General features: G+C 40.4%; 1 protein-coding gene across 1 annotated transcript; it reads left to right on the forward strand.

Moving 5' to 3' along the window:
* Positions 1 to 20,998: 20,998 nt before the first annotated feature.
* Positions 20,999 to 59,069, forward strand: chst15b (carbohydrate (N-acetylgalactosamine 4-sulfate 6-O) sulfotransferase 15b). The gene is given in 9 exon segments (XM_078279684.1): positions 20,999 to 21,125; positions 43,971 to 44,187; positions 44,190 to 44,572; positions 45,627 to 45,966; positions 49,627 to 49,770; positions 52,927 to 53,083; positions 55,026 to 55,182; positions 57,219 to 57,366; positions 58,507 to 59,069. Coding segments are annotated over 8 exon segments (1,581 nt in total). The 5' UTR covers positions 20,999 to 21,125; positions 43,971 to 44,132; the 3' UTR covers positions 58,704 to 59,069.
* The last annotated feature ends 13,020 nt before the right edge of the window (positions 59,070 to 72,089 follow it).

A 72,089-nucleotide genomic window follows, 5' to 3' on the forward strand; every position in this document is an offset into this window, starting at 1 on the left:
AAACAGCCTTCCTGTGTCAGTAATGAAGGAGGGACTCTGAAGAGCGGCATTATCAAGTCACAGCAGTTCCCAAATTAAACGGAACATTTAAATATATGCTCTCACCTTTAGAGAGGTGGGATTGACACTGAGAGGTAAAGACGAATTCCAGTTAATTTCCACGCCTTGAAAGAAACACGCACACGGATGGAACAAAACGCATTTGGCTCAAACCTCCTTACTGTCTTTAGGTCGTTAAGGTGCCACACTAGCTTTCACTGTAAATATCCCACCAGGGTTGAATGCCTTTCCTAATGAGCATCTGCACCACTGTCAGCACCACAGTACATGTTTGATGGCAAACATTGCAATGCATTATTCTGTTCAAGTGAGAAACAACAAACAATGTGGAGAAGAAAAAAAATCCAGGACACGCAATCAGGCCCTGCAAATCCAGAACATGAACAAAACATTAGCGGAACAGGAAGATTTTACATTGTGAAGTCTCTTTATGGGCTTTTTACTTTGCACAGAGAAACTCTAGCAGCCAGCCAGCAGGTCGTAATGCATAATGGCACACTTTATGAACAGTTTATTTTTGCTCTGCAGGTATCCTGCTATTCATGCAGACCCAGTGCTACACAGTTTTCAGACTTGACTCTAAATATGGAATACTGAGAGATTTTCTGACTGCACTGTCTGAGCTTAGCATCCTGTGGATGTTATTATTAAATATTCTTTAAAAAGGCCCTGAAAACCTATTTTCTCAATCAGCTTCTTGGGATTCAACATGAAACCACTATTTTCTGCCAAGGTTAGAACAGTTTTGATTATTTCTCACGAGACCGATTTCTATATTTGTTTTTTTGTGTGTGCTTCTCTCATGGGTTTTCCGTTTTTGAGTGTTAAACTCCATAGAAATAATACCTAAGGATGTTCCCTCGCTCTCTGCATGCCATCATGGTGCCCAGACTATTTGGAATTTAGCCACAATGCTCATCCAAAATGAGCAAAATCAAATTTTTGTGTGCAACCAGATGTGTGAGTCCATGTCCTCTGGCATATTAACAACCAGCATCAGATGATAGGAACCATGATGACATGATGAAATATGAAAGAGTAACCGTAGCCTATGGCCCTCTCTCCTCCAGCTCCGTGAAGGTGCCACGATTCCATCTGCAATTTTCCTCCAGCCCCGTGAAATCTGTGAGAAGTTTGCTTTTCCACTCAGCTAGTCTGCACCTTGGTGACAGGCCTACCCAGAGTTTACATCCATGAGGGGCCCCTGGTTTTCATATTACAACATCAAAAATTCCTGTGGTCTTGTTGCACAGTGCTCTGACTGTTCCGAGCTCCTGCCAAGTCCATAGTAACAGACAAGCCTATATTTAGACGTGTTTACGGGCTGTTGGAAAACGCTTAAAATAGTTAGGAGGGAGACACTTCTATAATGCTGCCCCACAGGGGTCCATCAGACTGGGGACTTAATCTTGGCACTTGAACATGGACATGATTGTTAACTTGTGCGTGTGTGTGTGGCAGCTGTGAAGAAGTCTATAAACTAAATTGAAAAGTCTCTAAAACCTCATTGAATCATGAACTCTCTAAAGGTTGTCAAATAGGATTTTTCCTGCTTTGCAAGTGGATACAGGAGCTTTTTAGCCTGTAGCTATGGGCTCAACTCAAGGCAAAACGCTGTGGACTTTTTAATGCAGGCTTTGCCCCTTCCTCTTATCTAACAGGTTCAGGTCTCCAACCTTGTCCAGAGGGAAGCCTGTAGCTTAAGAAAAAAATAATCTGGTACCAGGCCAACTCAATACCTACAGGAAACAATGACTAGCAGTCCTCAACATCAAAGATTTAACCCCTAGTCACCTTGATGCAAGAGCTTCAGCAGAGGAACATCAAAACTCCAGCCTGCACACACACAGAGACACACAGCTCATATGGATGCCAACCAGCCTTCTACATTTTAAATGAGACTCTGAAGAGCATGTACAATCAAAAGGCTCAAAAGGAATTATACTAACATGAAAGACACATGGGCTGCACCTTCAACAATATACACGTTACTGTTGAAATTTTAACTCTCACATTAACAATTTCTTTAAGAAGTAACCCTCTGGAGCTTCTTTTCAAACTTGGCTTCAGAATGAAACAACATGCCATTGTCTCCATCACTATCCTGGGTGCCCCTAAGTATATGTTTATAGCCTGTGAAGTGGTCCATTTAATGAATCATTACATAAAATGTTGTGGAAACACAAACTATACACAAAAGATGTTGGAACTTGCAAGCGAGTGAGCGATGAAACCTGTTTAAGCGTGGAAGGAATCAGAATTGCTGGAAGCTGAGATAATGATGCTGCATCAGCAGATAAACTGGTGGTATGAGCCAATAACAGTCACTTCAACACTACATGTAGACTGAACTCCATAGAGCCTGTTTGGATTATGCCATGTCTTTGCTGATATTATGGATACATATCACGGCCAGATTTTCCACTAGTGGACAGAAAAATGTATTCAATCCATCCATGTGCCGGCAATTTTCTTGACAATCCACTCCAGTCCACTGATCCAGGCCCAAATAGAAAGTCTATCCCAGTCTAACCATGGCGTCCACAACCGCAGAGTAGACCCAGGGCTGCAAAACACCTGCTTCATACACTCAACAATAACCTTTAACCAGCTGCAAAATCCAAAAACAACTAAACATCGAAATTCACTCTGAAAATTGTTTTTTCCACATGCAGGAACCATAAGGAGGTGGAAATCCAGGCGTGTACAGATATTGGGAGCAGAAAGGTGGAATAGTTTTTTGGGAGCACAGTGGGCTCAGAGTGGCGTGGTGGTCCGGGCTCCGTGACCCTTGTGTGTGATGGTGTGATGGTGTGAAGGGACTTTTCAGACAGCGCTTAATTTCAAGCCAGTTGGACCAAGTTCCCAGAGCGTTCTTGGCTTGTTCACTGTGCTGCTGACAGTGAAGCCAGCACTCTGATTGCCTAGCTCCCTCCCTCCCTCCTTTTCTCCTTACACCTATTTGGACCTGAATAGCTTTTCCCGTGAAGCACCGAGACGCTGATTATGCTGAGCAACGCATGCTGGGAGAGCACCAATTACCCTGATGTGCCTTTTCATGTTTTCACATTGTTGGACAGCACATCGGCTGACGTTCCAGGGGTACACAACAGCCCACATGTCTGGAGAGGCAGCAGCAGTGACAGGAGAGGTGACTTTCTCTGAAAGATGTTGAGGAAAGATGAAGGGCACGACGTGACAATGTATATCATATCAAATATCACTAATATGAATATCAATACAGGATAACCCAGTGGAATAAACCAACTGTCAGCCTTTCACTGAGTCAAGGCAAAGCCGTGTTAGAACACCTTTATGTTCCACAATCTATGAATGCAAGTGTCTAAAGTGTAAAAAAATGCCGATCACAATTTCCCACAGCCCAAGATGACATCTTCAAGTTGCTTGTTTTGTTCCGACCAACATTCCAAACTGATTTACAATGATATACATTGTGTGTGTGTGTGTGTGTGTGTGTGTGTGTGTGTGTGTGTGTGTGTGTGTGTGTGTATATATATATATATATATATATATATATATATATATATATATAAATAAATAAGTATTTCCAATTTTAATGCTCTAGTTTGTAACACATACTTTCTGTTATACATTTAAGTCTCAAACCCAATCTGAAGACATCATCAGGGCTTTTTATCTTACACTTAAATAGCTCTCTCCAAAACAATAGAAGTCTTTAACAACTGTTTTCACAGGTTGAATAGTCCTACCCATGATGACTAAACTTTAATTAATCAACTAATCGTTTACCAATATATTTTGTGTAGCAAATCATCTCCCCTCCATTTTGTCCTGGGGTTAAAATCCTGTACGAATTTCATCTTCATACATTAGGATCAACCCTACATAGTTTCTGACTCAGCATTCACAAAGTGCTTTTGGTCTGAAGCGATTGACTGCAATAAATATATAGATGACCCCATGTTAACTCTCTACCAGCACCCACACCTTTGAGATTCCCTGTGCTGCTAATAGCCTCACTGGCACTGAGCTGATGCGGCTTCTCACATTCTCCATAACAGAAAGAGGAAACGTGCAAAACAAGGTTAAACTGCACCAATTCAGAGTTGGTAAGCTGTAATTTGTTTTTTCAGCTGTATGCTAAACTGCAGGATACCTCCATTCCATTTTGTGCATTAAACCGTTTAGTATCCATTTCTGAAAAACAGCAATTGTAATGCTTTTATGCAGCTTTATATAATGAATACATGATTACAAGTTGCTTTTGAATGCAGATGTGTACATTAGGATGAATTAAAAACAGTTTGTGAGATTTATCCCTGTTAACGTCCTTTAATACCATAAGCTTAGGCTGACTCCTGGTATGCATTTGTGCAGTTAATCATATTTGGTAGAGCACACATACTGTATGTCTAAAATGATTTTCTATAGTAGGTCCGAAGCAGTGATGTCATTCTGTTCATATCTGATAAGATCTCTGTGGGCAATTCATCTCAAAAAGTGATGTTATTGTCCCCACAGGTCACAATTTCAATCAAATATGTCAGGTGTTCAGCAGATCCACAGTGCCATTTTTACTTTGGGTTATAAAGCCAATGATTTGCTCTTAGGCTTGCTTGAAAAAATATCAATTTTTGAGGTAGCAGTCGTAAAGCTCTGTGGTGCCTCCCAAGGGGTCCAGCCCATAATGCCTCTATCTAAGCTCCCGGGCTGAAAAACAATCAAGTGTGAGGTGGAGGTCTCTCTGAGCATCTGCCTCCAATAATAGCGTCTGCCTCTGTCTGCTGGAGGCGTGTGAGCGGCGGCCATGTTGGAGGGCTTTACAGGAGTACCATTGGTCATTGCCAGGCTGGGCCCAGAAAAGGCTGAAATGCTCAAACAGAACCCCAAGCTTAGGCAGTGTTAAAGAAATTGTTTCCGACATTGTTAAATTGTAAAAAAAAAATCACAAGCTCAATTGTAAGAGACCTGCGGGCCTGCCAGCGATTTTGGCTGACATTGCTGTCTTCAAGAGGATGTAGTGGCTGAAAGCTAATGTGAAGATATTAGTATCATATGAAATTGTCGGCCTAATGCCCTGTTTACACGTACATAGTTATTTTGAAAAACGTTGACATTTCCCTTTTTTTGTGCCCTTTGTTTACACAGAGAATACGCCTCTGAAAACGAGTCTTTCTAAAACCTCCGGTCAGAGTGAAGATTTTGGAAATCTTTATTTTCACGTTTGCATGTAAATTGAGACAAACGGAGGTTTAGGCAGCCGAGAGAGAGAAAGAGGAAGTGATTCGTTGCTGTTGTTGCTATTTTCGGGATTCTGAGGTTAAGTTACCGCTCTTTCTGAAATGGGCTGGAGTTACCCCCCTCTCTCAGGTTTAAATAACCTCCCTTTCTGAAACAGAAAACCCAGAGTTTCCCTCATCTCAGGGTTAACAAACTCAGAGTTTTCACTAACCCTGCTTTCTGAAACGGCTCCCAGGTCATGCACCATTTTATTGCTGCTTATGTTTTTATCAGCTGATTTAGTGATAAGGATGGGGGTAACGTGCAACAAGGGACCATGTGGACCATGTGGTTTTGTACACCACCTGATATCCCCGCTCTTTTTATTCTTTATTTCTTTAGCTTGGAGCATTCTGTTGGAGTGAAGACCTGTAACGGTGAGTGTTCCTGTTTACAGAGAAAGAAGCAGAGGCAGGTACAGCAAGATCAAGGTATACTTGGAAGATGTTTACATAAGTCTTTATTGCATTTTCAATATAGCAACGCTTCCACCTCAGCCAAGTAAAAAAAAAAAAAGTGTTTTCTTTTTATTGTCAAATTAAAAATGTGCAGGTGGATGGAAATCTACCTTTAGTCTTCTGCCCCAGCCCTTTGGAACAGAAACATTTCTCACCAGGTTTCCATTCGAGACTCAATGCTGACACCCCTCAAATGAAAATAAGCGCTGAGGAGCATCTTCTAGTGTTCATTAAAGGTGAGCAGCAACATCTGAAGAATGTGAAATAAGGGCTTGGGCTGTTGACTATGCCTCTCTGCTGCTTTAAAAAAAAACAGTAGAAAACCCACTATGAATTAATTTTAGGCTGCATCATTAATCAAAGACATTGGTTTGATTAAAGATTTCAGGTTAGGAGCGCGAGGCTGATAGAAGATAGGTTTTTAAAGGTCAGCAATCCCATGTGTGATATTTAGCTATAAATGGAATGGAATAAGCAAACACTAGGGATTATCCACAATTAGGGATGCAGCCTCATGAATTATCCATGAGCGTAGGTTGCAAGTGCAACAGAATCTGGCTCTTTATCAGCTCTATGCAAATATTTACCTGGGGCTTTTTGGAAGCTTCTTTTGATCCTCTGTGGTATATCCTTAGTCAATTCATCTTTCCTCAAACTTTTACTTTGAGATTCTTTTGGCCGATTATTTTATATAAATCAATTGGGCACTCTTGTACAGTAAACAAACTCAAACCTACTTTTAAGTGCTTGTATGCCTCAGTATGAACAATCTTTAGCGGACTCATTGGAGTATGCCCTTGTTTCAAAGCATGCAGAGATGTGACAAATGACATATTGGCAGGAAGAGAACGATATCTGCTGCCATCTAATCTCACATCTTGTGTATGAGACATATTGAACTTCCTCGGTTTTTACTCAGAACACTATGAGTGGTTGTTTTTAGAAATGGCACAAGTGCGCAGTTGCTATTACAGCTGCAAAACAACACTGACCTTTTGAGCAGGAAACTCTGCATAGATGTTTTGAGACTTTTTGTACCGACTGCTGAAAAACTTGGCGACATGTAAGAGGGCATCAGCGCTGACCAGAAAGCAGTTTCCAGTGGATCGTAGCCTTCATATTTTCCACATTGAAAAAACATGAGCATAGAGAATTTTCAAATCCACATCTTCTTATAGTAGAAATCACACTGACAGGCAAGAAGAGTCCTTCACAGGTTTGTATGGGGCCCTGTACTGTCGAGATGATATTTCCATAACGGGCTATGCAGCACGGTCGAAAATGCTGATCGATCCCACACTCCGATGTTCTTCATCAAAGCAAAAAAAGCCATCATACTGCGTGTAATTACATATATTTGCTGCACTGACAGCTTATACATTTCTAAACAAGAAAGAGACTTTTCTTGTAGCAATACTCTCCATAGTTTATTCTGTTTGAAGTGTCAAATCTTGCTCTGAGTTGTCAAAATAAAAGGATCTGCTGTCTTGTTCAAGTATGTATCACTGGACTATACTTATGACCAGACCCAAACGGAATCTTGACTGTTTTTTTTACTTGGGGTGGAGATGTGTTAACACATTATTTTAACATATTTAAAATCTGCAGATTCCGTGTGGCCCTGCTTAGGACTACTATTTTAAACTGCTCTTCTATATCTCAAATAGTAGAGATGCATTTCTTTTGTGAAAGTTATTTAAATAAAATGTATTATTCATTATTATTATTATTATTATTATTATTATTATTTGTGACATGTGGTAATAGTTCCTTATCTTTAAATCTTCAAGATGCAGTCTGCATGTCTCGTGCCAAGTCATGGCAGGACTTTAAGGCATATACTCCTCTAAATGAATAAATACAAAGCAAATCCCTGAAAAGTTTACCTTTTTAAAGGACAATTCCGGCGCAAAATGAACCTAGGGTTTAATAACAGATGTGTACCCACTCTGTCGCTCTCTGGGACATGTTTTCATGCTAATCGAATGTGTTTTGTGGCTTGAAACAAGCTAGCGTGGACCGCTGATTAGCTTACAACACTAATATTCGGGGCACAGGGAAAGTAAAAACAAATAGCTATTTTGTACCACTAAAAAGGCTCAAAATATCACCAAACTTCAACGGTAGCATAATGAGCGTCCCTAAATGTTAACCGAAGCATTGTAAGTGTACAGACAGTTTATTCAAAAAATAGATTATAAAGACACTCGCGTTCATGTTAATATGCGGCCGCCGTCTTGAAAACCAGTCATGACTTACAGCTGGCGATGCAAACTAAAATCTAAAGCTATTTGCTCAATATATCTGAAATAATCGCACCGATGTAAAACATAACTTGTCTAGTGTACTTACTCGGTGGATAACTGTCCATCTGGTCCCTCTGGTCTGGGTCGCCGTCTCCAATTTATTTTCGGGACATGGAAAAAAGTTTCAAGTACAGCCCTGTTTATCAGAGAGGGGAAATCTTCAGACTGTACAAAACACTGCGTCTCTTGGGTGTTGCGATGCAACAGGTCCCACTCCGTGCAACACAGACACTCCTGTTTGGTGGCCATAGCTTCACAATGTCCGCAGGTACACCACCAGTTTCCCGAAGTACGAGGCTGTGTTGCGGCATTGACTACCGGTAGCTCTCTCTCTCTCGTAACCCTTTCACGGAGCTCCCGCAGCTCTTCGTTCAATAAACTGTTTGTTCTCAATGCTTCGGTTCACATTTAGGAATCCTCATTATGCTACTGTTGAAGTTTGGTGATATTTTGAGCCTTTTTAGTGGTATAAATAGCGATTTGTTTTTACTTTCCCTGTACCCCGAATACTAGCGTTGTAAGCTAATCAGCGGTCCGTGCTAGCTTCTTTCAAGATACAAACCCATTCGATTAGCATGAAAACATGTCCCAGAGAGCGATCGAGTGGGTACACATCTGTTAAGAACCTCTAGGTTCGTTTTGCGCCGGAATTGTCCTTTAACCACTTCAGCCACTAGCCCGAAAATAATAAATAGCTTAGTCAGATTGAATTCAAGTAATAGCTTTAGTAGAATAATGACCCCACTTAAAGCCACTAAAGTGCTGACGAACAGCTTTAACATGCACGTTTGTGTAAACTGACTCGCATGAAAATGTGAGGCATTTGTGGGGAGTTTGAGCCCACTGTGTGTTGTGGGGCGCAAAGCTGAGCACACTTTGAACTTTATGCCCCAGTTTCTCACGGTCAGACACAGCAGGCATCATCCCACTGTTCCCCCATGAAAGCAGCTTGGACCGGCCATTATCCGGCAATAAAGCCTTTGGCTACACTGTATGGTGGCCAAAGCCCCGGGGGATGAGATAAGACGTGAGGGTGGATTTGCCTCTCAATGCTGTAAATCTTTTTTACATGCCCTCCTCCCGGCTCATGTTGGAGGCTGTTGCTGTCTGCGTTAATTGGTTGAAAGGACTCTCCCGGCTCAAAGCTATGAAAAGAAAATGTCCGGCGGAATCCAATTGGCTTCGCCTATACATATAGGAGTTCGGAAAATGACAAAGGGATGACAAGGGCAAAGAAATTAAAGAGAAAGAATAATAACGGGTGTAACAATGTTACAATACAAAATTGTGTTGGTATGCATTGTGCAGCAGAAAAATGGAACACAGTATTAAAAGGAATAGTTCAACATTTTGGGAAATATGCTTATTCACTTTCTTTCAGAGAGTTAGATTGGTACCACTCTCGTATCTCTATGCTAAATATGAAGAGTGGAGGCATAAGCTTAGCTTAGCATAATGACTGGAAGCAGGGGAAAACAGCTAGCCTGGATCTAGCCAAAAGTTAAAAATGTCACTGGCCCAGCCAAGAAATAGTACCAGCACATTAAGCCTATGGAAACAACTTGTCATTTTTATGTTTTGGTTTTTGTGTTTTCATACTTAAATGTACATGCTATAAGAGTCATCGGGTAAGTGAGCAAATCAGCAAATTTCTCAAATGTCCAAAATGACTAAATCTGATCAGTTCATACTCCCAAATGGTACAAATGATATGCAAATAAGTCATTGCCCTTCCCCAAAAATCGATTTTTAAATTGAGATTTGTGGAAAATGTAGATGTTTTGATACTCCAGACACTGGCTCTTTATCTTTTATGGGAGTTATTTGAAGATGAATCATATGTACACATTCTGCTTTAGTTTTACATGTACAGTTTTGTTGTTTTATTTTATAAAGATAGGTAATAGCAAATTAATCAGAGCAGGAAGTGTGCAAGAACCTGTGTTTTGGAAACAGAAGCATGAAGGGGAATAATGACCTTGGACATGTGCACATGTCCGTTTCAGCCAGCAGACTGTTGTGTCTGTTGCTGCTGCTACACCTGAATGAGTATAAAACAGCAAGCCATCACAATGATGCTCAGTAGAGATGAGCTGTTGGTACAGTATGGAAACCTTCATTTGAAGGTTGCAGCCAGTTCTGAGTATTAGATCTATAAAATCCTATTTCTGCATTACACTCTCTGACTTCAAAAATCAGCCAAAATGTCAGAATAAAACAAGTCGTTTGCGATAATGAGAAGCCCAAGTAACCCCCTGTGGCGGTTTCCAGTTTGAGCTGTTTTTAATTATCATCCACAGAGGAGTCACATTTGTCAGAGGTCATTGTCTCTGACCAAACTTCAGCTGTGATTTTGCTTTTTTACCCACAGAAAAGTGCTTCTAATAGACTTCACTGGTCTCCGTGGAAAACAACGGGGTCACATTGTCCATTTCTTTTAATGTCTATTTGTATGGGTGTGCAATATTTTCTTGTCAATGTCTTTAGTGCTAAAATGATGGGGTTGATTAGTCAATAAAAAATAAACTGCTAACTTTATAAAAATAATTAATTAAAATAAAAATATTTTAGACAATAAATAAGTAAAAAAATACATATTTGTTTTATATCATTGTGACATAAATGTCTTTTGGCTTTTTGGAACTGTTGGTTGAACAAGAAAAAGGAATTAGAAGAAGACATACATTCCACTTTTTGACATTTTAAAGACTGAATGATTATTCAATTAACGGCCTTATTGCATCAATCCTTCACGAAAAATAATCATTAGTTTCAGCCATAATCTTGTTAACTCCTCGTTATGATCAATAGAGTCCTGACTAACCAGTATTTTCCATTTACAGGTGCGAGTGAGCACAATAGGTATTTTTGCCAACGTTTTGTCTCCACTTTCCATTTCCTTTCCCCTTTTTTCTTAATTCTTTCCTGATCCTTCCTCCCTCCTGCTCCATATATTCTCCCAGTTGAAAATGAATGGGACTCAGTGTTAATGGAGGATGTGAAGTCACCCCCTTGGCAGAGGAACACAGGTTGGCACCTGGACGGAGCAGCTGTCTCGCAGTCTTTGACTGACAGATTGCCCCTTTTCCATTTCTACAACCGAGAAGCACAGACGCATGTCCAAATAGTTTGACAATTCAGCTGGAATGCTGAATTATACACAGAGCCGTATGTCTCTCTAATTTAATACATCAACATTTGACAGGCCTCATAACTTGAGTCCAGCTAAATGTATTTCTACTGTAATTTGATAAACTAATCAGTTGCACAGAGGTTGACTTTGGCTCTTATGTGAATATGAATGGCTGCATTTTCTTTGTTAACCTCAGAACTCTTTCTGTCATTCAATGTGCCGGCTTCCTATAATCTAAAGTTACAGTGCGTAGCTCCATGAATGCATTACTGTCTGTCACCCTGCTGACCCAAGTCACTTTTCATTTGTCATGGCATGTTTAATTCAAATACCGAATTTGGACAGTGAAGTGTGTTTAGGTTTAAGCAAAATTTTAGAGAGCTGGTACAATAAATTGATTAGTTCGTAGACAGAAAACCATTCAGCAATTAAATATTTTTTGATGAATAAAGTTATTATTAAGTAAAGATGCTCTCTAATGTGAGGATTTGCTGCTTTTCTTTGTTTTATCTAATTGTAAATTGAATATGTTTGGGTTTTGGACTGTTTAAAGATGTCAACTCAATTTCTGATTAGCATTTTTCAGTTTTTTTTAAATATTTAATCTATTCTAATATAACTAAATATGTAATCCAAAAACTATTTATGCTAATGAAAATAAGTGTTAGTTACAACTCTAAAATGTTTTTAATTATGTATTAACCTTTTCACTCCACGTAAAGCACTATAGTGTCCCGAACAACCTAAGCCCGTCCAATTTTATGCACTGCTGTGCAAAATAGACTTAGCACCTGCTCTCACTTTACTTGTCATTTAGAGCTGTAATAGCTTGCTGTGCCCCATAGTACACAAAGTCCTCTGTAATGGAAGTTATCTTCATGCTCAATCTGCATATTATACTGTCCTTGAGAAATTCCTGGGCCTTTATGACCTTATGCTCTTTCAAAATCTGTTGCGATCACAGAGCTAAGAAATCCAATTTAGATTCCTCACGCAGGCCGTGAGCTTTAATGAAATGGTTGCTGTTAGCAAATCTGCTGGGGTGTCTCTGTTCAGAGAGGCATCTCTCAGTATGTTAACCAATGTTAATTTCTCCATGATTAAATGTGGAAGCAAAGCGGTGATCATGCTGTTGTAATTCCCACAATGCAAAGTGCAAATCTTGCGTTTAAACCAATGATCTATGTTTGATCTGTGACAGGAACATCGAAGTGGTCTTGTGCCTGTGAAATCAGCTTTAATCACACTTATTTGCATGAAATTGAATATTGATTGGCGGAAATAGCCACACAGCTATGCCACTGAAATCTTTTCTCATTTACTCCTTATTCTGTCCTCTCAGGGAAGACAACAATCACAAATCGTGACTTTAATGGTAAAACTGTACAAAAAAGTGAGCACGTCCTCTGAGTATGAATCTCACCAGCAGGATGGTGAAATGCAAAGGTGAGGATATCAAAACCGGACACACCATCAAACTGATTCATCAAACTGAAGCAGAAGGAAATGTGAAAAGTGAACTGAATGAAAAATAACGTGCATCCATGCTCTGGCACACAGCAACCTAGTGCAGAATTCACAACTCTGCATCACTTCAAAAGCCTCTACTGTACTGCTCTCCCTCACTTCAAACATAAACATCACAAAAATATAGTCCTCAAATTACATCTGCGGTGACTGAACCAACAGCACATGGCCTGTCAAACAAGCAAAGAAATACTGAACCATTGGCTCAAAATAATACCGACATGACTGACAGGTTTCCATTACTCTGTAATAATTACTTCATTATAACCCTCGTCGAGTCCACAGTTTATTTACATTGCCATGCCATTTTAAAATCTCATTAAAATACAACACAAAATGCAAATGGGAGCAAATTATGTATGTGTATGTTGTATGTATATGTACTTCCGTCTACCTCCAGCCATCTTTCCGTTCATGTTTGTGTCTCCGTTGCTATTTGAATTCCTTCGTCGGCTCATTAAAAAGTTTAGTCTCAAATCAATGAGGTTTGTTTCCTGGCATTTGGCATGTTTAACATTTTCCTCAGGAAGACAGAATACACTAAAAATAGTGTTTTATTTCCCAGTATATAGTATTTAGAAGTATGTGGAAAAGAACATTTCCTGTGAAAACATGTTTCTATAATATATTCTAATAATTCTATAATAACCTACAGAACTGACATTGCCAATACCATTATCATTCTATTAGACCATGCGTTTGCAGAAAATAAATTTGTTTGTAACCACGGAAATAGCATTGTGAATGCAGGGGGAGCCTATAAATTATTTTCTAAATGTGGAAAAAAGGGCATTATCATACTAACTTATTAATTCGGTCAAGATCCCCTATCCCTCGAGCTCTCACACTGACTGCAATCTGTACTCTCTGTACTTTCAAATGTGCCTTTTTCTTTCAATGATTTCAGCAAATCTTGAAAGAGAAGTGATCATCAAGGTTAAAACGCTGACAATTAGACTGTTTCTATTCACTGGACTTGTGAAGCCAGTTTAATGTCAGTCTGTATGAACAAATGAATGGATGTGCCTTCAGTTTTCTACATTACCTGAACAACACAAATGTAAAACCAAAGAAACTCACTCAGGGTGATGATGTTTTTTTGTATGAGGCATTAACAAAAGGAGGATATTGTGCCTTAGGGCTGCAACTATAATTTTTACTTTCTTTTGCGATTAATCTCGCAATTATTAGTTGGTTTTGTTCAGTTTGTTAAGTGACATACAATGTCCATCACAATTTCCCAGAGCCCAAAGTGACGTCTTCAAAATTCCCTGTTTTATCTGACCAAAAAGATTTTCAAGTAGAGATGCACCGATTACAATTTTTAGGCCGAGAGTTTGACCTGCCGATACTGATTTCAGCCGATACTGATTTCATTTTCTCTAACCACTTTACAGCACACACAAATATTTATTTTTCTATCTTTCCTTTAATAGAACATTTTACATTTTGCATAGAACATAGAACATTTTTTGAACAGATAATCGATCGCTATAAAATAGAACTATATAAATTACTCCTGGTGTGGGAAATTCACAAACATCTAAAGTGCAATGTTATGGAAGAACGGGACCCGCGTGAGTGCGCTTTTCATGTTCCAGTTGTTCAGCCTCAGAGGGGAGACAGAGAGAGAGAGAGCGGCTGACTGTTCGCCTGAGATCAGTAGAGCAGACGGCTCTGCAGAGCCGTGAATAATTACGACTTTATGACATTTCATAAAAAACAGCTGATGGAGCGGAGGTGCTCCGCTGCTATATGCATATAGCGGAAACCCTGGCGCCAGAGTGCATATATCAGACTGACCGACCGGTCGCTGGTCATGGCCGATCACGTGAAAATCGGGCAATTCCGGTAGCTAGCCGGTCAATCGGTGCATTTCTATTTTCAAGTAATCAATTTTCAAAAATGCTGTCGGTTAATATTCTGTCAATTAGGGCTAACAATTATTTTCAGTGTCAATTCATCTGCTGATTATTTTCAAGACTGTGCTCCCTTGAAAAATGCCCAGATTAGTTGTACAAGCAGAAATTACGACTTATATTTACGTTTATAGTGGTGACGCTCTTTAGTGGCTGTAGTAATTAAGACAGGAGCAAAGCAGGACGTAAGGTAACGAAGTATAAGAGCGCCAAACCCAGCGTAACGAGGCAAACAAAACAACAGGACTTTCACCCAAGAGATCAGGGTTGGAGTTTGAAAATAAAAGTTAACGGCGAGTGTTTTTTACTTTACGGAACAAACGGCACTACGTCACATGTGTAACCCAAACCACAATATTTTTCTAAACTAGGTAGTTTTGGTGCATAAACCTAACCAAACTGCGAGTGTTTCACCACGTTAACAACGGGTTTAAAACCACGATCGTTACATTCTGTGGTTTAAATATGAGGATGGAAAACGCTCTTGTGGGTTGCATTTCCTGCCATCACTAGGGGCGCTGATTTATGAAACCATCCTATGGGTCATATTATAGGGTAGGAATAAACAACCCATATAAACGCATAGTTTGGAGGACTCGTTATTTTCTCGATTGCAATCGTTCATTATAAAATGTTTAAAAGAGTGAAAAAATGCCACTCGCAATTTATGAGCCCAATGGTGGTCTTGTTTCGTCCAACCAACAGTCCAAAACATTCAATTTACTATCATATATGATGAGGAAATTAGGCATTTGTGCTTAAAAAATGATTGAAACAGCTCCACTGTCAACCAATAAATCTATGAATTGAATGAACATTGTGTACTGTATGTGGAAACTGTGTATGTGTGCTGTTATGGGAAAATGGGCGGTGACCCTGCCTAGTAAGCTGATGTATGGCATCCTGTCCAGCACTACATGATTCTGCTCTATTGGCTTTCTCCAGAGACCCGACCTCTTCAAGAAAACCCTTTTTCCACAAGAAGCAGCTACGAACACAAGCAGGCTATCATAAATCAAATGGGTATTTCAAGGGGGGAAAAATTGTCTTCCCTCCAATATCTGTTGGAGCTCAGCTTACTAGGTAGCGTGACGTGGTTTATTCATTCTTTTGAGTATTGCAACAGAAATCTTCAATGTTTCCATTCATCCACTGATGTGAAAGAACAGCCTCCAAAGCGCAGAGAGGTATGACGAAGACGATAGAGTGTGGCAGCTTCAATCGAAGGTCCCTGTTTGCTGAGGCAGCATTGTTCTCTGTGGAGTCAGGTGATCATGTCTCCCTCTGACTGGTCAAATATCTTATGGAGATTACAGCAGATTAACACACATAATAATGTTTTGCCTTTTGATCTGGGCTAAGGACACAGATCAGCTTTAGTCATCTGAATTTAGAGGAACCCCTGTAGTCTAAGAAAAACATTCACTGATGGTGGTAAATTTAGCCTCTGTGTCAAGCCATGGGGGGGGGGGGGGTGTTTGCATTATTTATTCACATTACTTTAGTCCATATCAAACCAGACTTGAAATAATGATTAGTTTATAACATCATGTCTCTTCCACTAGAGCTGAGAATTTAGTTCTCATCAGGTGAAAATTTCCAAACTCTGGCTTTGGGGATTTTTTTTCAAGTTAACCTTATAGGGTTGAGAAAATTAAATAACTCTCAGGTTTAAAAACACGTAAAACAAAAGCATCCATATTTTATAATTCTGTATATAATGGACTTTTTTGTAGTCATTTGTATCCTTTATTTTTCAAGAGAAATATGTTTCAAGAGATGTTTTCAGCAGTAATATCAGTTAAAAGGAATAAAGCCATTTTTAGAGCTGAAACTGCATTCCACGATCTCTGTTTAGACCCCTATATTGGTGCTGAATAGCTTTTACAAATATCATCAGGGTCAGGCTGTAATCACCGTTCAGCCTTGACATACACAACATGGAATGAAAGAGATGAGTAATGACCAAGCTGGAAAACCCCGCATGGCAGCAGCTGCCTGAGCTCATGGAAGTTAAAACCAGACTTAGCAACAAACACATATGCACGGAAGACAAAATAAAGACATCTCATCCCCTTTTCATGACCAAAAGTATTGAAAACATACTGCTTTCAATGGAAACAGTGAGTCATTTAAACAGGAGTGTTCACTCTTTCCTAAGAAATCCCCAATATGATTTTATCAGACATCTTTTCAACCCCCCTCTCACTAACAGGCCTGTATTTAAACGCTATTATTTCTAATCTCATTTGACTGTTCTGCTAGGTTCTATATATCTGTTTCCATTAAACAGAACATTAAAAAAAACCTCAAAGAGACTGTTTTAGAGCTGACAGTGGTGTGCTGTTCATAAAAATACTCCTTAACAGAGGAACCGTGGGGAGTCTCGCTCTGCTCAGAGACTCTCGCTCTGCTCAGAGACTCTTAGCGGAGTTTCTTTGTCGTGATTTAAATCGGAATGGATGCAGTTTCCTCCTCTAAACACAGGTGAGATAGAAACTCAAGCCTGACACTACAAAAGCCTTGACTCAACAACAAAATAAAAGCTTTTCAATTTGATTTCTTTTGGGTCCAATTTCAAGGACATATGAAACCTGACAAGACCTAACTTCACAGACTATTTTGTGGTCCTTTGATCACATTTGTAGAGGCTTAAAACTCCGGTAGTGCAGTGGATAACTGCCAAACTATAAATTGGATTTGCTGGCCACCAATAATGTGCAGGGATGACAGTGATTGGATAGTTACAGTAATGCATAAGGGAAGTAAAAATGTCACGCTTACTGCCAAATATTAGCACTTTGATCTTTGGAATGCCATTTTTGAGAAAGTAATGGTAGAATGTGTGCTATGAAACAAGCAACTGAATGCCACGGCCACACTGAATTATCTGACGTTCTGGTTCAAATATGTAGTAATTTATTTCATTAGCTCGGAGGTGAAAAACATGACACAAGGGTCTCAATAACAAACACACACAGACAGACACACAAACACACACACACACACACACACACACACACACACACACACACACACACACACACACACACACACACACACACACACACACACACACGTTGCTTTCCTAATGTGTGATGAAACAAAAAACAAATGCAGGTATGCAATTTTCTAAGCTCAAAACAAACAAGAAGAAGAGAAATAAAACAAACAAGAGTAGCGACTTTTTCTGCATTTCTTTCCTTTTCAGTATTTTCCACCAGGCTTTTATAGAGACAGAGGTGGAGACAGGCTGTTGCTAAGAGGCATGTCTGGCTGCAGACGTGGGGCACACTGCAGGCACAGTGGCTCGATGACTTGCCGAGGAGACAACCAGCCATTGCACAATGACTTCATCATCATCATCATCATTAGTGTTGTTGTTGCCATCAGAAGATTTGAGGATAAATACTTACAAACAGTCTTGCTACTGTGGTTGATTAGATTGGGATCATCCTCGAGTGAGATATACAGCAGGCGGTCACAAAAATTAATTTTGTGAGAAGAGGAAATACAATGAAAATCTATAACCTCCCTTGGGCTAGTTGCTTATTGCAATAAAGGAAAGGATATACTGGCAATAATGATTTTGGAGGCTTTTGAAACTAGCACGTGGAAAACCGCAACTGAAGGCTTAATGGTAGCCATGATGATGCTTGTGATGATGATGATGACAATTGATTCAGCGACTGCAGTACCAGACCTGTGGCGGTATCACTTAAACATGATGTGAGACAACATATTTCGCAGCTGAGCATGCGCTTGGTGAATCCACCTCTCGCAGAGAGAATTGCAGCCACATGTGGCTACATCGCAGTCAAGCTGCTGAATCCGTCCGGATGCGTCATGATGAATCATCTCCCATATCTCTGGCCCACATGCATCCATCTCCCTGTTGGAATTCATCATGCAAGAGTTGGGGTCTGTCTGCTGCTGAAACACCAGCAGATAAATACACACATTCTCAAATGATTGTGAAATGATTGGCCTTTGTTTTCCCAGGTAATTGCAGTGCATTCTATTGTATTCCTTTGTCTGGGAGGCAAACACCTTGTTTTATTGTTTAAATTCTCCAATATTGAGCCGTGGCAGTTATACTTGAGACATCACTAACTAGACGCAAGGCTAAAGCAAAGCAAAGAAACCTAACAGACATACAGACATAGCCTCTTATAAATCCTTCTTTGCCTTAATGGTCTGAATAACCAGCCAGTGAGCAGCAGCTGTCTTGGTGGTCGCTATCCCCTCCCCCTATCCCCCCCCCCTTAACCAACCCATCTATGCACTCTCTGCTGAGGAACAAGCACCACAATAATACAATGATGGACCAATATAGACGAACAATAAAAAATTCATGATGTTTTTATATTTATTTAGTGTTAACAGAGATCTGTAGTGCATTTAGCTCAGGTTTAAAGCAATATGTTAATGGTTAATTTAAAAGGGCCAGTTCACAAAAATTAGAAAAGGCATTGTCATTTACTATGCAGGAAGTTTTTGTGTTAGAGGCATCCGTCTCTAAGAAATTCTGACTCAACCAAAGTACAATGCACATGAATAGAACATTTGTGGTGCTTAGAGAATTGACAATAACATTAAATGATAAGGCTGGCATTACTCTACTCTTACTAGGATTGTCAACAAATCCTATAAAAAGACCAAAACCAACAATGAAATTCTACAAACAGTATTGCCTGTGTTGCCAAAGCCATTATCCATTGAGCAGTGTCCAGCTGTTTTAGGAAATGATTTAGCCTTTTTTTAAATGAAACTTTAGACATTATTTGTGACCTGTTTTTAAAGATTTCATCCTCAGTAGGAACCAATGGATCACACAGATAGACTGGGAAAGTATTGATAGACAGATAAGCACACTATTGGATTTGGGCTTTTCATGGGATTTGTTGACAATGAGAAAATCATAATAGCAAATATAACAACATATAAGAAAAATGTACACTATCACCAGACTTATTCCCAAACAGTCCTTCCAGAAACAATACGGTAACTCTGAATAAGCCATAGTGAACACTTTCCATGGCATTAGAGCTGTCTTTAACCGCTATTTATGCATTTGTCATTTCTACCTTTTTCCGTAATCTCTTATTTGTGAGTTGATACCATAGACCGACTAAAATATTGACGCAGTCTCCGTGACGTCCCCCATAGCTTTCTGAAGAGCCAAAATGAAGCTCAAAGTGGGCGGCTCCCGGTGGCTCTGTCCTTCGGCATCTTGGCAGTGCCTGATGCCAGCTAATCCAAAAATGGACAAAGAGGTGGAGCGTGGACAGGGCTGAGGTAGGCTGAATGAAGGCAACAGTCTATGCTCACCTCCTGTGATGGCAGCCAACCTGTCACTCAAAGCGAAACTCCCTTAATTATGCAGAACTTTAAACTTAAATATAATTTAAACCCCCACAGTTGTCATTAAGGGTAAAACTTAGCTATAGAGTCCAAAATCGTTTTTTGTACCAGGTTGTAAACATGTTTAATTCTGCTGTAAAATTGGGCATTTTAACATGGGGGTCTATGGGGATTGCATTTCTTTTGGAGCCGGCCTCAAGTGGGCCTTCGATGAACTGCACTTTTTGGCACTTCAGCATTGGCTTTATTTTTCCGCGCTGGCGGTTGCCACTTGGTTATACATGGGTTAATAGGCGGCGATACTATATTATCTTGTTGCACACATAAGTGTCTTAGGTTTAAAGGCTGTAGAAAAAAAAAACAATTCAAATTTAGATTTACAAAAGTACATTCTACTAATTTAATTGAAGCAATGAATAATAATAATAATACTGCGGCTACATGGCATGCGCCTTAACCACAAGGCCACTGGAACGTCCCCTTGAATTTTTTTTTTTTAAATGCAATCTTTCAATAGGCCTATAGCCTACTGTGACCGCCATACATATAATTCCATTCACCTCCACTGTATTGGGGTGGAGTTAGATATCTGAAACTGAAATCTAAAACCCTGGGCAAAACCCCAAATATGTGCATGGCTGTAGGACAATGTAGGCTAAGTGAGAAAAAAAAATATATATATATATATATTATTTTTATATTTTATTTTTTTGGAAATTTGTGTTGTACGATGTTTATTCCTATTAAAGTCTAGTAGAGGTAACGTTAACTAGCTTTCCTGTTTGTGAGGTTACAGTCTTATAGTTCTTATAAGAGGGACTCCTGCTCCCTCCACCCTTTTGCTGCCTCTCACCCCTCACACTTACCCCCCCAATACAGAGAGCAGCCGATAGAGACTGAGGGAGAGAGAGAGAGAGGGGGGGGATAGAAGGGGGGGAGGGGGGAGAGAGAGAGAGAGAGAGAGAGAGAGAGAGAGAGAGAGAGAGAGACTGACTCCCACCGTTCATATCGGGAGCTTGAGAGAGAAGCAGAAGAGAAAGAGAGACGGTCACGGCGCAGAGTCTACAACTTGTTCACATGTAACCGCCAGCGGAGGGTAAAACATATTTATTACACGGATTTACAAATGTCATTAATTCCGTGACCGGTGACCGGAATGGAAATATACGAGCCGGCAATGAGAAGTTGTTTGATCCGGGTGGTCGCGTGAGCGCTGCAAGAAGAAACTCATGGTACGTTTTTTTTTTTTTTCAGACAGCATTATTATTATTAGCCTACTCCACGATATTTAGCCTTAGTGTATTTTGATTTCAGTGCTGTCAGTGCATTTTTTTTTGTTTTTGTCTCCATCAGTTCTGAGTGGGTGAAGTTCATGCCCTCTGTTTTTAGACTGTGTCTCGACTGCGTGCAGAAATGGAAAAGTTTTTTTTGGGTGATTTGACTGTGTGCCCTGTATACAACCGGAGACATCGCCAATATAACGGTCTCCTTTCAGCGGCGAGGCGCCCGCTGCCCGTACAGAATGAATGGGTCACTATGTATTCTAATCTAACTCAAGAGTTGACTCAGTTTGCCTCGGTTTAAAGTGGAAGAACGAGCTGCTGCTTGTAGAGTTAACAGCGTGGAGATTATAATAAATGACTACCGGAAATATTTGATCACAGTCGCCATCACCATCACTTATACGAGGGACTGCTTTGATTCTAAGAATCAGATGTCACATTTTCTTTGTGATTGTGCAGGAATATTCTGGCTTCCGTTCACCAGATGCGTTGTTCGGCTCTTCTCGCGTGGGAGCCAAAACAAAAGGATGTCCCGCTGACCAATGAGAGCAGGGGAAGCCTCAGGAGGGACAGGGTGGTCCTCTCATCTCTTTGTCTTACCTGAGACAGCAAATAGACCACAGACTGCCGCAAGGCAAATATGAGACTGACTGGGAATGCTTTCCAAATGGGTTTTTATGATTTTTTTAAAAACAGTTTTAAGTGCCTGGTTGCACACACACAGATGCATTTTCCCATATAAACTTAGCACAAAAAGTAAGGAAATTTGTGTTTGGTAGGTTATTTCTCTGTGGTAACAATGCTTTTTGGCAATAGATCTTATACCGTTGGAAAGCCTGTTTAGTTCCCTTTCAATTGGTGCCCCATTTGTAAGGAACATGCATTTGTGGGATGAGCAGCAGCGCTGAGTATGTGGTTTGCGCCCATGAAAGATTTGGTTGTGTTGGTCACTCTGGCATGAACAGCACACCCAAGCTGATCCCACAAGTGTTCAATGGGGTTGAGGTCAGGACTGCTGGTTGAAGAATGGGATGCCATCCCACAGCAGTGTGTGACCAGGCTGGTGACCAGCATGAGGCGGAGGTGCCAGGCTGTTGTGGCTGTGTATGGTTCTTCCACATGCTACTGAGGCTCCTGTTTGTGAAATGAATAAGTTGTGAAATTGCCAATATGTCTTGTTTCTTCAAACTTCAATCATCCAATCCACCAAACACCAAACGAGTCAATGGCAGAATAAGCTGTTTGGCATTGGCAGAGAAGATTTGGCAAATTTTTCATGGGCGCAACCCACATACTCAGCGCTGCTGCTCATCCCACAAATGCATGTTCCTTACAAATGGGGCACCATTTAAAAGGGAACTAAACAGGCTTTCCAACGGTATAAGATTTATTACCAAAAAGCATTGTTACCACATAGAAATAATCTACCAAACACAAATTTCCTTACTTTTTGTGCTAAGTTTAGATCATTAGATGTTATAAAGAGTGTGTTCAGGATCTGAGAAGTACGGTGGCCGACAGGGGCAAACGCTCTGCAACTTAAGAAAACACACACAAATAGACAAAACACAAGCAAATTAAGAAAACAACTTCATTAATTTGACAACACATGCAGCATTCAGCAAACGTGCTGGAACACAACCAAATACATAAACGCACTGCAAATACACACAACACAACCAAATACATAAACGCACTGCAAATACACACAACACAACCAAATACATAAACGCGCTGCAAATATGAAACAATGCAAAAAGAAAAGCACACAAACCCAGAAAACAAATGCAACAAAAACGCAGCATCCAGATTACACAACGGAAGTTCTCCAGACTTCTAGAGGGAGCAGCTAGTGGAACAGCTTGATTTTCGACCCCACGGGGAGAGAGAGCACTCTGCCTTTCTATTAGAGTCAGGTATGGCTGCAGCCTGGAGAACTCCATAGACTGTATATTAAATTCATATTATTATTATTATTAATAACATAATATATTAGTAATATACAGTCTATGCTCCCGTCTCATGCCCTCCCAGCTGGTGCTGTCCCCGAGCTTCGGCTTTTCAAAATAAAAGCTTGCGTCTGGTCCGCTATGTGTTTGTACTTTGGTGTTTTGGATGTTTGTGAACTAAACAGTACGGCAATCATGCTAATGAATACAATAACTTTTTCAGCAGATGTCTTAGTTACAACACAATGGAGTTAGCAAAGCAGTTTTGTGTTTATATGTGCGAGCAGGATTTATTCAGATTGATAAATCCCACGGTAAATTGGCTGGTTTACTAACTGTTTTTTGTATTTCAAGAGCAAATTGCTCCACAATATGAATACAGATTGATCACTTATTTTGTTGGTAACCGTTGTTGTATAATCACAATATTACACTTGAGTAGGCCTATACTTCAATAATGCGCCTTTCGGACCTCGAAATTAAACCCTCTCATTTAATATGGCTTAAACAAACGTCAACATTAAACGCTGATGCAGTTTTACATGTTTTATTACCACGAGTTTACAGACGTCTCTGCTGATTGAGTATCACCTGTGACCTGAGCCGAGACACACCCACCAAACAAGAGAAAACATATCTCAAACATAGACTTAATATTTACAGTCTATACAGTTGTTCTCTCTCTCTCTCTCTCTCTCTCCCCCCCTTGGGGTTGAAAATCAAGCTGTTCCACTAGCTGCTCCCTCTAGAGGTCTGGAGAACTTCCGTTGTGTAATCTGGATGCTGCGTTTTTTTGTTGCATTTGTTTTCTGGGTTTGTGTGCTTTTCTTTTTGCATCGTTTCATATTTGCAGCGCGTTTATGTATTTGGTTGTGTTGTGTGTATTTGCAGTGCGTTTATGTATTTGGTTGTGTTGTGTGTATTTGCAGTGCGTTTATGTATTTGGTTGTGTTGTGTGTATTTGCAGTGCGTTTATGTATTTGGTTGTGTTGTGTGTATTTGCAGCGCGTTTATGTATTTGGTTGTGTTGTGTGTATTTGCAGCGCGTTTATGTATTTGGTTGTGTTGTGTGTATTTGCAGAGCGTTTGCTGAATGCTGCACGTGTTGTCAAATTAATGAAGTTGTTTTCTTAATTTGCTTGTGTTTTGTCTATTTGTGTGTGTTTTCTTAAGTTGCAGGGCGTTTGCCCCTGCCGGCCACCGTGGAGAAGCCATCAAAGCACCTGCTAGTTAAGCTTTCCACAGTTTACATCACAACATCCTTCACTGACTCCTAAATTTATAACAGTTAACAGATCAGAGATCTCTCGCCAGACTCAGCTGCGCAAGACATAAAGATCTACAATATGCACTGCTGTTGCGATATGGATTTATGTGAGGGCTGATACGTTTTTGTTAATGGTTAAGACATGCCTTCAGCGTGCATCACATCACATAAACCTCCTCTCTCTTCCCCTAATTACTTTCAAGTTAAATAAGTTAATGTGCAGAGTAACAAGGGTTTTTAATTACTGTACTTGAGCTTTCAATTACGCACCATGGTAGCTGCTTGCCAGCACATTAGCCATAAGGGTTTTACACAGAAAACAAACCAAATCGGAGAAAAGGGGATGAAAATTGAGAAGTTGTCAAGAGCACTAGCGCTGGAGCACTTAATCGATTAGTAGAATGAGAGAAAATTAATCTCGGCCGCTAACTTCTCAAATGTGATGATTTGCTGCTATTTTTTAATCTGATTTGTAGCATTGTAGGCCTGAACTGAATATTTTTAATATTTGTTTTTTTAATTTACTTTTAACTGGACAAAACAAGATCATCATAAACTGTGGGCACTTTTTTTTTGGACATTTTATAGACTAAACTAATCATCTGATATTAATTAAAAGAAATAACGGATAATGAAAATTATAATTACAAGTCATACTAAAGAGCACTTACAGTTTTAAAGCACATATTTCATAATGATGCACATATACTGTTTACATGGCATAGCTAGATTTCCACTCAGTGTGTGTGTGCCATGCCAGTGTGTGTGTGTGTGTGTGTGTAGCAGTTTGCTTACAAGTTGTTACAGAGTCTGTGTGGGATGCTGAGACGTAGGCGTCATAAATGTGGCGGGGGATTCTTTTTCTCACTGCAATATATTATTATACATCGAGTGGGATGGATGATTAGAATGATTTAAATGCCACGACTGGGTGTAGTGTGCGTGGCCTCTAGCAGGCACTCTGTTTTTGTTTGAGCTCATTTCATCTCTCCCACAGCAGATTTCGTTGGAGAGACTGAAGCACTTTGATGAATTACTCTGTCCGAGATAAGTTGAGCTGTAATATTTCCGGCTGATCGTTCTTGATTTAGATGCAGCATTAACTTCGGTCTTTGTAGTGGGCGGATGAAGTATTAATTTAAAAGAATTTAAAGTAAATAAACAATGAATCACACTGTCACGCATTGTCAAATCCGCATGTGAAGCAGGGCTTTGTGCAACATAATAAAGAGCATGCAAAAAGAGGCAGAACTATGAATAATTACTATTTATGTCATAACTCTTCCATCAATTAAGAGAAAACAAGATGTTAGTCTCTCAGCCAGACTGTGATTACATGTAAATGTGATCACAGCAGGAAATGCAGCTTTTAGGATGCATTCTCCATCAAATGGTTTTAATTAGAGATTCCGGTGATGCTTCTTTCAGTAATAGACCAGCTGTAGACTCTTATTATTGCAATACAGACAAAGAGGGAATGCCTTTGTTATCTAAATCTTTGTTGGAGATTTCTGAAGTGAAGGGAATTCCATTGAAATGGCTAAGGGAATCTGGGTGAAATCAATTTAAATGACCTTTTTAAAGCCACTTTATCATGCAAACTGGGGAGAATGTGGCAGCAAACAGAGCTGTTGCCCTTTTCAGATTCATGGAGGTCTTCAGACACCGACAGTGATGAAACTATCGAACCACAGACTGGATTAGTTTGAGTCCAGAAGATGAAACAAGTGTTACTTCAAAGCTGTATTTTTTTGGTGTGGGGTTGCTTCTGGGAATTGGCTGGCATTATTTGACCGTCTTGTTCCCATGTTGTTACAGCATTGTGTCTTTGTGTAATATGCAAAACATGCAGTGGAGCGGCTTTTATTAGCCGAGACGTTTAGGGTCCAAAATATGAAGACTTTCATGTGAATTGTTCTGCCATCCTGCATTTAACGTCGCACAGATTTAACACAATGGTGTTCTTGTTTATTCGCACAGGTTTCATTTTCAAGTAGGGTGTCGTCTTTATCGCCACCCATAAATCTGAGGAAATGTCCATATTTGGGAAATAGATTCACATTTTTGTCACAGCCCTGGCTATGTTATTATTTATAAAAAAATAACTAGAAATCAGAAAGCAATAATAAACACTGTGCTGCCTGACTTCCTGCCAAATTCCTTTTGCTCTACTTTGTCTTTTGTGAGCACACAGGCTTGTCTGGGACATTTTGCACCAGACGGGTCAACCGGCTACCCCAGAGCCTCAGTGTCTCATCCCCAAAACCTCTGACCAGTCCTGTAGATACTCTGCGTTCCTCCAGCGTATCACACATTCTGTCCCTGATACCTCTGACACCTTTTCTTGTTTCCTTCTGTGGGATATATCTCCTTTTTCAGCCTGAGAGCCTGAAGCAGCACTCTGTGTTTCTCAAATGAAGCATTTGACCGCTCTTTTAGGGGGTCTTTTATTTCACTCACTGCTGCAGGAAGGTTAGTGTCAAGAGTGTATGCAACTCAACTCAACCCATGTGTATGCAGACAACATCAACACACAACAGGGTCAGCTAACTGTCCTTCAAATTTGATTTATTTATCTCAAGTAGGGTTGCACGATATTGGAAAAATTGGGAAAACGCATCAAAATAGATTCATAACAAATTAAACAAGTTTTCTTACAACACAAGGTTTATTTCAACTGTCATATTGGACTGGTACAACATGAATAAATAAATAACGACCATGTCTACAGAACAGGACATGTTTTACTGGTTGTACAGTATAAAATAAATAAATAAAGAGAACAGGACACAACTTTTCTTTCGCTTCTCTGATTTGTTCCGTTTAATTGTCTCTATCTATTTCTTCACTTACACTGTCACTCTGTTGAAATATGCACACACGTGGTACGCTCCATAGGGTTTTGTCACGTAGTGGACATGTGCGCTGACGTGCAGTAACATGTGCAAGTGGCACGGTAACTGGCCAATTAAATGATGATCATTATAGTGTTTCAAGCGGGCTCTAAATCGAACACAACTAAGCCACACAGCCAACGGACGGGACGCAATGCTCCACAAAATTGCGACACTTTCGATATATTGCGATAACTATATTGAGTTGATATATCTTGCACCCCTAATCTCAAGCTCAAAGATTGTACCAGAAACTGTCAGCATTGGCCTTTCCTAATACTAATGTTTAAAGACCATACTGTAATGTAGCCTTGCTGTTGTGTTTTGAGCAGGTTTGAAAATTGACAGTCTCCATAGTCCTTGGGTGCTTAATTGACAAGATATCTGATAACCAATTAACTGTTATACATTAGCTAAAAGTGAATTGGTTCCAGCTTCTCTAATGTGAGGATTTGCTGCTCAACTATGTTATGTATTGTTGCAAATTGAATATTTGGGGTTTTAGACAGCCGCGCAAAAAACAAGCAATTTGAAGACAAGAACAAGAAAAAAAAAACAATTCAATGACTAATCAAGATGAAAATAGTTGTTTGCTGCCCTAAATGTTTAGATTTTAGATTAGATTTAGCAGTGATGGTTAACAAACTGAACACATCCTGAAACTACTATAGTGGCTACATCTACCTCATCAGTATGCAGATTGAGTTTTTGCATCAACATAAACAAACTGATGCTGTGTGTCTATTTAAAGTTCAGTCCTTGGCTGTTCAGCAGCCTATCAAAACATGTCAGCTCTTAACGTAGCCATCTTTAGCTCCACTCCTGTCACCAGTAACCCTTTGTTGCATAAATGTTTCATCGACAGACTGCTGTTTTTGTGAGCTGGCATCTAAGTGACAGCAGGCTCCAGTTTTAGAGCGAATGATCTGTACTAGAGACGGTATCCGGCTCCCTTCTGACTGTGCTCAAGTGCAGAAGTTGGACTTTGAAAATAATGGTGCATGCAGCAGCCCAGTGATGGATAGATCCTCCAATGAAGTTATGTTATGTATTCCTGATGAGAGTAGTGGCTCAGCGGGCAGGATTTATGTGGCTGTGGAGGAGCAACCATTCCAGAAGATGCTGTCTGATTGAAGCAGCGGTCCGAGGCTATTTGTCATTGTGATTGATGAGCTTCCAGTGATTAAGCTAACATGCTGACAGACATTAATCTGCTTTATCTCGTGAAAGACTTGCATGGAAGTTCTTCTCTGGTGTTATTGGCTCCAGTAAACCGGGAGGAAGCGTGTCAGCATCTTGCATGCTTCATTCTCTTTCTGGTTGTGGTCAATTTTGTCATAGTCTCTAAGGTCTAAACTCTTTAAGAGTCATTTTAACTGGTCTAACCAACATTATATGCAGTACTTGAGACATTTATAAGTCAGATACATCCTTTTAAAAAATGTCACACAAACATCTGCCTGTAAATTCAAACCACATATGCTTTCTTGACTGTTGACTTTTTATTTTTGGATGCAAACATATTATATTTTTAACTCCGCATAGTGACATTTTCACCTGCGATTTGTCTCTATCTGCAGTCACAATAATAAAAAAAAAGATACAAAAAATAACACACATGGGATAAAACCCCATGTTTTCATACTGTATATAAAGCAATAATTGAAACGTGATGCAAGAACACAACATGAAAACAACACCTCACACATAAAAAACATCTTTTCAAAAACTATGTGACTTGATATTTACATATCTGTAGGACACTTTCCTGCAATAACATGGGAAATTGTGTGGAATTGTGGAAATCATGCTGGGACTTTGGGGGTGCTGAATAGGAAGGTAATTCTGGCATCCCAGAGTTGCCGTGTGCCACTGCCAAGCTGGGGGTCGTTTCTTGTATCAATGATGCGGGGAAAACTAAACTGGCTTTTATTTCCCCCACCATCTGTAGCCAGTTGCGCGCCATAGATGGAGTCGGGTGAATGAGAACAGCCCCCTTTTGCAGCTAGCAGTTTGATTTATGGGACTGTATCGGGATATATTACTTATGCAGAGAAAATTGTATGGTTACAATTATGTAAAAATCCCTGTTTACTAAATACATCACTGGTCTTATCTCTTCATTAGCATTAAAATGGCTGAAAAAAACAATGTATAGTTAAGGCTCATAGTTTGGAGTTTAATCACTCAATTTTCTAGTATTTTCTTTATAAAAAGGAGCAGTTTGGAGGGGACCGAGAAAGACTTGAGGTAAAAATTATGCTTGAGGTGAAGGGCAATTAAGGTACTATAAAACTCTGAGCACCCAATTGCTGCAATTTGCATCAAAATCCATATTTCTTCTCAGAGTCATAACTCATTCAAATCGTAACAGACATGTGTCAGACCCTCGTTAAAACTGACAATCACCTGAATCGAATGCCTCTACATGCCCAAAAGGTGTTTGCTGCTGCAAGAAGTCTCACACTAAGGGACGAGGCTGGGATAGACTGCAGGGGTGTGAATCTTCACTGGTGTCATGATTCAATTTGATTACGATTATCCTGTCAACGATTCGATACAATTCAATAGCCCGATGCATCACCTCCTCAAATGTATTATAAATTGCTACACATAATTTTCATCAACAAATTCAAGCAGTCAGATGTATATCAACTCCCATTTTTATTGCATCTTCTCTTAAAAAACTTCCTGAATGTAGCGGAGTCTGAACACAGCAGACAGCAGACAAAAGGCAAAAACAAAAAAAGCAGAATCATCCGCGTCCGCATGACGATGCATCGATGCGATGATTAATTCCAACACCCCTAATAGACGGTTGGGTGTACAAAGTATAGTTTGCATCCTGTCTCCTACCAACAATCAACGCTAGTTTCTTTCAGCCATGACCTTGATCTTTGCCTATCCCTAACCAAGTAGTTCTAGTTGGTGGTTTAGGTATGAAGACATGTTCGTAAATGAGGGATGTTTATAGCTCAAAAAATCTCCTCGTAAGAAAGAGAGAAAAATAGGGGAGAAAAGGCAAATTGGCTGTTGATTATGCACCAAAGCCCTACTGAGTTAAATTTAATCAAAAGAAATAATTCAATTACAGAGAGGTTGTGCATCCACATTTCTGTATTATTGATTTTTTTTCTTCTTCTAAATAAACACATTTCCAGAGAGAAACAAAATCAAAAACTATGATTCTGTTTATACACACATGGCTTTTAAAATCTATATTCACGCTGCCACTGGACCATGGACGCTTTCATGTGTTGCCATGGAATCCCTTAGGTTAGCAGAAAGACCCAGTATTAGTGGTTGTGTGTGCACGTGTGAGTGTGTTTGTAGACAGTATCTGTCTTCCAGATGTCACTCTAATGGGCTTCAACAATATACAGCGGTGAGGAGAGATGTGTTCATTTTCCAATTACCTCCGGCTACCCCTTATAAATGAGCAAGTGTGAAACCTTTCAGTACCATAGCCATATCTCACTACACTGTGTTTTTTTTAATGACCTACAAACCATTGAGACCGTTTCTGTTAAGTTCAACTTCTACTCATCTTCCAAGTAGGGTTGAGTACCGAAATCCATTGCTTATATGGCGCCTGTGCCTGAACGACCGGTGTCTACTGGTCTGAATAGCAACGCGGATTTCGGTGCCTCATTTCGGTGCCACTTAAATGCCTGCGCTGCCCTCTGATGCTCCGAAACAGACATTACAGGCAACAGAAGCATCGCTGCATGTGACGCTAGTTAACACTAGTTAACACTACACTTGGCAGCAGATAAAGTTAGCCTACCGTTAGCCAGTAGCTGGACCTAAACACGGTTAAAATGCTGACAGCTAATGGTAAATGGTGTAAAGTGTGACTCTATTTCACTGTACAGGATTCCAACACCGGGACGTATCAGTCTGAAAAAATAACACAGACGGTGCGTTCACTTGAAACTGGTAGCTTAAGCCTCGTGATGCATTCAAAGTTATTGTAAAATACACTTTTCCCATCTGGTGGTTGTTTTTTTTGTCGTTTAACAGGAATTTACTGTGAAATAAGTTATTTTTATAAGTTAGTTATTAGATTATTAATAAATCATTTAATTTTGACCATATGACCTTAGCAATAAACAAGCCGTTCTTTAAATGTCGCCGACTGTCGTTTTGTGCCCTTCTTTAAAATCACCATTTTAAAAGTATCGCTTTAGCACCGGTATCCAACGTTACCCAACCCTACTTCCAAGTAATGTAACTGAATGCATGGTTTAGGTGGTGATTGTAAGTGCAAGCAGCAGCAGCCCCAGGCTAAGCAAGAGGCGCGGCGTCTTAACTTGCTCAGACTGGTAAACAAAAAACTTGCATGCACTTGCCACCTAGCTGCACGTCTGTCTGAGTTCAAACGGTCAACACAGAGTTCCGTTTACCAGACAGCCTTGAAATGTCCAGCGGAAGCGTCAGACACAACAGCAGGGCTGTTTGCATTCTTCAGGCTCTTTGGCAGTGAAGGAGACGCACTCCGACCTAGCCTGGGTCACAAGGAATTTGTACAAATGTTATTTTCATTGCTGCAGCTATCATTTCGTGGGATTATCCTGCCAAGTTAATTTGGATCTGGAGTTTTATATCTGTGCAGGCAGCTGCTGCCAGTATGAACCTTTGGCGAACCAGAGAATTTTTTACACTTTGCGAGATGGATGTGCTATTGTAGTTAAAACATCTTTCCCCCTTCCTCCATTTATCAGGATGTGGCCAAGCAGGTAGAGTTGTGATTAAACTGTTTTTCTTGTTTTGTTTTTACAATCTACTTCCAGAGCATACTGAATAGGACCGATGCATTATTGTGATTTATGCTAAACCTCACACTCAAATTACAGTGTAAGTGAATCGTGATCCTTCTGTGAGAGAGGTGGAACATATTGGCAACCTTAAAAATGAAGATACCATGCAATTAATCCTCTGTATCAAAAAGGAGACCTCTTTATGCTCACCCTTAATTTGGAGAATTAACCTGCCTGCCTCTCCGTTAAGCCGGGAGAATTTGTCCAAGCCTTCATTATTGGGCAGCCGCATGTATAATGTAGCAGGGAGAAGATAAAGCACAGCATCTTATAAGTTGAAAATCCACAGGCCAAGTTAATATTATGGATCCGCTGGGATGCCCTCGAGTAGCCTCCCTAAAACTGTTTGCATCAGGCCTGCTCCTGAGTGCAGAGCAGCAAGCCAGCCGACTCAGTCATAGTCTACGTTTTGTTAATTCACAAGTTTCCTTGGCAGTCATAGGCTAACACTCAATCTGTGCACATATCCTTATCTGGCAGGAGGCGCAGCGCAATTAGAGATGAAACTGACTGTTAACTAGGTGTGAGACGCTACTGCACAGCATCTCCTGCAGAACCTTACAAAAGCAGCGAATTACAGACGAAACAGGAAGCTGCTCTGAAAGAATCAGCCTGTGGCGCTTCTCCTCATCATCACACACATATAGTCACAGATAGAAATGTAGTCTTTAATAACTTGACTTTTTTTCAGTTGCTGGGTGTCAACAGCATCCATGTTGCATCAGCAGGGAAAAGCTAATTTTTTTCTTATTGTTAGCCTACTACTTATAATGTTACTTCTTGAATCCTCACAGCTGTAGGATTTGACAAAGATTGTGGGTTGTTTTTTTGGGGGAGATACTCAAATTTTCCTCCAGCATAAATAAACAAGTTTGTTTGATGGAAGTTGAGAAAAGCAGAGGACCAGCTCAACTGGAAATACAGTTTCATTTCATTTAACAAGGGTACCATCATCATATTCTTCTATCTGCTGGGCAACAACTTAAAATATATGGGCATACTGAGAACACTGATTTACAAGCAACACCAAACATCCCAAGTGCCCATTTCATTCTAATTAATGAAAGGAACATTAGTCAATGAAAAATGAAAGACTAATAACACCTCTACACAATACAAATTCATCGCACAACCATTGTGTAACTGCACGCATTACGTATATGTACTTCGGGAATTTTAAATAATCATGCTAACAACCTGTAAAGTGTTTGCTATTTTGGCTTAAGTGTGATAGATGTAAAACAATTAAGTTATGATTTCATTAATTTCCCCAATGAAAAATTTAAAAAAAAAATCAGAATAACGCCAGCACTGTCCGGTGAAAACCAACCTTCTGAAAACCAATCAGAAGATGCAAAGAGCAAGATGGAAAACGAATAGAAAAGCAAAAACAAAATATGCCCAACAAGATAACTTTAAAAAAAGAAGACATTTTTTTTCCAGGATCAGTCACACATTTGATACACGTTTTTAAAATCACTCAAACTTTTATGTTCATGACTTCTGTTAGGAACACACATTCTGAGCACTAGGATCTATGTCTCCAATTTCCCACCTTTATTGGCTCTCATGTGTCTTATTGGAGTTTACTAAAATACATACTGTATTTATATGTGGCACAGATGTGCCATAAAGGCACATTTTAGTAGCGGTTTACCAACTTGAAGTGCAGTGTGATTCCAGAGCATAGAATAGTGTTTACAGATGTGTCCTACAAATGTCAAGAGTGTCAATGTGCAACAGCATGTGGATGGAAAAATACCCTACAACCGCAACATTGTTTTAATTGTAAATATAGCCTTGAAAGTCCTAGCCACAACATTGTTTCTTCTTTTTATACAAGCGTTACGTTTTTTCTCCTACATTTTCTGTAAGCCGATTTGGACCTGAGCCATTTATGCTGCACTGTGGGTTCAGAAGCATTCCACTGGAAACAGTAAACATTCCCATTTGGATTAATTACCAACTGCTTTCCCCCCAGCTCTGTCTGCTTCTTGTCAAATAGGAAGATTAACAGTAGATTGAACTTTGGTCCACATGTAGACAGACTTCCTGTCAGGTCTCATTAAGAGCATGAGGATGTCAGCAGGTGCAGGTGTTGGTAGGATGTTGAACAAATTAAAAAGGTGGTCGTCTGAAGGAAGAAGTCAGATTAGGTAAAAGGCCAAATTCGAGCACCAATTGTTTCACTGTCATCTCCAGTATTCTTGCGTTTCCCTCTATTTTCATCAGTGAAAATGTATTAATGCAATCACAAGATCGACACTTTTTTTTTTTTTTACTTTTTAGTGGTGTCTGTTGGAAGCCTCGTTTTTTTATCCACCTTCTAACAGCTCTGATGCTGAGTTGCTAATGGTGCTCGATATAAATGTTTCAGGCTGCATTTGCCACCCACATTATTGGCGGTTTAAAACACAAGAGATGGACCTTAAGTGGATGAGAAACCAATTGGCACATATTTCACAAATTACAAAAACATTCAACCCTCCTATGCGGCAGCACTGAGCGTCCATGAATCAAAGTCATATTTTATGACTCCCCTCTACTTACAATACGTTTCCTGTCAGTTAGCATTCTTTAACGCCATCTCTCCTGTCTTTTATTTCAACCTACACCTCAAAATCTGTTAGCAAGACAGATTAATATTTCACACACAGGGAATATGATCTAGCGTAAAAAAACAACTGAATTAAACTGACTGCAGATCACTTACAAAAATCTTTTTTAAATCTCCAACAGTAGCAGGAAAGATATTGAAATACACACAAGGAGAATTATTTGAATTCATGGGGGTATACATTTTCTAAAGATAGATAATAACTTAGAGACACATCACATCTAGGTTCATCCTGATACATTATTCATCGGAAGTTGCTGCTGCGAACACAGCACTGCTTTGCATATGCCCCTCAAACTTGAAGCTCCTTTTCATTCACACAAGAAATCCTTGATCGTTCATTGTGTTAAAGATGCAGCTCTTCAAATAAATTTAATGCAAGGCAGGCTTCCATCTCAGATGGACATGTGAACCTTTCACCTCGTCCTCTTATCTCTACATTATCATTTTCAGTCGCAATTAGCCTCATTGTATGTGTTCCGCGTAGGGACCAGAGCACCCCATGCTCTCCATAACATAACCATTACCATACTCAATAATTTAAATAGCAGCCATTGTTTTTCTGCGCTTTTTATGACACCATCATAAGCACTTATCCACCTCAGAAGGAGCCTAGGCTGTGGGAGGCTGCCAGTGAAATTAAAATAATGAATAAAAGATCAGATGGAAGAAAATGCTGAACTAGGATTCCGCCTGAAATCTCAGCAAAGCAGCAGTTATGAATCCAGGACAGAGGCCACATTTCTCGCCACCCTCGACACAGCAGTGAAAGTGTGTTGATAATTTGACCCGGCGGCTCCTCGGTCAGGTCACGGTCAGGTCCTCTGGACTCCTGGGGCGGGGGGGATGCTGCCTCACTTCCTGGAAATTAGATTCGGATCTTTGGTCAACAGTGTGTGTGATGTGGGGGAATGTGATGGATGACTTCTCCCTGGATAATATGACAAATTAATCCACTCTAAGCCACAGTGAATACTGATCTTCTCTTTCTTGCTTGTGTTACATCGTTGTGATTTACATGATTAGATGGGGGCTGCAGCCCCTGGGGGTGGACATATTTGACAGGTCATGGGGCTCCTGCTCACTCCATTATCAGTGTGCTGGGTGGTACATTGTAATCCAGTGCAATCCTATTTCCAGATGTTTCTCTTGTACTCCCAAGCTATCGTAAGGAGTAATTTTATGCTTCAGTAGCTTGCCTAGGTTCTCGCTTCATTTACTCCAACAATGATGCCTTTTCCAATTGATTTCATTTGTTTAAATAGCTACTCTATAGTTAAGGCTCATAATTTTCATTTGAATCATGAATTTATTATGATTATTATTTATTTTGATGATTACGATAGGATAAAAAAAAATAAAAATACAATAATACAAAGATCTGGGTGAAAAGCAAACACATCAGAGTTTAACCCTTTCTTATGCGCTCTTGCTGCGCATAATCAGCTGCCCACCCTCGATTTCTCATCACTGTTCTCTTTACTTTCAGCATTATTTATTTATTTATTTTTTTAGATGTCCTCATCACAAGACAACCTTATATACTGTAAACTGCAGTGATCAATCACAACCTTTGGGTGTGTGGGAGACAAAATCTAGTAAAAGTGATCAACTTTGAGATTTTAATAAAAATCAAAACCTCATTTTTGGTACTATTTACATCACTATATAGTAGTTGGTGGATTCAAATTGCCTTCACATGCAAAAGGAAATGAAAGAAAACGGTGCAAGTTTAATTTCATCTTACTGATAACAACCTCTTTTATTGTGAAGCAGCAACAGGAACAGCAATGTATTATTAATATTCGTCACTGCGGTTAACGATGACTCCAACAAATGTTTTGTTCAATTTTTTCATGAGCGAATAATTCTACATTTTTGGAAGGAAGTAAATAGAACAAGAAGCAGCTACAGCGAGCTGTTCGAAGAAGAGTTGCAGGTGACAAACACATCGAAGTTCTAACAAGGTAACCAACTTTACTGTGTCCAGATTGTTTGGTTGCACGGTAAACAGATATACCTGCTGCTTTTCTGACAAAGTAGCTGCTAGAGGAGAGTTTGCTGTAGTATTAAACTGCACTGGCTGTTACCAGCGTTAAAAACAATCTAACGTAAATTTAAATGACTATTTTTTTGCTGAAAAGACGTTAATAGAAAAACATATACATATGACACATATCCACAGTTTAAGGAGAGAGCTCTTGTCTCTTTAAGATCCCATTGGAAAATTAAAATAGCCTCGACACTGGAGGAGGCAGTGTCAGTGTCATCAGCAGCAGGCACTAGGCCTCTTTAACCAATCAAAGGGTTGCTTCAGTTTCACGTCAAGCTGAGCCTCATGGCTGTACCACCCTGGTAGTGGCCTCATGCTGAACTTTAATTATTGTGAGTGGCCTGATGGAAAAACATCTTTCTCCATCTGACACAGCGATGACACCCTCTTTGTTCTTCCCTCTGACTGCTTCTATCACTGACAGTACATCCTGTGTTTTTGGTGGACGTCAACCAAAATCCACTTCCCGTCTCTTGGAAATGTTAAGAGGTCATGGTAGTAAGGATGAGCAGATTGTTTCTCGGAAGAGAACACGCACTTGTTTACAGCCCTTCAGCTAGTACTGGCTTTTACAGTCAGCTAATCAGCCATTTACGGTGAAAAAGCCGTAACAGGAAACTGCCCAAGGCTGCAGGCACTACTGACATTCTGCTTACGGTCTGAAGTCATTAGCTGTTTACTCTATTCTTCAGTTTTTTTGTTGCTTATTTGCTTTGGAGGATCTGTAAGTGGTCCTAAAGGGGAAATGGCTCTGTGGATGGGCCTGTTCCTGAATGACAAACTGCTTCTTCAGTATGACAGTGGATGGTTGGAAATTGAGAGTAGGTCGAGGGTACTCCTGGGCAGCTGCACACAAGGACTCTGTGGACAGAATGTGCTATTCTATTGTCAAGGTCTTCCAAGTGTCTTTATCGCAGGATTTTTAGTCCACTTTGTACTCATGTTTTATATTCCTCCACACCTTGAATGAAGCAAAAGTACCAAGCTTGCTGTCTCTTTTCTCTGGCTCTGTGGTTGTGAAGGCAAGCTGGCAGCAGATGGTTGTTTATGCTGTGCACATTCCACTTATATTAATCAGTTTTTTACTACCATCACAGACACATGGAAAATACCATGTTACTGTCTGTATATGGAGGAGGCAACACTGCAACACTCAAGATGTGTGTATTACATTACACTCCTGCACAATGAATCAGGGATAATCACTTGTTTACATTATATTCTCCTGTTTATCAGTCAGTATAACCCACTCTGTGCCTCATGCTGTCTGTAGTGTTTGTAATGCATATACTTTGCATCTAAAGTATGTATAGCTTTACTCTTTGTCCAATGACACCTTGATTTCCTCCTTCATAATCCCCACATCTCTGATTAAACTCAATGATTACAAATCGAGTGATTCATTTGTCTTTTGATTTAACATTTCTTTCATCGACTTTTCGTTGAAATATGGCTCTGAATTGCTTAAAGGTGCCCTGTCACACGTATTTCATTACTTTGTGGTAATGTCTGAAGTTCTACCATGTACTCTGTAACATTTTTTGTGGAAAAAATGCCTTGGTTACCTTATTCTAGCGTGGTACAGAAAGCCTGCAGGAAGAGTCAGGTCAATTTGTGCCAGTTCTCATAAATATTCAACGAGCTAAGCTGCTTGACTCTGATTGGCTAACAGCTAGCCAATGAGAGCCTGGCTATCAGCATCCTTTACCCAGCACAACTGGGCGAGCTCATGAATAGTAATGAGCTCAGGCAACATGATGTCAGACTGACCAGCTTTTGTAATTGGCCTGATTTTTCCACTTATTTCTTTTCAGTGGCTAGAGCTGATAGAGGAGATAGCAGTTCATTTTCACATTCACGACATAACACAAACACATATGGGCCTATCTTATTTCAAAAAATGCAAGTAAAAAACGGTTTTGTGTGGCAGGGCACCTTTAAACTTATCATCTCACTCTGTGAAAAACCTCACATAGCATTCCACTGCAGTCGTCTCCAACACAACCTCTAATCTGCCTGTTGCTCCTGCAGATAAATTTAAGCTGTCATGCTATGCAAACAGCATTGAATAATAAAACATATTCTGACATATAAGTAGACCTCCCTCTTCTGGTCCCCGGAGGACAGACACAGGACAGAGTATCTCCAAGAGTTTCCTGCACCATTTTTTCAAAGGGAAAACAGGCAGAAAACATCTGAATTCCACAGTAAATAGGTTAGAGTTGTGCCCAATAGAAAAAAAAGGCCTTTTAATCTTCTCCAGCAGTCAAAGATGAAGACTAAAACAGAGGGAGGTCTGTGGGGATAACTAAGATATTTTAACTATTTTCTGTGGTATGGAGCAGCCTGAGAGTAAGCTGGTGCTTTGCATTGAATCAAAACAAAAAAGGGCATTTCAGGGGCCCATCAGCAGGCCATGCAAATAATTTCCCCCTCAATCATTCGTCGCTGTGGTTGGAGAAATTAATGAATATAGGTCTGTGGAGTGTTTTTGTAATTCCTATTGTTTGTGACAGTGCTATGGAATATGACCACAATTCGTGGACATCGGAAAAATAGAACAATATTCCTACCCTTCAAGTAAGTCTGGTTTAGTTTGTTTGTGTCACCACTTTGCCATTTTTGTCTTCACAATCAATGCCAAAAAAAAGCAAATTTCCATGTCCACAGCATGAGAAAAACTGTAATATAACCAACAATAGATTTCGATTGGTGCTTTTATAAAGTACAATAAAAGATAGCGTGTCTATCTACACTGCATCTTTTTACACAAATAATCAATCAGTGTATTGAGAGCTATAAACACAAAGAAAGGAAGAAAAGCTTCACAAGAGAACGGCAATTAGCTGCCAGTGTGTGAATTGGTCGGCTTTTCCACAGCGGGGACGGACAGCTAGGAGCGGAGTAGACGGCCGACTTACAACTTACAAGAGAAACAAATCTCTGTGATTGCCTGTTTCACTGCCTGCTCCGTCTCTGAATGACAGGGTAGGCAGTATGGAGAGGTCTCCCTCTGATGAGTTATTAAGGCCGTGGCAATTTCATTTGCACCACACGGGGGGAACTACTGTATCAGCACAGCATGCAGGTCATTACCACTGATGCCAGTGTCTTTGAAGTTAAATTACAATCATTATGATTTTAAGGCAGGCTACAGACTGGATGCGTGGCGTGAGCGTGTCAGCTGCGTGGCGTGTCCGTTTATATTTCGGCTTCCATGTTAACACGTTAGAGCTTGCACACTGTCTGCGTGACATGCACGTCTCAGGCGCAGCTCGAGCCGCGCCGAAAACGTGTGCATGCTAGAAATAGAACCAACGCCTATTTTTCACGTGACACGCAAGCGTGTTGGAAGTGTTTCCATTCAAAATAGAATAGGAAAAGATGTTTATGTCATTTTGACACAAATACATTTCATAAATGACATTTTGATGTTTGAAAGTCTCTAGGATTTGACATAAATGCAGATATAAATGTAATTAAAAAAATATATAATAATAATTCAATACAATACGGAACAAGATATTCTGTAGCCTATTTATAGCCTATTATATATATATATTTATCGTTCGTTTTTTTTAAATTATTATTACAATGTTGATGGCCAAACATTTACAGGTTTCTTTTCTAATAGGCCGAGTGGTGGACGGAGAACACAGAGGCCGGAATAGTTTATATCAGACTCAATTTTCAGGCTGTTTAAAGAAAAACTGTATACAAAATTAAAAACAAACAAAAATCAACTCAAAATAGAAAACCTATGCTAGGCTCACGGCTATTGGGCAACTAGCTCCTGAACTGAACCAACTTTCGTCTCCAACAATAAACTCCCTTGAGGAGCATCTAACCCTTGCTTTTAAAGAAAACTCCTACAGACAAACAAAAGTTAGTTATAACAAATTAAGACATTCAAATAGCATTTCTATGTAAAAACAATCATTCTTGTTTTTGTCCTAACAGAAAGATTAAGAATATAGGTTGTTTAGGGTACTTTAAAAATGCTATAGACTGGAAATTATGAATTATTATTGAAAACCTCTGTATTCCTGGAAACAATGGAAAAACTATGTATTCTACTCAACATGGTACAGTCAAGTTCCCTCTTCTAAGAAGTCCATTGGATGTACTCAATTCCTGTCTAGTTTGGACCAATGGCCAGCAGTAATAAGGACAGGAGTTGATACAACAAACCATGGGTTAATTTACATTGCATATTAGCAAAAAATGAAAGTACATTAATTGGTTTTTGTTATTTCATCATTATGTGAATGATGAGATTATGCATACTGAAATGACCCAAACATTTTTTTACTACTTTTGTCTGCAGGTTAGCATGCTATACTCATGTGTGTTTACTATGCTAACATATCTCAGTCACAGAGGCCTGCTTCACAACTAAGACTACAGAACTATTGGAATAAATAACAGAACAGCAGTGTGCAACCTATTCTTATAGAGCGACAACAGAACCCATGGACCTAAATGAGTGACTTATTCATTAATCTAATTAGTATAAAATAACCTGCTGGGAGGCATCATGATCACATTACTTCGAAAACCACATAAAAAATGTATATGGACCAATATATCATCAGATATCCTGTATAGCTCTAATAGTGATACAAACGCTGCTTCTTATAATATGAGTAAAAAGTCATTATAAAAGCACATTATGCCAGAGGATATACACCTGCCAAAGGGATATTACTGATCTATAAAGCATTAATAAACAATGCATTACCTATCAATAAAGCTATAACTTACTTACAATAAACCCTTATTAGAACTAGCGACCAATTCATTTTATGACATCCATCTTTAATGAGGAAAATGTTCAAATCCACACTGTTTTCTATTATTTCAAGGTTTGCCAGCAGCAAAGGTAGATGATGCAACCTCGTGTCCTTTTTGTCCACTGGCCTCAAGCCATATTTCTGTTCTAGTTACGGTGTTTCATCATGTTTGATGGACAGGAGCAACATATTTGCTTTATGAATAAAACAGATCTGTCAAACTGCCAGTCGCCCACTGATAGTTAGCTGACTGATTGATTCAGATGTGCGTTCCTTTAATAGTGACACTCTCGTCAATGACACAGTATTTTTTACATATCACTCTCTCTCTCCATCTTTACCCCCACATGCTCACTTATTCCTTCCCTCTATTTTACATAGCCTTGAGCACAAGCACCTCATTTACTTTAGCCTTAATGAAGGACACAGACAATCAATAAGTGCTAATGGCATGACGACTACAGATGAGCGCATATGTGCTCATCAATAGCAAACAGTGGGCTTGTTACGAAAGCACAAATCCTGAAAATGTCATCCTACTTTTAGCGCTTTTATTACACGGTGGTGGGTCCATCTCTGCAATGGAACAGGACATCTGAGCTGCAGTAATTACATTTCTGTTAAAAGCAATCCTCAGTCTTTTTGAAGCTTTCATCACTTTGAAAAAAAATAAAAATGAAAATGAGACCCCACATGAATACAGACTGCTTGGATAAGAAGACTTATACTAACACTACAGTCAGACAACTTCTTGACGGCTATAAATCTGTCTTTTCATAGCGTGGCTCGTTATTTCTCCACCTGTCTCCTGGATAGCCTGTTGCTGTGGGGTGATGCTCAGGGCCCAGCTGGGGGTAAATGACATGCTTGAGCAGATAGGTAGGCGCTCTCCTGCCATCCTCTTATCAGCTCTGCCGCAAACTCCCTGATACAGTGTTGTGCGAAGTGTGTGGGCGATGGGCGTTGGTGGGGGGGGGGGGGCAGACAACATCAGCAGCCGTGAGCAGGAGCGATGACTCAATTCCATAGTGCCCTTATCTTATGAGGTATGCGAGCAGGATGCAGGTATAAACATATACGTCAACCTCATGGCTGTATCCATGCAGTTTCAAGGCTTCATCCATATTCTCGAACATTTCACTCATCCTTTGAAAAGTGTCCTGGACCCTCGGCTCTGTTGGCTTTTTGTCATTATGCTCTATTGTATTCACTGCCATCGTGTTGGCTCGGCTCCAGACACAAAGAAAGCCTCAAGGATAAAACTACACGTTACTGCTGCAGGGGCATTATCATTAAAGATCCCCAATTCTCTCACCCTTTAGACATTGGCCCTCCTTTTATCTGTGGGCGACTGTTGATCCATGTGACTTCACAGTGAGGAATACCATTTTCTGATAATATAATCCCTTCTCCGGTCCAGACCAGGTATCTCTTATATTCATGTCTCTCCCCAGGAGAGTCTGACACGCAGCCTCATAGTTTCTAGGTTGAATGCATCCCTCGTCCTTATCACTCCCTCCATATTGTGATTCTGATGCACAGGGAGGGTGGGAGGATTGGAGGACTGTGAGTTTTGGGGAGGGTGCTGCTGTGCTGTGTAATTAAAACAGGAAGTGTGAGAGGTCAGTGAAATGAGGTAATCCTGAAAAATGTGATTGTTGCTCAATTGTTAGTCGCAATCAAAATGATTTGTTCCAGGACATTGTGACATTTTGAAGTGAGTTGTAGTTTTACAGACTGACTTATTACTTCTTAGCGCATTTCATGTACAGTCATCAATATTCAGAGCAGACAGATTTTTTTCACCGTTCTTCTCTATCAATTTATATATTTTTTGTTGAAGCTGAAGTTACAACTGCAAAGGTGTAAGTGAAATTCCCTTGCCATTATTTTGGCATTTTTCTGAGACTGAGGGGTGGGATGACGTGCTCTTGTCACTTGTCTTGCTAAAACGGAAACAATTTCAATCAGTGCCTGGCCTTGGTTTCTAAATGAAGCAGATACACAAATGCTAGTCAGCATTTGAACAGGATGTGACTACGAGTCTATCCTTTGTCACAGTATTGCATCAATGAAACTTCTGGGTAATCTGACGCCTCTTTCAGCTATTGTTAACATGAAACGGGGAGCTTCAGCTACACAGAAAAGCGTAGGTAGAAATAAAAGGTTATATTAAATATTTTTGAGATTTTGGAAGTTGCTGCATCAGCCATAACCCATTAAACAGTTATTCAATGTAGTTGACTGTGTTTTTCCACTTACCAGGCAGGTGTCAGTGGATGAGGTGGACTGCACTCCACAACCCATCATGGATATCAACTGTCAGCCATTCCCCCATCCCACAACCTCCTGTCCTCCTGGCTCCTGCTCCACAACGCCCACCTGTGTCTGAGCTGTGTCACCTGGGACTCACAGGCTGTTGACAACATGACGCAGATGGACTACAAATACAGCCTGCTGGGCTCCACAGTGGACGACTACCGCAAAGGCCGTTGCTCCTGCAGGTAGACGACACGCCCATGAACCTGTTTGCAGTCCTCGAAGTGAAACGGGAGCTGCCGAGACGCTGGAGCACCCTGGGCTGCTTCCGCAAGATCCGGCTATACAGCGTCCTGTTCGGGCTGGCCGTCACGTTCGTCATCATGGCTTCGTACATCCTGACAGGAGACAAGAAGGGTCTGCTTCTCACCCCTTCCCCCTACCACTTCAGCAGCCTAGTCAGCCCGGGACCTTATGCCTTCAACCTCTCCTCAGCCAAGGACTACGCACATATCAAACTGGTGGTCAAGTCCATCACATCCAAGGTGGAGTTTCGCAGCAGTCGACAGCTCCCGGAGCTAAAGGCACTGGTTAACAGTGAGCCACATGTGAGTAGACATATCTGTCCTCATTTATTCAAAGAGATCTCAAGGACGCAAATTCTATCCAAAAATGTATTTAGTTATTGCTGTAATTAGTACCTCAGCGTTTTATTGTTTACATAATTGTATTACATAATACAAACATGGCCCAGTGTGATATTTGATCTCTTTTAATTGACAATCACAGATGTGTCTTGAAGCGTAATTAAATGCTAAGTGAAAAGGTGATTTAAATTAGTAGTCATACCTACATTCCGTCTACACCGTGTTCAAACCAGCTACACTGTTGCAATTTAAAACTGCTCTGAAAGCCTTGTAGAACACTTCATGGCACACCAGATAATTGCATATGTCTCCCCACAGTCTTTGGCCCTGTGGCTTTCTTGCAGTGTCCGTCTCACCTCAATGCCTGGTTCAATTAATTGTTAATCCTAATGATAATGGCTTGTATGAGGGCTACTTGCAACATAACTCATTTCTTATTTAACCAACTAATGAATAGAAGAGTGTGGCTGCGGGACAATCAATACCATGTCTGTGGATGGATCCGGCATTAATTGTCCTTAAAGTAGCTGTGTCTCACACAGGCTGTGAGCAAGTCATAGTAATGTTGGCCCTTGTCGTGTTTGATCACCAAAAAACACAGAAAAAGACTGTCGGAAATATGTTGCCTCACTTCTACTGTTGAATATGAATCTGCTTTACACTTCCATTGCAGACTGTATGTGTGTGTTCATGGACACACTGCTGTAAAAAAACTTTTTATTTTGTTTTGTTTTTCTTGAATCCAGCACATTGGATTTGGAATGAAACAATGGAGGGTGTCCACATCCATACTGGGTAAACAATAAAGGACTGATAGCTCTTTCTTAGGACAGTGCATCGGGACAATGATACAAGTTCGAGTTTTTTATGGCCAAACCAGTAATGTTCTTGACTGGCAGCCATAGCAATGATAATTTCAAGGGTTTACAGAAGGCTTTGTCTAAAATGTTTTATATATTTGGGAAGTTCGGTGACTCAGAAGCTTAAAAGCAGCCTGCCTTCTTTGCCTTTACAGATGTTTTCTGCCATCCCCCGAAAATTCCTGCCTGGTGTCAAGAACCCCTGCTGGTATGAGGAATATACTGGGAATATTACCTCAGACCCATACAGGACAAACTTGTACGCACGCTATTCAAGGCGCTTCCGGACAGTGTTTCAGCACTTGAGGAACACTTTCCGAGAACACTTGTTTCACCGCAATGGGAAACCCTACCGCATCCGATGCCTTCCTTATTTCTATATCATCGGCCAACCAAAGTGTGGCACAACGGACCTGTATGACAGACTGAGGCTGCACCCGGACGTCAAGTTCACCACTTTCAAAGAGCCACACTGGTGGACCCGCAAGAGGTTTGGTGAGTAAAGAAAACTAAAATTTGCTGTTGTAGAGGCCTTCAGGCTGATACACAATAATGAGAGCCCCAGAGCCTTTAAAGTGTGAAATGTGACTCTCTACAGTATATTATTTTGGCAAAATCAGCTCAGAGGGCTTCAGAAAAGTACTCATTGACAGACGTTTCAAAAGGGTCAGCCTCAAAGGCAGGCCTGCCTGTTTCATAAGCATTATTAAATGTATCTCCTGTATACTTATTGCTAAGATATGTTGATTGTAGTAACAAAATTCCATCATTTAAACACATTTCGGTAGTTAATTGGGGGAGTTCTTTGTCTGAATGTATCATGAATTACGTATCCCTGGTGCACTCTCCCAATGCAATTAACCGAGAATTGAATATTCAGGACCCATTTTGTTTGTTTTCTACCTGAGAGTAAATTAACAGCTCTAATGGTACATTTAAGTTCTCTTTTGCCTCCTACATTCAACATTTTGAATGCTAATTGTCTCTTTCAGTTTCCCCCACCTGTGTGCTTTTACGCCATCATCTGCCTCTTAGCAGTGCAACTTCTCCATTTTGGTACATTAATAGTTGAGCTCATGCGGTGGCTGTGCTCATTAACGGCCCTAACTAGGACAATACTCAGAAAGATCTAGAATAACTGTACTTCTCTATTATCTTGGACAACCAAGATTTATATGTGAAGCATCCTTGCACACTTTGAACCCACATGTGTGGGTGCACTGTTTGCTGCACTGGTTTCGCAAACACTCACTACTTACCACCATGAACTTTGCTTCCTCTATTTTACACCTTTCTGGCTGCTCCCTCTTTGCACAGACAGTTGATTTTATACTCTCGTTTAAAACAGAGCAATCATACATTACATGTCTGAAGGTTCAAACTCCAGACAACAAGTAGTAAGTGCAAGTGCATTAGCTTTAAATAAGCAAAGCTACAAAGAGCCATATGAAAGTGCAGCTTCAAGAAATATATATATATATATATATTTTTTTTTTAATGTTTATCCGAGGTGTAGTTGGAAGAGATGTGTTTTTAGCCTTCGGCGAAAGATGCGTAGGCTTTCGGCCATCCTGATGTCAACAGGGAGCTCATTTCACCATTTAGGAGCCAGGACAGCAAACAGTCGGGATTTTGTTGTACGTGTATTTAATTAGACGGCAAATCATTTTATTTTATAAGGAGGCAAACAAACTAGAGGCATACTTCAGGATCTTATTTTTCTCTAGTTATAGGACACACACACACACACACACACACACACACACACACACACACACACACACACACACACACACACACACACACACACACACAAACAAACACTTACTTACTTACTTCATGGAGTTTGAACTGGTGGTAATATGTCATTTTCTCAAGCAAAGAGATAAACCCTCAAACTGTGCAATGAGAGGTAAGAGCTGCCCGCCCACAGTAGACATCTGGTCATATGGCGGTTCTATTATCTAAATGTGTGGATGCCATCATGTGTTTGCTTCACCATGTGCATCTGTGATGTTAAAAGAACCACCACAGATGGAATTAAAAGCTATGCGAAATCTGGGCGTGAGACTATTTGGGTGAAAAAATACAGTTTTTTCCAAATCAAATGTAGTTGCTAATTACTCCTCAGGCTAGCAGTAACACTTTAAGATCCTAAATTTGTCTTGTGTTTTTGCTCCCAAAAGAAGGCAAATCATTATTTTCCATACCTACCAGGCTTTTTGTTTTCTTTAAAACTTAAACAGCATTAGGACTCATGAATAATGGAAAATCGTCAACAGCTCAAGAGGCAGGCATCAGGAGTGTGAGTCAGTGTATATGTGTATGTGTGTATGTGTGTGTGTGTGTGTGTGTGTGTGTGTGTGTGTGTGTGCGCGAGCATGTGTGAAGAAATTCTAGAATTTTTTTTTTGAGGAACAGCAGATAAATTGTAGAGGCGCTGATCTTTTTAAAGTCTGCTTCCGATTATGAAATCTGAGCAGATTAGATAATGACTGTAGTTGAAAGATGTGAACACATATAGTGTGTAGATAATCTTATAATTCCCTTTTAAGAACAGCAGCTGCATTTTCACATCAGCGCAGCATGAGGACTCAACATTTAAAATGGCAATTTCTCACTGTGGAGGACTTATTCTTCTGCTCAGCAATGGCTGATGCATACATTTTGTTTTCGCCTGGAGCTATCGGTCTAAAAATTACTTAATGATTTTAATAATTTCACCCTGGGGTTTTGGCATTATACTTGTTGGAGGGAGCTACAAACGGTATTGGCCACATTTTCTGAAAATTTCATCCAAATTCTCACCGCAAATATCAAAGGAGGTTTAACTGTGGCAGCCAAAACGATCCTTTTGAAGTTCATCCAGTTGCAGACGATGCCCCTAATCCCTTGCGACTCACAAAACATAACTGGTGGATTGATCAGTCCGCATGAAATACCTTTTTTGATGTGTTGTGTTCAGTTTGATAATTATTGAATTATTATTGAATGAGTTGTTTGCCTTAATTTGTCGGCCTTATGCTTGTGTTTTCTACAGCCTGTGATGTTGCGTAGCAGCAAATGCAGCTGTATCCCAAGGACATATGTCCCTCTAAGTTATTGCCCCCCCCCCTCTCTCATTTCCCATCCTTTCATCTTTGCTGCCACTTTCTTTCTCCCCCTCTCCCTTCTAGTGTTGCAGCTATGTGCTGGTAATCAGCACTTTTCTCTTAAGACATCCTTTGAGAACACTCTGAATTCAAATGGTCTTGGTTTGTATTTATTTATTTCATTCCCCTCAAGGCTCCACTCATCCAAAGCAGTGAAAAGGTGATTTGATGCGATCCGCGTCACATAACCTTCCGAGAGGAGCAGTTTGAATCTTAAGCAGATGTGCAGCCGTATACAGCGCCCATCAAGAAACATTGACTATTTGTGACACTTCAATCATATCAAAAAGCAAAAGGGATGGGAAAAACAAAACAGAAAAAGACAAGCACCATCACACCTCATGCAAGTGTAACCATTCTGGATTAATAATGATGCAGACTGTATGTCTGGATAGTGTTCCTGCTAACTAGAAAAGGTGTTTTACTGTGACACCATCAACGCATCACTGAGAGTAACTAGGCCTGAGCTACCTCATTATCCTTATCCTGCATGGATACTCCTAAATCCTACCCTGTATCTCCACATTTGCCTACCTAGTAAATTATTATACTGTGGACCACAACAGCTCAGATGGAAAACACATTTTCTGGTACTGCATTCAAAGCATTAACTTGACTTTGGCACCTAATTGGAAATGGGGAAAACTGAGCAGGGATGCTACTCCATGCTGAATTTGAATTGGATTTGAACTTTTATTAGGACACTCCACAGTCAAGACAACACAGAAGCACTAATGACCTCCTTTAGTGTGATCACAGAAACACATGGAGAGGGCAGGCAGGAACGAAAACATGCTTGATGGATACACAGGGATGTCAGTGCTAAAGATTCCCACCCAAACCATGTCTATCTTAATATTTAGGATACATACAGTATTTGTCTGTCTCTACTTTCTACCAAACATAAGATCTGATTACTTGCCAACTAAAGTAAACATGCACTAGAGATGTAATTGTAACCCACAAAGTGTGTTTACCGTCCCTGATTTCTCTTCTCCTACAGGTATCATCCGTCTGAGTGATGGCTTTCATGATCGATACCCAGTGGAGGACTACCTCGACTTATTCGATCAGGCTGCTTACCAAATCCAGGGCAACCTCACAGCAAATGCCAGTGGAAGCCCCAGCCAACCTAACATCATCATAGGTAAGCAAAATGACCTATTCAATAGCCACCAATGTGTGTATTTACTAAATACAGTATGGTTAAATGTAATACAATTATCATTTGCAATCATTTAAATTCCATTTGAATTGTGCCTCACAAATAAAGTTTTTGAACTAGTTCACTTGTTCCATGTGAGCATCTCAGCATCAAATCAGATTCTTCCCATACGGTGACCAATGGCCAGTGCAGAGGATAAGTTTAAAATAAATCATCATGTTAAAAGCAACCAAAAACAAGGCATGCAAGGGCCAAAGCCACAAGATCTGTAATGTAGAAAGTATTTTGTTGATGCTTTATTTTAATTGACCATTAATGATAATGAGCCACAGCAACTGCTGTATCTGGTGACAAAAAGGTTTGCGTCACTATTTGTGGTGTCTTTAAAGACTCTGGTATCCCCCCCCCCTTTTAAACAAGACATGCTTTAAGCATAATACTTTCCATCCCATTTGTATCAAGGTCACTAGTTTACATAGTTTAAATCCCAAATTTTAAAGTCTGTCACTCTAGGGACTTATTATAAAAGGTACTCCAATGTCCCGGGCCAATCCTAAGGATCTGAATCAGGGGGAAAAAAACGGGCATATTTGAATGGATTAGTATCAACTGAAATAAAGCCAATCAAATTCCAGTCCTTTCTTTCTCCAACAGGGTGATTAGTCTTCTCTCTAGCTGATCAAGTCACGTCAGTTTTAAGAGTTGCGTTCTCTTACTAATTTAATGTTTTGAACCAGGACCTTTACTATTTGAATCAAGTAGCTAGCTTGACAGATTTAATACGTTATAGCTGTCATTTCAATGCATCAAAATAAATATAAGTATTGGATCAGACTGTGTATATGTGGCAGATACCCAATATGAAAAAGCACTAACCCAATGCCTCCGGGAATGGGAATAAAAGACAAGCTCAAACTCCACGTGTCCCTTGTAAAACAAAAAAACAACCACTGCCTAACACTAACTTTTGTCCAATTCCAATCTAACCCTGAGCTGATTTTTAATTATATTTATAATATTAGACTTAAGATTAACTGTAACCCAAAAACTGAACATCAAACAAAGCTTTTCACACTTAGCAGCATGTGAAACTCAGCTGCCCTTTGAGTGGCAGACTATGCCTTATCTGCACACGTGTATTCCAATAAAGCACCTCTGATCTATTTCAGAATGATTATCTCAAGAATCACATGGTAGTGGGAAGCAAGATAAGGGAACAAGCTAGCATCTCTCTAGGCAGTTTTAGTTGCACAAACATTTCCTGTTCAGTAATGTATAATGTTTCCAGTAATGTAATCTTTGCCTTCCTGTTTTGTCACATCATGTCAGAGGACAGCTTGAGCCGCCCTCCCTCTGATGTATCATATTAGTTACTCAGGTCATGTATCAGCGCTGTGAATCTGTGTGAGAAACGTGGACTGACAGGACTCTGTGTCCCTGTCAGGCTGCAGCCAATAGCGTTCCGGCTGCGGAGACCTGCCATTTGCCTGGAACTTCACTTGTAATCGTGCCTGCAATATAACAAAGCTGCTATTAAAGCAGCAGTTAGTAGGAAAGAAGCAGAGACATGCTCCGTAGCAGCCACTCTCATTCCGGCTAGATTTTTAAGAGAGCCAGTGACTCAGCCCTAAAGAGACACTCTTACAGCTTAATAATACTGGACTTCTGCTTCACTCAGCCACTTCACTGAAGTGCCATATAAAAGAGATCATTGTTTTTTTTTTGTGTCAGGATAGCAATAATATCCACAGCAGGGTGGAGAAGTCTTTCAAATCTCTGTCCTCTATCTGAATATCCTGCTCTCAGCACCTCTGCTTCCATCTGTCTCTGTCTTTTCCCGTCATCCAAACACGATCTCTAAGAACTGCTCAGCCGCAAAGAAAAACTGATGTAAGTTTTCAACAATAGCCTTTTCAGACTGGACTGAGTTGGTGCATTGAGTGCAGCTTAGCATGCCGCCCTGTTTTGTTTCCCTCCTTAAATAAATAATCCTTGTAAAAGGGGGGGAGTGTGCCAAAGCTCCACTCAGTATTCACACCATGCCCTGGGAGAGCACAGCAAGGTGCAGGCTTGTGGCCAGGATCTTGGGCTTCTGACTCTCCTCAACCACCGGCCAACACCATGGGCATGTCGGTCTGGCTCTGCCATTTGTTTGCCCTATTACGGCCTCTCCCCGTGGAGCAAAATAAGCCCTTTTAATGGACACCGAGACCTTTAATGGACTTGATCACAGTGTGTATTATTTCAAGCATAACAGCATTAGCAGCTATCCTGTTTCACTCTCATCATTGTCATCACAGAAAATAGGTCCTGGCTATCATCCCTTTCTCTGAGGAAGGGAGGCAGATAAGGCCCGTGTTGTGTTCCCTCCAAATGCATCACAGCTTTACTTCACAGATAAGAGGATAATGAAGGCACAGACAGCCTAATGAATCCTGGATATTATTTCTCAGCACAGCCTGATAAAGGTTCTGCTCTCAAATTGTTTGAGAAACGACATCCTCTGACTCGTTATGAGCACCAGTATGGTCACTGTGTGGATTGCTGTCTTTTCACAATTTTACCCACAGCTGGATATGCTTGTTTTGTTTTTTTTGCCCTCCCTTTAGAATCTTTCGTTTTATTGACTTGTTGCATTGCATGCGTGTTGGGAACATGTTGTGTGTTGTGTTAGTTCCAGCCTTGATTTAAAGGTAATTATATAAAGGATGTTGAAACAAACGTCCATATATTTATGGCTTATTAGGTTACTGCATGTTTTTCTGAGGAAACTACTTGGGATAATGTATCCATTTATACTGATTACCTACATGAATGACTGAAAATTATTATATGCAAAAAAATCAAGGTGAATATTGGATCTTACAAATAACATATGTACATACAACTAAGCTGTGCAAACACAGCATGCAAACCTTGAGGGAGTTAAGAGAATAAACAGTTTACTGTAAACTAAAATTGCAAGTGTAATTAGCAATTAACAATTAGCATATTCAACTACACATATCAAATGCAATGAGTGAGAAAAACTATGAAAATGTGTCTGTATGCATGTTATGTCTCTGCATTATTGTAAAGTATGTTTATGATGGTCTGTGTGCATGTTTTTATTTAAGCCACTGTGGGTGTATTTTGCAGGAGAAGCCAGCGCGTCCACCATGTGGGACAACAACGCCTGGGTGTATTTCTATGACAACACCACAGACGGAGAGCCTCCTTTCCTTATCCAGGACTTTGTCCACGCCCTGCAGCCTAATGCCCGCTTCATCATCATGCTCAGGGACCCAGTGGAAAGGTGAAAGTGATCTCTGTTTTACTGCCTCCCACTGCATATCTGCACTGAAATGCCTGGAACGATGCAGATCCAGCTCTGACACGCACACCGCTACCTTTATGCTTCTATCATAGCTGTTTACACAGCAGATACAAACGGATACTTTCCCTATTTACAGGAAACAAAAGACCTACTGTCGCAAATGATGCGTTGCCTTTTACTGGCCCTGGGTGCCACTTTTTAGGGTTTTCCCTGTTGTTTTTTAGAGTGCATAGGTGCAAATGACATCATACGCTTATTTGCTAATTAGTTGTGTCATCGAGCATTATTTACATAAAGCTTATTGGTTGTCTGTTGTAGCAAGGAAGAGATAACTAAAGCAAAAATTGGAGAAAAAAAAATAATTAAAAGCTAGTCCATCTTAAGCCGAAATTATACTGTCTGTGTGCAAGAGTGATGACGACGTTAATATCGTCATCAGAGGTAGGCTCTATGTGGACGTCCACGTTGCTTGGGTCTTGAGGAGTTGTAGCATTTATTCACTGACAGATAAACTGTAAACAGACTGCACCGATTCTTTTTTTTATTCTTTATTTATAAAAGAACAACACACATTAATCAACATTTCTGTAAATGAGCCAGTGTTAGCCAGCCGGCTAATTTTCAACTGTAGTCCTTTAGCCAGATTATTTTAGACCAGAGCAGCAGGAAGCAGCAAGATATTAGTACAGGTTAAACTATACAGATAGAAGTCAACAAGACACCATACAGACCACTAAAACAGAAAAATTATACTGCTACTCACAGCTATAACATCACTGCCAACTTCATACTCATCGACACACACACACACACACACACACACACACACACACACACACACACACACACACACAGCTCCCTCTCTTTTTTTCCCTCTCTCTCTTCACTGCACACTCGCTAACTAGTAGGCTGCAGCTGTCGCTGTGTGCGCGCAACATGCATGGTGTGTGTGTGTGTGTGTGTGTGTGTGTGTGTGTTTGGCTGTGACACTGTGCCGCTGTGTGAGTGAACCACCATGCGACACATGTGCAGAAGACAACGTGGGACGCCCATACCGATACTTTCCACATTGTTTTTATGTTCTTACGCTTAGGCGTTGCGCAAAAACGCCTAGGCCCTGCGCCGTATAATGGTAGGGAAAAACCTGCATCCCTTTTAATTGTGATGCCTTTATCAGAGCCGTGGAGAACTTACTTACTGCTCTTTTTGTTGTTAAGTGTTAACATTGATGTTTACTTCAGATAATTCACATGCCTTCTATAATTGTTTCTGTCCTAATATTGAAATGTACTGTTGAAATGAATTATTGAACAATGTGTATGCATGTTGCCATACAAATTATTCTCAGAATCAATATCTTCTCATTATCACACATTTTATGCTTGGAAGTTCAGTTGCCCATCATTTATATATCCAGCTGGAGAAAAATGCCCTCCGTTAAAACCGGTCATAAACTGGTTTTAATGACCACTTATTTGAATATTGTTCATTCGGTTCTAGGGAAACTGAACCCATGGAGAATACCCAATACTCATTTCAATGGCAATCACTTTCAAATCAAAAAAACTATTAGTGCAATAGCTATCCAGTCTAGTCCAAGAATTACCACTCAGTTAAGTTATTAGGTTCTCCAGACAAAAAAAATCTTGCAATTTTTGAACTGAAACTGAAAACATTTTTCCGAGATGTAAACATTGCAACCGCGCCTTGTTTACTGTAAACTACAATGATCGGGGCCTGTGTTGCTGCAGGATTTTTGATCCTGCAGCAACAAAATATGGGTAAAAACCGGTGTAAACCTGCTTCATTTAAAAATATCTGCAAAACCTAAAAAAAACAAAAAAACAAAAAAAACAATTACAATGAGTCATGTCACTTACACGTTCACATTTGTTTACAGAGGATCTCTATTGTCTTGCAGGCTCTACTCTGACTACCTTTACTTTGGTATTGCCAACAAGTCTGCAGAGGATTTCCATGAGAAGGTGTCAGAGTCGCTGCAGTTATTCGAGGGTTGCCTTACGGAGTACACAATGCGCTCCTGTGTGTACAACACTACTATCAACAACGCCATGCCAGTGAGTGCACCCTCGCTTCTGCTGTTGTCTCGCAGCCCCACAGAAATCCGCAATTTAGCAACCTGCGTATAAGCTGGTGGGAAGAAAGAAATACAAAAGAGGAGTCAAAAAGACAGATGGAGTGAAATCCGCACTTCATTTGCACTTGCTAAAGCTTGCAGAGCAGACTATACGAAGTGGATTGACAAAATTGTTGAGCTATTTAACGGTGCAGTGTCTAGAGCCTATCTTCTTACTAGAAAAACAAGTTTACCAGTGGTGTGAACTTGCTTCTTACTAAAAAAACAAAAGAAACAACCAAAGTCTTGTCAGCCAGTGCAGGGCCCCAGTGTTGGGCCCCTGGCCAGCTTTTCCCACAGTGCCCTGAGGCAGATTGGCTGAGAGAGGGAGGAGGAGACCATCCTCTTTTGGCTCCCCCTCCAGGCTGCCTTGTACTCAAAGATCCTCCTCTTCAACTGCCACTGACAAGCTTTATGGCCCTCTGGGAGCATGCTCAGTATTAGCTGGCCTAATTGTCCATCCACTAATATCTCCTCAGAGTTATTAGACCATGTGAAAAGCATTACAGCTGTCCTTACAGCGGTCTCTCATGCCTGTGGCTCCTAGATAAAAGTTTTAGAGCTCAGATTAGAGTCCGGGGAGAAAAGACAAATAAACACCACCAGCAGGAGAACACGATTGGCCTTCACTGTTGCACCAAATTGATTTAACAAAGGAGGAGTTGCCAGCCTGGCTTGCAATCAGAAAGGCCTTTCAGTTTTGCTAAAGAGGCAAAAGGACACAAAGACAATTCCTTTCCCATTAACAAGGTATTTTGTTTACGCCTACTGTTCTGCAATGATTGGTCACATGGGAATCTAAAAATCCATTTCAAAAACAATTAAGCTACCTGCAAGTACCATGTGGTAAAATCTAACAAAAGATCAGCAGCCAATTAATTTTTTTGGAATGTTATGAATTAATTTGGTTTAATCAACAAAATGTCAAAAATAGTAAAAAGAACACCCATCAAGTTCCTGGAGCCCAAAGTGACATCTTCTTATTGCTGGTTTCGTCCGACCAACAGCCCAAAGAAAAAGTATGATTAAGGGATCACAATAATGAGCTGAAACTAAACAACATCTAAGGGTATAAAGTGAGTAGCTGGTCCACTGGCAGGTGGTGATGCAGGTTTCTCAATCTGGAGGAAACTCCATCTTTCTTAAATCCCTCAACCACTCACACCTCAATACCAGTACATGTGCAATGCCCACACAGTGCCTAGCATTACCCAGTCGTCCGTACCCAAGGGAAAGCTGGTGGAATTCCCTCCCTTCACCTTCTCCTCCCTCCTACTGTTCATCTCCTTAAAAGGTACACTGTGTAGTGTTTTAAGTATTTTATTAGCTAAAACCAATGTATTCATTCATAAATATGTCCTCATTGGTGTAAAATGACCTCTGCCAATGATCTGACTTATAAAGTAAGCGAGGAATTTCTTATCTGTACTTACATTGGATGGGCAAGTCCATGTCGTTCCACCATTTTGAAAAACTATAATCGCTGAGAGGGACATAAAGCACTAGCCTACCTGTCTAGCTAATCTACAACGCGTTTTCATTCAGAGCCAGCATCACGTGACTGAAACCAGCTGAAACGGAGAAGGAGATCAGTGAAAGGCGCTTGTCACTGCCCCGGCAAATTTGAAAGCCTGCACTGCACTTTAGTTCATAATGGAGGATCATACTTATGCCGAGCCACAGGAAAAGGAATCCTCATCGCCAAAAACGTGAAAATTGGAAGACATGTTGTCATAGCTTCTTGGTACATAATGGCTACCGTAGTTGCAACACGCATTTGAAAAAGCGAGGCGCTAGAGAGCACTATTCTTTTGAATGCAAAATACAATGTCACCGCTAGATGGGAGAAATTCCTACAGTGTACCTTTAAGAGAAATTTAAACATGCATACACACCCCTGTGTCCCTCCACTAAAGGAGGACGCTTCTTGGATAGGGCTTGTTATCTCACATTGATTCTCTGGTTTTGTGCCCTTAGGTCAGGTTGCAAGTTGGTCTGTACATTGTGTACTTAATGGACTGGATGACCGTCTTCAGCAGGGAACAGATTCTGGTCCTGAGGTTGGAAGACCATGCCTCTAACAGGAAATACACAATGCACAAAGTCTTTGATTTCCTTAACCTGGGTGAGTAGAGCAACACATCCCAACATAGGAGGGGGGGGGGGGGTTAACTGGCTACACCATCTGCGCACACACTGCCTAGGATTTTGTGAGTCATAGGTGAGACGGAGAGCTTTTGCTTTGGGACTGTTTCTTCAGTTTTTTGGAGCTGGCACAGCGCTGTGAAAACATCAATTTACTATCAGCTGTTATGAGAGGACGCAGGTGAGGGAAACAAGAAATAAAAACGAACTCTCAAAATGAAACTGACAATACGCTCATTCACAGTCATTAAGTCGTTTCCTGTATATCGGTAGTTTAATTTAAAAGAAATCATGACACACTTTACGATCCATTTCTGTGTAAAGCACACACCGCGCGTAAAAATATAAATAGAAGACTGTCCTATTTTTAGGCTTGTAGAGCGGATCTCCGTGGCGCATACGCACTACTACGCGCTACACTCTGCCCGGTGTAGCCAGTTTCATTGATTATGGTGAAAGCGTAGTGTTGGAACGTCCGCTCCGCATACATTACGCGTGCAATGTAGCCAGAATGAATTGAACTTTTAAGGCAAGGAACGAGAAACGAATTGCCTGTATGTGTGAAAACAGCTTCATCGTGCATCCGTTTTTTTTTTTTGTGTGGAATATATAGCATAATTATATAAGTTTGTCATTCTTTCAGTGTGTAATGGTAGGAGAAACACTGGATCACTAAAGACAAGCAGGCATATGTAATGTTAAATGCATGCAAGTTACAACATACTCAACACTCAATACGATGTTAACAAAGAGCAGTGCACTTACTGCATTACGAAATTCAGTTCTGAACTTTCTTACACCTTCTATACTTTCAGTATCAAAATTGTATTTTCTTGGGTATTCAGTTTTGCCCTGTAGTCTGGAAGCCCCCTTGTCTCACTGGTTCATCCCAGTTAAATTGCCCCAAAGCTCTGACTTAGCTCTTCAAAGAGATGCCAACCCCAGCCAAGATGCAATTACCTCCCAGAGCGTCAAATCTTCTGTTCAGAGCACTGCTGATACACACTGACACTTCAGAGTCCGTTACTGTATTTTTGTTCCATTTGTTTAGTGCTGCAGCAAAATCTGGGATGCCCAGAAAGAAGGGATTTGAAAGAAGTGTTTGTGTGTGTTTTTATAGGGCCGCCGACAAAAGAAATAGAGTCAGAGATCACAAGAAGTCCAGCGTCAAACACCAGGAGGCCGGCTGACAAAAACCTGGGACCCATGCTGCCCATCACTAAAGAGATCCTGCAGGATTTCTACATGCCGTTCAATGAGAAATTGGCCAAAGTGCTGCGGAATGACTCCTTCCTCTGGGAGAACTCTAAACTCTGAACAACCCACCTTCCCTTTACTTCAGTAAAAGAAACCACTGATGTGTCAGCCAGCCCCTTCATTCGAGCTTCGTCTTTTTCAAGTGCCCATGCAAAAAAAGTGTTTTTAAATTATTTTCTAAGTTATAAAAGCAGAGATGAATCAAAGATAGAAAATAGCACAAGAGAGTGTGGGTGTGTGTGTGTGTGTGTGTGTGTGTGTGTGTGATTGTGTATGCGCATGTACAACAGAGAAAGATGTCACGTGTTTTCTTTTTTTGTTCTTGTGACCAGTTGTACAAAATTAAATAGTGAATTCAAAGCTATTAAAAACAGTCCTGTGTAGTGTTTTGTTTGGTTTGATTAATTAAAAACTGGCCTATTGTAATAGTCTGTCCTTTTTGTCCAACATAGTTGGCATATATCCAAGCAGATAAAAAACTTACAATGCGCCTTGATCACAATTTCAGTCTCCTAATAGAGGAGACACACCAAGCCAATAATCGGCCGTCGGACCGTCCGGCGAGGTCGGTGACTCGAGACTGTTCCGTGTGTCCCGTGCCGTCGTCCGTCCGAGGAGCCGTCGGCCTTCATTTGGGCCGACCCGACATGTTCAGTTGGAGACAGGGCAGTTGGGACTCACCCGGAAATGGCGAGCGGATGAGCCTCTCAAAATCTGACGAAAATCTTTTAAACTAACCTTTGTCCATCTGAAATGAAGACAGATTCAGCAACTGTATGGCCTGTTTCTCGCTTAAAATGTTTTCAGAAACACGTTTCGGTGACCTATTTTAGTACAATATGGGATCGTATTCTGAACAAGCCGCCATGACAGTCTGGCTGTGAATTTCCGGAGAAAAAAGAACCACGCGCGTTCGTCCAATCAGCTGCCGGTTTTTATTTTCTGGGAAACAATACAGAGCAGCGCCGCCTGCTGCCATAGAGACATATTACGTTTCGCGCACGCACAGAGCGTATGCTCAAGTCGGCGTCTCTTTGGTGTGTTCTGAGGCACTTTTTGGACCTCGGGGACCCGACTGATCTGTCCGACTGTCTTTTCTGCCGACGGTCGGGCCGTCTGGTTGGTGTGTCAGGGCCTTAAGTGTACTTCCATATAGTGAGTGCATGCTGAATGAAGTCATCTAATCAAAGCAGAAGTTTAGTGAAACAACACCACCCTCTACTGGACACCACATGTAGATGCAATCTTAAAATCTTCCCTCATTCAACACTAGTAGTACAGTGCCTGTTCAAAATGTGCCTGTTTGGAACGGGCCGATTGCTTTGCCTGTGGTATTGCTTCTTGCAGCATTCTCCAGAACCAAATTGTACCCCAAAATTACTTGCAGAAGGACCCCAAAGTACTTAATATGCAACCAGCCTTCTACTGACTTTAAGTGTACTTCTACATCAGAGGAAGACATTGTACTACCACATTTGCCTGACAGAGAACGTTGCATACAGAATTTAATCACAAAATTCGCAATTAGAATGTGGAGTTATCAGATATCTGCCTCATGGACTCATGGCGGTGTGCCATCCATCCGGCCCGTTTTGAGAGCCAATCAGCAAAAATCTGCGTTCATCAACCACCAGAACTTTGGACAATGATGTACTCTATTTGGATACCAAATGAGTTCGAAGTTCGAGTTCGAAGGAAATCTAAATGACAAATATGATTCTCTGACTGAAGTTGAGTGAGTCAGGTAGCTGAGAGGCAGCCAGGTATGTAGTCACTACGGTTGCAAAGGGGCAAACATTTTCCGGTAAATTTCCGGAAACTTTCCATGGAAAGTTTAGCTGGGGAATTGTGGAAACATTCCAATTTGGAAACTTTCATGGGAATTAACAGGAATAAATGGGAATTAATGGGAATAAACAGGATATTTTTAATATTGCTTTCCATTCTTTTTGGAATTTTGGAAACATTCCAATTTGGAAACTTGAATGGGAATTAATGGGAATTATGGGAATTTGTGCAGTGGGTCTGGCCTCAATAGCCCTGCAGTAGGCCAGAGTGATAGAGAAAATATTTATTTCATACATACATTTCTATCTCTATGGCTCTGCAGTAGGCTAAGTAGTAGCCCAAACCATTGACCTTTAGCTTAACATATGAAGGTAGCTAGCATGCTGCCTTTGATTTACTATAGGTGCTTTCCGACCGGATAGTACTTGCACTTTTTAGAGGAAAAGTACACTTCTAAGCAGTTCTAAGAACTACTCTCCCCCCAAATCTTTTTTTCCGTTTGCATTCCCATTGGCCAAGTGGCCATAGCGACTGGTAGGAGGGGTAAGGGAGTGATGCAAGCATGGCAACGGTCTTTATAGCATCGTCACTAGACCTTAGCGCCACATACAACAACAAAGCAGCATGGAGGAGGCCGTACATAGCCAGCAGTGCCTGCACCTCCGCATCAGTCCACTTTTCCAAGTTCCGCATTCCGTCCATTCTCGTAGTAATTCACGTAATGTTTTGCTCAACACAGACGGGGCTTTATTATACTCGGAACAGACCCCGCCTCTGCCTGCTGCTGCGCTGTGGACGTGTGTGTGTGTGTGTGTGTGTGTGTGTGTCTGTGACGGCTGGCGAGCCGCAGGACACGCTTCTGGAGTTTAACTCCGAAAAGACAGTTAACCACAGGTTCCCATTAATCTTATGATGGACATGTGTTGTGATATTTAAACAAACGAACCGTCAACGGCGAAATAAAAGCCTCTTATTTACGAGAGCGGTCTGAGAGACCTCCAGCTCACAGCGAGGTATTTGAGCAAGACTGGCGAGCGAGGAGCTAGGGGTCGGGGCAGGCGCTTGCTGGCTGTCGCCTCACTTCATGGAGGTTCTCAACTCTGAAAACTTTGAAGCAAATTGTCAATTCGGCATCAATTTTCGCAAGACCGTTGTCAGAAGTGAATTTAATGATGAATAAGATGGTGAAAATTGTTAAAAATGTCCCGTTGTTGGTTGTTGCTCTGACTGCAAGTTCTGAGTTGGCAGTGGTCGTGACTTATAAGTTCGACCAATCAAGTACACCTAGGAAAAGGGAAAAGACCCTGCTCTGAAGTAGGAGCTAAAAAAGTACGCTACTGAGGCCAGAGGAACTTAAAAATCCCCAAATTTAAGAACACAATGAAAAAAGTGTTCTAGGAACATTTAGTTCTAAGAATTGCAAAAATCCCTCTGGTCTGAAAGCCCCTTATGGTTATGGTTATATGCGTGCTAAGCTAACCATCAGCGCTGTCTATTGTTTCCAGCCTATCAAGAACAAGCGGGCTATACAATTAACACACATAGGTTAATAGCAATGGGTTATGTATTACCCCCCCCAAGATTATGCTGCAAGATGGGTTTTTCTTCAAATACATTTAAGTTCCCTGTTATAGACTAACAGTATTATAACAAGCAATATTAAAAAAGATTCAGTTCATTCCCATTAATTGCCGTGTATTCCCGTTAATTCCCATGGAAAGTTTCCAACTTTGAAAGTTCCCAGAATTTTGCAACCCTAGTAGTCACTCTGATCAAGCCTTGATAATAATGATTTGCTCTCCTTCTGTTGAATGGATGTCACAACCACTGAATAATTACCAATAAGTAACGAGCTGAAGTAACATGTTCGTGATTGGAAACTATTAAACCTTGCAAATTAATTTGGTAATTGAAACAAAAGCTTTTGAACACCTTAGAAAGAAACACAGCTACCCAGGGGTAAAAGATAACTGGGGACAAATCAACAGCAATTTCATGCGTTTGAAAACACTGTCAAGCAATGCTGAACAATTTAAATTAAGGAAATATAATACTTTGACATATTGAAATACTGAAGTTGGAACATACACTTTCTCTACACCAGAGGGCAGACAATGCTTACCAATGGACAGCTGCAACTTAGACTTAAGGCATTTAGTAAGTTACAGCAAGATAAAAAACATTTCGCTAGCAACAACATCTGGATGATTTAGTGTGCTTTAAACACAAAAATGAGCCTTAATTTTATATAAGAAAAAGGGAGAGAGAAAAAAAAAATTAAAATCACCTGTCAGTAGTCATGTCTCATTTTTGGCAGATTTAGCCTTCCTCCCCAACCTTCAATGTGTCTTTTAATCTACTGTGTATGTGCACTGTTTGTTGGAGTATGGAGACTACGACCTAAATTCCGTTACATATGCCTGCACGTTGTGTCAATGACTATGAAATTGAATTGGCAAACTTCAAGGCAAACTGACCCAAATACCACTGGAAAACCTCCTTTTATAATTAAGAGGAAACCTGCAATCATACAGATTTATTAAACACCACAAGATCCCTTTCTTCTTGTTGCCGTTTAAAAAAATTAGGAGAAAAAAAAAGGGAACGCAGCTCCTTCACTGTATATTCTCAAAATGCCAGCAGATTCGACTCCTTCCTCCCACTGAAATCATGACAATCTGACTCAAAAGAAAAGTGACTGCAAATCATTTGCATATTTTGTTTGGAGTTGGACGGTCCATCTGGCTGGCTGAAGAGGTTCCACTTCAAAGAGAGCCTCCAAACAACTTCAATTTCCTTGGAATTCACAAACATCAAAACGTCTTTCATCCTACTCTGTGCTGCACACGATACAGTAACTGACAGGCAGTGTTGGGGAGTAACGGAATACATGTACCGGCGTTATGTATTCAGAATACAAATTATGAGTAACTGTATTCTGTTACAGTTACAATTTAAATAGTTGGTATTTAGAATACAGTTACATTGTTGAAATCAATGGATTACATGACGATACTTCTCTGTTTCACGAGTTTATTCACTCTGAATAAATTAAGGCAACTCCATGCATTTCCCAGAAGCCCCAATATGAAAATGAAAAAATTTGCTATTTGCGTGATCAGTCACAATGGAGTCGGAACCGGCACAACAGAGCCAGGGCAGGAATGCGTTTCTATCTTGGAAATTCAAACAGCATTTCACATTAAAGAACGAACCGGGAGAAGGAAATATAACTGTGCAGTGCAACCTCTGCTTGCCAGCAACCAACCTCCTTTCAGCGTCCAAATTACTCCACCTCCAACCTGAAGAAGCATCTTCAATTCAATTCAATTTTATTTATAGTATCAAATCATAACAAGAGTTATCTCGAGACACTTTATAGATAGAGTAGGTCTAGACCACACTCTATAATTTATAAAGCCCTCAACAATTCTAGTAATTCCCCCAAGAGCAAGCATTTAGTGCGACAGTGGCGAGGAAAAACTCCCTTTTAGGAAGAAACCTCGGCCAGACCCAGGCTCTTGGTAGGCGGTGTCTGACGGTGCCGGTTGGGGATGTGATGAACAGTGTTATTTCAGGCAGTATTCTAGCTGTCTGTCGGACAAAAGAATAATCAAGTCAACCAACTCACGTGGAACAGATTTATAATGGTAATATAGAGTTGATATTAAGCATCTACTGTAGTCACCGACCCCATTACATCCCACAAGGATACACCAAGTTCACAACAGCAGAGACTGGGCAGTGATAATAATAAACTTCACTCCAGGGAACTTCAGAGCCTACACATGCATGCTGGGGTGGCAGCAGCAAAGTGTGTGCAGTGGACAGCAGAGTTTGCAAAATGATCAGGCAGGAGTAGCATAGCAGAGCAAAGGGCACCTCAGAATATGAGAGAAATATACTACACCTATATACCTGCACCCACCTTAGTGTCACTTTTCCCGAACAAAACACCTCCAGCCATTATATTAGGGCTGCTCGATTATGGAAAGAATCATAATAACGATTATTTTGGTCAATATTGAAATCATGATTATTTTACACGATTACTCATTGAATTTTGGAAAGACGTAATTATTGAAAAAAACAACAACAATGAAACAGTTAAACAAATCAACAGTGAAAACACCTTGAACTGTGAAATTTCCCTCTAATACTTTTCCTTTTTGAGCTTTTTTTTCTCCATTCAGAACACAGGACAAAATTTGACTTGCAAAACGTAATGTGCAAAATAATCGTTTTTCTCGATTACTCTGTTTTTGGGATCGTTAGGAGCAGAAATCATAATCACGATTAAAAATCGATTAATTGCACAGCCCTACATTGTATGTAAACTATCTAGTGAATTAAGATTGACAAATCTAAACCCAGAAATCCATCATGAAGCAACATGCTAAAACACGTGACATCTGCAGCAGATATTACCAACTTATTCTTATCAAAATCAGATGAAGATCAGTAGGCCTAGATGGAAATTATTGGCATTGAGTGTAGCAGCAGCAGCAGTGTCAACCATAAAACAGCAGCTCAGCAGATGAGTTTTGAGTTGAAATATTTCTCTAATGCTTAGCAGAGTATAAAAGGGGGTGGAGAAAATGTGACCACTGTGTGATAAAAAGCCATGGACTGTGTTTACATCCCTATAGCTAGCTAATACACAACATGACCCTCAATTACAGTAAGCCCTTCCCTCTCCCCAGAAACCAATCAGCAAAACCAATTCAGCCCACAACAACAATTCACAAACATCGGTATTCATCATTATAAATCAACACGCATGAAAAATCATTAATGCATGTTCCAAAAATCAAGAAAAAACCAAGTTCAGCCATTAGGCTATTCACCTTACTTGTAGCCTAATTCATAATTAATAGCCCACCATTGAAAATATTTCACATAAATAGGGCAGCATAACAGAAAACATTGTGTTTGGCATCAACATTAAGGACATTAGAGTGACTTGATAGTGAACAACCCCCACACATCCAAATGGAGGAAATGAAACCACTTTTCTTTCACTGTCTATGGTATTTAGAAGAGACCTTAACGTTAGCAGCCTCGCTTAAAATGGGTAACAAGCCTAAAACACCAACTGAACACAGCCAAGACATCCAGCAACGAATTAACACAAATTAATGTTAGCATTAGCAGCACAAACTTACCCTGCCAAAGTGAAGAAGTGATTCCCGGTTTTGTGTTCTTTGGGGACAGAGTTTGGTTCCAAGATAGAAGAAATAAAGGTTAAAGGACAATTCCGGCGCAAAACGAACCTAGGGGTTATTAACAGATGTGTACCCACTCGATCGCTCTCTGGGACATGTTTTCATGCTAATCGAATGTGTTTGTAGCTTGAAAGAAGCTAGCGCGGACCGCTGATTAGCTTACAACGCTAGTATTCAGGGCACAGGGATAGTAAAAACAAATCACTATGTATACCACTAAAAAGGCTCAAAATATCACCAAACTTCAACAGTAGCATAATGAGGATCCCTAAATGTTAACCGAAGCATTAAGAACATTGTAAGTGTACAGACAGTTTATTGAACGAAGAGCTGTGGGAGCTCCGTGAAAGGGCTACGAGAGAGAGAGGGAGAGCTACCAGTAATCAATGCCGCAACACAGCCTCGTACTTCAGGAAACTGGTGGTGTACCTGCGGACATTGTGAAGCTATGGCCACCGAACAGGAGTATCTGTGTTGCATGAAGTGGGACCTGTTGCGTCGCAACACCCAAGAGACGCAGTGTTTTGTACAGTCTGAAGATTTCCCCTCTCTGATAAACAGGGCTGTACTTGAAACTTTTTTCCATGTCCCGAAAATAAATTGGAGACGGCGACCCAGACCAGAGGGACCAGATGGACAGTTATCCACCGAGTAAGTACACTAGACAAGTGATGCAGAGTGCGATTATTTCAGATATGTTGAGCAAATTGCTTTCGATTTTAGTTTGCATCGCCAGCTGTAAGTCATGACTGGTTTTCAAGACGGCGGCGGCATGTAAACATGAACGCGAGTGTCTTTATAATATATCTTTTCAATAAACTGCCTGTACACTTACAAAGTTCTCAATGCTTCGGTTAACATTTAGGGACCCTCATTATGCTACCGTTGAAGTTTGGTGATATTTTGAGCCTTTTTAGTGGTACAAAATAGCGATTTGTTCTTACTTTCCCTGTGTCCCGAATACTAGCGTTGTAAGCTAATCAGCGGTCCGCGCTAGCGTCTTTCAAGCTACAAACACATTCGATTAGCATGAAAACATGTCCCAGAGAGCGACAGAGTGGGTACACATCTGTTAATAACCCATAGGTTCGTTTTGCGCCGGAATTGTCCTTTAAAGTGGAGTTTGGTGAAGAGAGTTAATCACCAAAAAACCTGTACTGACAATGTATCCCTGAATGTTGGCAGCAAACTATTATAATAATAGTAGTAATAGTATTACTTCCTCATGAAATCCAACTGTTAGCAGGGCTGTAAGCAGGCTAGCTTGTTTATAAAATGTTCTATCAGCGTAGCAGCTAGTTTTTTTTAGCAGAGTTAGCAAAAGAGCTGCAGGCAGCCTAACTGACACAAGTGGCAGTGACAGTTTAAATCACGGATGTATAAAGAGAACTGGATACAGCGTTAGGCGCGATTGCGAAACCCCGTAAATTCCAATGAGAGTTGCTCAAAAGCGCATGAGGTATAAATAGGCCACCTCCTCGCGGTAGGCCTACTGCAAAAGATGCGTTCGATTTATGCTGCAAGAAGTGGGGTTCGACGTGTGTGAGTGTAGCTGCAGTTGTCATCCTAAAGAAGCTACAATATAAATGCCAATTAGGCTACTTCCGTTCTTCAATCCATTCATTTTTGTCAGTCTTCACTAAACAGATAGGTCTATGTTGAAAGGAAACCTGGCTATTTTAACCAACAATTAATTGATACTACTAAGTATTATATTAAGATATGTATAGATACATGGTGATGAATGAACCAGCAAAAAATCCACTACTTACTTATGTTTGAGTAGTAATTACTTAAAATACAGTGTCCATCTGTTTGAGGAAATTAGTTAGCTTTTGTTTTTAAATTAAACTATGTATTTGTGACCTGTTTTTTTTTTTTTTAGCTTTACATCCTGGAGGAACCAATGGGTTTTGGGTTAAGTGCCACAGACAAGGCAGGAAAGTTGGGAATTTTTGAAAGATCAAAGCTTTGTTGGTTTTGGTATTCTCATACGATGACAAAAAGTAGCATATGAAATTACGCCAACCCTATCCTTTAAGAGACGGAAAAGCAGGGTTTGCTTATTTCAAGACCAAAGGGTTCCCAAGTATGATTCAGGCCCCACCATGAGTCCATAAAGAGGCTCCAGGGCTTTCAGAATGTCAGTATAGATCGAGATACAATTTCATTTTCAACAAACAAAAAACATTATGAGTTGCTGCTGGGTAAAAATTGTATTAAACAGGAGTTATTGATCTAATGGCATCAGTGATATAAACATTAGAAAATGTCCTTGTTGCTTTATGAATCCTCCTTCCTTGAAAAAAGAAGTCTAGATGCAGACAGCAAGGCGATAGTCCCTGAACCTGTAAGATGGAGGTAGGGTGTCACATTTCTGGGATTCACAACACGATGTTGGATGTGGCTGGTCGAAATTTTGTCCCAAAGTCCATTTCTCCTCTGTCAGTTTGGATAAGCTTTAAAGTACGGCTTTAGCAGAGAGGCCTCTCTCTCCAACATCTTTCCCACCACTTTTCTTTTCGCTCCTCATCAAGTGTCTTTTAGCTTCTCTGCTCTTCCTTCTTGTTGTACTTCAGCCCTCTGTCAGATTTGGCTTTAATGACATTCCATTGTGGTGTGGGAGTGGGACTTCTTAATGTGAGGGATGTTTGTCTCTGGTCTCCAAGTTATGTACCAAGTAGTCTCGCTTTGCCAGACCCTCCTCCAAAGCGCGCTGAAGGAGGGTCTGGCTACTCCACATAGCATTCGGGGATGGGAGGAAAACGTGCTCTGGTTTAATGGCATTTCTTTAAACCAATCAGAATCATCATGGGTGGCGCTAAGCTCCGCACAGAACTGCTGCAAAATATTCGCGCAAGAGAAAACTCAGATTGGACAGATAGTCCAGCTAGCTGTCTCAATTTACCCTGCAGAGATCAGAGGAGCAGTCAACAATAGTCATCATTAATCCACCGAAATTAGAATTCCAACACAAAGAAAGCGGAAGGAAACAGAAAACACATGCATCCGGCGGAATTTCCTGCGGCACCGGAGCAATCCCAGAAGTGGAACATCAAGGATATAGACTATGTACCAAGTAAGTTTAAGACCTTTGACCACGACAGTAGAAAATGCTTTCAAAGGCCACCAACAATGTCACGATCACTACATCTCCTGCTGGTAACTCTCCCATGATCCTTTCAAAGAAGCTGAGTGAAAATTAAAAAAATATTTTGAATCACAGCTCTGTGTCTCACTGTTGTCAATGATCAACGGAGAGTGTCTTGAGATAACAAGAAAGAAAAATTTGGATAAACAAAGTTTATGCAACAAACATTTGCTAGCCATCATGCTGATTGAGTGCTCTGATAGCCTGCCAGTTGTATTTGACTATGTGAGGCCCAGTCATGCCCACTGGTGATGGAGCGAGCTAGGAATGCAGGAATAAATAAAATACAGTGAGTAAGATTTGTTAGAGAAAATGTGTAATATAGCAATGATTATATTATATTACACACAGTAATGCAAAAGTAAGCTGATGATATTATACTGAAGAGTTCTGCAAGTTCTGTTCACTTCTCTTTCCTAACATTTGTGGGATATTAAGGTTTCAGCCCAAAACATCTGTTTGTGATATACTGTGCTATGCAATTTTATCTCTTTTGGACACATAAATAGAAATGGTCCCTGGCGTGGCTAGTGATCACTGACTGCTCTGCTTCTTTCTTCACACAGTCTACTAAGCTAAGCTATTGTGATGGCATTGTCAAAATATTGCAGTCCTTTATATGTTTTCGGACATTATACTTGTAAATATTGTTGCAGGCTCTTTTAAAACTCTAAACGTTATGGGCAGCTAAAATCTTTGGAAATGTAGAAGAACTCCTTTTTTTCTGCACGTTTGCATCCTGATTGTTTGTCCTGATGGTTCTGTTCATGCTTTTCTCATGAACCTTATAGCTACGAAAAGTAATGAACTGTAATTTCTATGTATTCCACATATTTATTGCTGTATGCACCACATTGACTGCTGCTGTTTAAAAACGCTCTGGTCCACGTAGAAAGGAGGTTGGGGTGGATGGGTGGGTCATAAAACACAGAGCATTCAAGCAGGGGAGCAGAGTGCATGTCCCGGGGAAAACACAAGACTTTCACCCTAGTTAAGGGGGACTTAAAGCGTAACTCTCGCCAAAATGCAACGTAGGGTGTTTTTGTGAATGTACCCGAGTCAAACTTTAGTTTAAAAGCATAATTAGGACAGAAGCGGCACTTTTAAGATATACCGTATCTCCGTTTTTCGGTCAAATGGCCTTTTGAATGGGAGAGCTAGGGGCACTTCTATGATAGCATCAAAATCAACATTTTTAAAACACTAAGAAGGCTCGACACAACATGAAACTTTGCTCCAAGTATCACCAGGGGCTCTACACATGAACTCGAGCATTGAGAACATTGTTTGTGTACACAGAGTTTACTAAAAAGAAAGGTTTTGAACGACTTTTCCCATTCAAAAGGCCATTTGACCGAAAAACGAAGATACGGTAAATCTTAAAAGTTTGACTCGGGTACATTCACAAAAACACCCTAGGTTGCATTTTGGCGAGAGTTAGGCTTTAAGGAGACTTTTCTAACCATAAATAGTCATTTTGGTACCTTAACTGTTGTTGCAGTATGACAGTCACATTTTGTCGGCTAAACTCAACTGCAACGGCCACTGAAAGGACCGTCATCCTTGCGGTGCTCTGTAGCCACCTCACAGTAACCTTTTCTCAGCTAAATTTAACTGTAAAGACCACTAAACTTAACTGTCATGTGAACGGTCGTCACGTGACCAGCCAACGGTCGTAATTTCTCGGGTATGATACGAAATGTTAACATATAACATACAAACCCATTCATGAGAACACGTTCTGTTCACTCTTGGTAAGTGACGATATTTATCGATTCAGCTATTTTTATCAGACCAAACAACAATGAAGGATGTGCTAAACCAGATGTTTCTTCTTTGTTTTTTTCTGTCCTCCCAGGTCCCTTGTGCCCTTGCAGTTTTGTCATTGTTCAACAAGGTTTAATGGATCTAGGGTTGTTGCTTTGCATTAACTCCCACCTCAGAGTCCAGCCAAGCATTTCACAACAAGGACAGTACAGAATTCTAATGTGGTTACATCTGTGTCTGGGCGGACCGTCCCCTTGCAGCAGCTAAACTACCAGATGTCCTTCAGGGTGCCCAAAGAACGTGCACCACTGCTTCACTGTCAATATGCTGAGCACAGCTGTATTATCAAATCCTTGTTGGTGCATTGAAGAAATCCTTGGCGTTTTAGAGATTGATAACCTTTTAATTTTGTCATCAGTGTGTCAACAATAATGATTTCTAGTTCCCTGAGACAATAGGTTTGGACAGCAAAAAACTAACATGGCAGTAAAAAACAAAGAAGAGCTAAATCAACTTTTATAACATGTAAATTCAAGCTTCTATCAGCATTCTTTTGCCATTCAAATTAAATACTGTTATTAGATGTGAACATCTGTTTCAATCACATTCAGCTGGAACCTGGCCCAGCCAAAGAATTAGAAACACAGGTGTTCAGGAAAGGAGCGTCTTCAAGGAGGAAACTGAGGGCAGCTGTACTGAAACGCATCGGGATCCAGGCCACCGAGAAGTCAGTCTGACATATGTTACCAAAGAGCTTAAGGTCTTAATGTGTGATGAATAGATAAAGAGCTTTTTCATAACCTTAAGGTCTCCAAAGGGGAGTCCATCCCACAAACTCCCCGAACTGCAAACAACAATAAATCGTCCCAAATTGTAGGACTATGACAAATGTAATAGTTTCTGCAGGGATCATACAGTATTGCTATAACTGGACAGAGCCAATACAGAAAGTAGAAAACCATAAAAGTAGGTTGTAGCCAGTGTAAAAGTTACTTTTTTGTCTCAACTGGGCTGAATAACAGCTTACTCTGTATGTTAACAAGATATTATTGGCATACCAGAGAAAACATTTGCTTTTGAAATTTGGAGAAACTATTTTTCATTCTTTATTTACTTATTCTTTGGCCATTATGGTGCAGCCTAAACAAGCTGGAAACGCAACACTAACATTGTCTTATTACTTTTTTTTAAGTTAACATGGTAAACTGTAGCTTATTTATGCATTAGCATTCATTTGGAGTTGTGTTATGGCCACTTCTGCTTTATTCACTCTGCTTTTTGCTCTGTTTTGCGCTCTACCAACTTGGTTCGCCACTACAAGTGACCCCTTTTTCCATACACAGAGTAATTGAATCATTTGTTAATGCAAAAATAATGATTATGGCAGCTTTCAAATATTTGGGAATAAGAGTAAAGTTTCAGTACCGTAAGGGCAACTGGCTTCTATTTTTATCTCTTCTTACGCTATTATGTGTGAAAATAGCTATAGCTATAGGTTGGTTGGCTCTTTAAATA

The sequence above is a fragment of the Sander vitreus genome, chromosome 21 (assembly GCF_031162955.1).
Source record: "Sander vitreus isolate 19-12246 chromosome 21, sanVit1, whole genome shotgun sequence".
Lineage (NCBI taxonomy): Eukaryota > Metazoa > Chordata > Actinopteri > Perciformes > Percidae > Sander > Sander vitreus.